At 37.8% G+C, this 72,089-nt stretch overlaps 3 protein-coding genes across 10 annotated transcripts in view; 1 reads left to right on the top strand and 2 right to left on the bottom strand.

Annotated features, from left to right (window-relative positions):
• Positions 1-19,593: 19,593 nt before the first annotated feature.
• On the bottom strand, positions 19,594-50,205 carry YIPF7 (Yip1 domain family member 7). Of its 5 annotated transcripts, XR_014796543.1 has the most exons (7): positions 44,086-44,255; positions 42,572-42,688; positions 35,469-35,627; positions 31,480-31,627; positions 25,140-25,321; positions 23,489-23,770; positions 19,594-20,007 (listed from the first exon to the last, which is right to left on the bottom strand). XR_014796543.1 is itself a non-coding variant. In XM_084901243.1 (6 exons), exons 2-6 carry the CDS (start codon positions 42,685-42,687, stop codon positions 19,845-19,847), a joined length of 768 nt encoding a protein of 255 aa, XP_084757369.1. In that variant the 5' UTR covers position 42,688; positions 50,150-50,205; the 3' UTR covers positions 19,594-19,844. The 5 variants fall into 5 exon arrangements, 4 of the variants coding, with proteins under 4 accessions (XP_084757369.1, XP_084757368.1, XP_084757367.1 ...); XM_084901243.1 differs by lacking the exons at positions 23,489-23,770; positions 44,086-44,255 and adding an exon at positions 50,150-50,205; XM_084901242.1 differs by lacking the exons at positions 23,489-23,770; positions 44,086-44,255 and adding an exon at positions 49,928-50,120.
• A 195-nt stretch (positions 50,206-50,400) lies between these two features.
• GUF1 (GTP binding elongation factor GUF1) lies at positions 50,401-70,410 on the top strand (the record flags this gene model as incomplete). Of its 3 annotated transcripts, XM_084900888.1 has the most annotated exons (17): positions 50,401-50,577; positions 52,075-52,186; positions 52,587-52,735; positions 53,016-53,096; positions 54,437-54,514; positions 54,735-54,818; positions 56,190-56,254; positions 56,784-56,987; positions 58,500-58,639; positions 59,729-59,852; positions 60,459-60,591; positions 61,354-61,497; positions 63,134-63,267; positions 64,784-64,885; positions 65,716-65,835; positions 69,401-69,437; positions 70,237-70,410. In XM_084900888.1, 17 exons carry the CDS (start codon positions 50,401-50,403, stop codon positions 70,372-70,374), a joined length of 2,022 nt encoding a protein of 673 aa, XP_084757014.1. In that variant the 3' UTR covers positions 70,375-70,410. The 3 variants fall into 3 exon arrangements, with proteins under 3 accessions (XP_084757014.1, XP_084757015.1, XP_084757016.1); XM_084900889.1 differs by lacking the exon at positions 56,784-56,987; XM_084900890.1 differs by lacking the exons at positions 50,401-50,577; positions 52,075-52,186; positions 52,587-52,735; ... (3 more) ...; positions 56,190-56,254; positions 56,784-56,987 and adding an exon at positions 57,207-57,482.
• Positions 70,411-72,002: 1,592 nt separating this feature from the next.
• Positions 72,003-72,089, bottom strand: part of GNPDA2 (glucosamine-6-phosphate deaminase 2) — a 24,254-nt gene continuing 24,167 nt past the window's right edge. For both annotated transcript variants that reach the window (XM_084901199.1, XM_084901198.1), the window contains exon 8: positions 72,003-72,089. This exon is cut by the window's right edge and continues 1,093 nt beyond it. The gene's annotated coding sequence lies outside the window, so the exon portion shown is untranslated.

Below are 72,089 nucleotides of genomic sequence, written 5' to 3'. Positions count from 1 at the left end.
AAAAAATATATTATAGATATTCACAAAGCAAATATTGGTCTCTAAGATCATATAGTCCCAATTCATAAGACATGATCACTGTAATAGAAAACATGTCCTGAAGAATTCAAAGCAAACTTAGTAATAGTAGTTTTTAACCCCCAAGAGGAATTGGAACATAACTTTTACATTTATTTTTATATAATTCTGTTTTGAAAGACTTTTTCAAACAATAATCTCCTCTTATAATTATTTAAAACTAATTTGAAGTCTTAATGAAGTACTAGAAAAATATACCAACTATTTCAAAATATAATATGCAAAAGGATTGACCCTTTATTTTGATTTAAAAAGTGCATATTATTTTGGTCTCACCTCGTAATCAAATATAATGAGTCTAGGGCAGGGCACCAGGATTCCACACTTTAAGTAAAAAAACCAAGGTGGTTCTGCTCAAGTGGTCCATAGACCATTATGTAAAAACACTAATTGAGAAATAATTACAAAATACTATAAAGGAGGAGCCCTTTCTGAGCCTATTAGCAAAAGCAAAATCTAGGGAGAAATGATGGAATGATTTGACAAATAAAATTTTAACAATGATTAAAATTAAAAAGCAAACAATAAATTGGGAAAGTTATTTTTAAATATGGAAGTTTTATACTGATATATTAAAATGTTTTAAAAATCAATGGAAGAAAAACAAGCATTTTATTTAAGAAAAACATGCAAATTGACCATACCTCTGCTACTCCCACAAGCCACGCCCACACCACACCCACAAGCCAATGAGGGACTAGTATGCAAATTAACCCAACTAAGATGTTGGTTAATTTGCATAACCGGGTGCAAAGCAAAGACTGAAGACAGTGTAAAAGGAAGGCAAGCTCCGCAGAAGGAAGCAAAGCTGTGGAGAAGCAAGCAAGCAATTCAGCTGAGAAGGGAGGGAAGCAGGGAGGGGAGAGGAGACTGCCACAGGAAGCCCTATTGCAGGAATCTTCCTGCACGGGGCCTTTAGTCCTAATATAAAAACCCTATAAGATTCTAGATCTCAAAAATGTTATCTCTTATATAGCAAGAAAAATTAAGCAATTAATCCTGTGAATTATAGTTGAGAAGAAGAGAGAAACCATGAGGATCAGATGGTACCAAGAAGTGTTTAGAGACAAAGTCATAAAGAGTCTTAGCAAGCTGAAGTTTTGAGACAGCAGAGTGAGAAGACAGGGTAGCAGAAATAATGCAAAAGTCAATGCAAAGAACATTAGCACTGCTGTCAAGCTCCTGAGAATCATGAACTTCTGCTGCAGAAAATATTAGCGCTGCCTTGGATTAAGCTCCATTTGTTGGATGATCAGTTGTACTATGGTTACCATTCGTGGAATCGTATTTTCTCTCTGTCTCTAATTGCCCTAAATGTTCCCTTACCATAAAATTTGAGTTTCTGTTTCCTTTAACTAAAAGATCCTAATGAGAACATCTGCAGAAGTCTACCTAATACATCAATCTTGGTGAGTAAATTAATATGTACTTGGCTTTAAAAGTAAAAAAAAAAGCTCTTTTCCTAAAAATAAACATGATTTTGTCAAGTTATACTCCTAATTCACACAAACACGTTCTTTTAACAAAGAGGACAAAATCATATTGAGAATAAAGCTAGATTGTAAAATAAGATTAAATTGAATATGGTCTCCCTTCTGGAATTTGAGCAGAATGTGTCTTTAAAATAATAGTTTTGGGGCATACTTGAGTTTAATATCAATTGACCTATTTCCTAAACATAGTATGCTAAGAGCCTCATAATCTCTCCTAAAACAGTCAGAATAAAAAGCACCAAACCAACCAGCCAAACAAACAAACAAAAGCATTTTAGTCTGTGTAGTTATAAGGTCTAATTAGGCCTCGCTACCACCTTCACTTCATCTAGAACTAACTCTTTGGTGAATATGCGAACTATTGAAAGTACAAATCTTATCAGCACTAACTGGTATCAATAGCCCGAAGAAGATATGAGCATTCTTTGGCAAAGGGGCACCATTGATACTAGCCCACATGGTGTGCAGGAGGTCATTCTAAATGGACACCACTCCGAGACGGAGGCGAAGCCTAGATTTATAATACAGCTTACAAATAAGCAAGCAACTTCTCATCTAAGTGCTGTTCATAATTCAAAGGCAGGGATACCTGCCAACAAGGTCATCAACGCACAGGAAATGCACCGCCTAAAAGACATGCTGGTTGAGGCAGACACTGCAGCTCTCATTTGAGCTTCAGAAGGTTCCATCAACGTTCATCTTGCAAACTCAGGGATATAGCTTGAGGTTATGCATGAAGGAAAAACACCTGAACAGTTTGTGTTGTTTTGAAGGCATCATGACAACCTAAAAAGTCAAAGAATAGGATTGTTCTATGAGCACACCGTCTTGCCCAACTAATTATTTTACACCCTCACTTTCAGACTGAGGTGAAGTTCAGGTCCCATGACCCTCCTGTTCTCTGCATCTCAGCTCTTATCGCTGAGTGAGCACCCAGTTATCACACACCCACAAAGATAAATGTCTCCATAAGAATATGAAAATATTTACCTTTTTTAATTAAGATTAATTTGTTTCAAAAGATTGTGTCAATGCCTTCAGATGTTGAGGGGCAGAAATGTTTGCTTTACTTTTTGCCAACTATCACTCAAAGTTTCCCAAATCTGTGGTCATATTTTAGCCAGGATATTTATACTAATAAAAGATAAAAATGCTAATTGACCATACCTTCTCTATGCTGACAGCAAATCAGAGCAAGTATGCAAATTAATCCAACAAAGACGGTGGTTAATTTGCATATGCTGAGGGAGGGAAGAGTGAAGACTGAAGACAGCATAGAAAGAAGAGGGGGGTAAGGTGGAAAGCAAGGTGGCTGCAGTAGGGAAAGCATGGGTGGGGTGGATGGCCGCAAAGTGTGGGGGTGAGGGAGTGGGAGAGGTGGCAGTGGTGGGAGGGAAGGCCACCAGAAGCCCTGTTCTTGCAGGAATCTTCCTGAAATGGGCTTCTAGTGCCATATATAAAAATTTAAATAAGACAGGGCATAACTAAAAAAAGATATGCAGAGGAAAGAGAAAACAAACAAACAAAAATTGAGACAAAAAGATCATAGTACAGGGCTATATGTGAGGATAGAAGAAACAAAAAACCCACTTAAATAACAAGTAAGGGGGTTTTATTAGTTCACAGTACAAGACTTGAGGAAGGGAAACTATGGGGTTATTAATTTAAGCATCTCAAAGTCATCAGTAGCAATCTAAGTTTTTGCTATCTTCCTTCTCTGCTACAATCAGCTGGTCAGCTTATCTCATTTTTGTAATATTTCTATGGCTCCTGGCATCAAATATTTTTATGCCAATTGAAGAGAGGTAAGGAAAGTGTATTGTATTTCAGAACTCAGAAACATTTCTCAGGTCTCAGGTACAACTCCATATCTTCCTGGCATTATTTGGGTAACATGCCCAAACTAAAATCCATCATTGTCCAAGTTTATGGGACCTGATCGTTGGTCTAGGACCATAAGGATTTACCAAAGCACCTGGGGAAGCTTGGACATACAGCCAGAACAAAATTTAGGCTCTTTGTGCAGGGAAAGGATTGGGAATAGCATTGCATGAATAAGTATCAGTTTCATCTACATCCTCTCTAAAATTTAGTGTTCCAGGTCCCATATGTTTCTTGCCAGTCCATTTCCCAATCCACCCTCCGAAGACATAGAAATTGAAGACAGAAATCAATATCGTTCCAACTTTGACTGTGAAGTAAAAAGAAACATATTTGGCTGTGAAGTTGAAGAGATGGAACATTAAAAAAGCAAAATCCTTGTAAATCATACACCTGGCAAGTTACACTCATTATACCCATTTCAAAGCCCAGTGGCAAAAAGGGAAACTACAGCCTTGGATTTCCATGTACAAACTCAGGAGTTACGCTCCCGTTATAAGTGGTGGAGGGAACTGGCTCGCCCAGGCTTGTGGGAACAATGGTCATGATGGAAGTGCCATACACTTGGTCCTTGAAAAAGCAGGGTGATGAGTAGTGCCAACTCCCACACAGTTGAAAATCCACCATCAGCCATGACTCTTGACTCTTTGGAAACAACTACAGTGGACCCTTCACTTTCGGGATTAAACCATCTACTGATCAAAAACAGTATTTTTCTTCATCTATACATTGAAATAATGTTTTACTACTCAGCCATGAAAAATAAAAGAAATATTGCGATTTGCCACAAATGGAAGAATATCATGTGAAGTGAAATAAACAGTTAAGTATCGTGTGATTTCACTCATATGGGGATATAAAATGAAAAGCAATATATGAAAAATAGTTTTTTATTTTTGTTTTTAAAGAAGCTTATAGACACAGACAATAGTATGTTGGTTACCAAAGAGAAGGAGGTAGAAGGGCAGTAAAAGATAAAGGGGGTCAAATACATAATGAAGAAAGATGATTTCACGTTGGGTGGTGGACACACAATGCAAAATACAGATCATGTGTCAAAGAAATATACACTTGAAGCCTTTATAATCTTACTAACTAACTAGAGGCCCTGTGCATGAAATTCATGAACGGGGATGGGAGGGGAACGTTCCTCAGCCTGGCCTGCACCCTCTCACAATCCTAACCACTCTGCCTGCTTGCCTCATCACCCCAACCCCTCTGCCTGCCTGATTGCCCCTAACCGCTCACCTGCCTGCCTGATCACACCAACCACTCTGTATGCTTACCTGGTTGCCCCTAACTGCTTGCCTGCCTGCCTGGTTGTCACTAACTACTCCTGCCTCAGCCCCCACTATGGTGGCTTCATCCAGAAGGATGTTAGGAATGACATTCAGCTGTCCAGTCTAATTAGCATATAACGTTTTTATTATTATAGATGTCACCACAATGCATTTAATTAAAAAAAAGAAAGAAATCGGTATTTTCTATGGGTAGTTGAGAATCCATGGCTGTGAAACTATGGTTAGGAATGAAAAAATACTTTTTTTTCCAACCATGATTGGTTGAAATCCATGGAAAGGTCAGCTGTATTTATTGAAAAAATCCAAGTATAAGAGGACCTGTAGAGGTCAAACCCAATGTTGTTCTTGGGTAATGGTTTGCTGCTGTGCAGCTATTACCAGGTCAGTGGCATCACATTTACAATTTGAAATAATTGCGAGTATATTAATGCGGTCAAAATCCTCAAATGCTGCAGACCCAGGCTTCCATGGTTGTTAAACATTCACAAGCAAATTACTTCATTTTCAGTTCCTTCATTTTCTTAGCTGGATAACCTTGAGCATCTTTTCCAGATAGTCCCTATTTTCTTCATCTGTTGGTACTAAAAATACCTACTGCATAAATTAAAGATGTTTTATAAAACATCTAGCTGCCTGTTAGACATATCATAAATACCCAGTAAATAGCATTGCTACTGTTATTACTACAATTATAAAAGGGAGATTTTTTTTATATTACAGTCCACTAAGCAACATCTGTAGACCCTGAACCTTTAAACAGTGCTTGGTCAATACTACTAAGTATAGAGAGGCAAGTACATTCAACAAGAGCATTAACAGTCAATGCTTTTATTAATCCTCACCCAGGATATTTTTTCCATTGATTTTTTTTAGAGAAAGTGGAAGGGAGGTAGGGAGGAATAGATGAATAGAGAGGGAGGAAAGAGAGAGAGAGAGAGAGAGAGAGAGAGAGAGAGAGAGAGAGAGAGAGAGAATATGAATAAGAACTCTGGTGTCTTCTCCTCTTCTTACAAGGACACCAGTCCCATGAGTTTATGGCCCTACCCTTATGTTCTATGATTACTTCTGAATTGTAATTATTTGCCTCTTTGTATTTCAGGGATAAGACAATGTACTCCTTCGGGGCATAGACCAAGTCTTCATCTTGTATTCTCCGGAATTAACACAGTGCCAGTGATAATAACACAGTACCAGATGTTTAATAAATGTGCCTAAATGCATGAGTGAATAAATGACTGAGGAAATGAATTAACCTTGAGCAGGAAGTGCAATATTTCTTCCTGGGAACTAAAAGAAAAAGAAGAAACATGGGGTACATGTATGAATCAGAAAGGGTTCTGTCAGAACAAAAGAACTCTAGATATTGGATGTGGGAAGGGGGATTTAACAGAGACAATTAGAACCCAGAGTGGGGATTAGGAATCAGAGGCAATCTGGTGAATCAGGGCAACAAGCCCAACAGAAAATAACAGTCAAGCCTTTATTGCTGCCTGTGACAGTGCAAGTAAGGGACAAAAGGAGACGTTGGCTTCCCAGTGTTCCAAGTTTTGCCCACAGAAGAGCACTGGGATGGGATCAGGTGGATGCTGTGCAGATGGCTGGGATCATATCACCACGAGAAGGTCATCTTTATGGATCCATGAGCCGATGAGGGGGACTTGTGCCTGAACTAGCAGTGGAAAGGTCAAAGTCAAAGTAGAGAAAGTTCCTTAGTCAAGGCCCCTAATAAGGTCTTAGATAAGGAAGTACCTGAAGTGTGGAAACTCCCAAGGCCCCTGAGTAGGTCACCTTAGATATGTGTATAAGCAGGGCTGGCCCCCAAAAACCTGCCTCCTTGACTTCATTTCCGAGAATATCAATGTTTGACTGAGGAACAAATCTGCTGTGAGGAGGGAGGGTAGCTTCTCCCAAGGAGGCCTACTTGGCAAAGCTTTTTGCTTGTCGTCCAACCTGAAAAATCTAGAAATTTGGGGGAAAGGGCCAATGATAATCTCAGCTGCTTGTAGCATCAAATTGAACGAGGGTAGGAGAATACTCACAAAGTATTTGCCTTCTCCCAAAACCCATGTTTGCCCGCTTCTGCTTAGGAGGAATAATGTTTTCTGCTGCTTTTTAGCCATCTGCATCTTGCATGAGAGACCTAATGGAATCTTACCAGGAATTTTGTGGGTGGAATTTTGGTAAATATACTAGTAATTCTTAGGTTTCTAGAATCTCATGTGATACAATGGGATACACAAAAGAAAAAACGATTCCAAAAGATAACTGATTTAGCATCATCAATAAATAAACCGGCACACTATATAAAACAGAATATGGAAATGGAGAAGAAAATATGCTTTTGCTAGCTAGACTCAATATAAACTAAAATATGGAAGCAAAACTAGAAAGGTGTAGAATTGGACTGGGTGACTACTGGAAAACAATGAAAATTAAGAGTGACTAAGAGGAATGGAAGGGTGAGATAGAAATAGTTCAAATTATTATATAGAAAATGTAAATGCATGATCTATTTATAATAATAAAACTGTGATATGCTAATTAGACTGGACATCCAAATGACCTTCTGGACATAATTCCAGATGTCCTTCCAGACAAAGCCACCATGGAAGGGCTGAGGCAGAGGTGGTTAGGGGTGATCAGGCAGGCAGGTGAGCAGTTAGGGACAATCAGGCAGGCAAGCATAGGTGGTTAGGGTGATCAGGCAGGCAGGGTGGTTAGGTTGCACTCAGACACAAGCAGGCAGGCAGGGAAGCAGAGTTAGGGGCATCGGGCATCAGGCAGGCAGGCAGGCAGGGAGTGGTTAGGGGTGATCTGGCAGGCAGATGAGTAGTTAGGAGTGATTAGGCAGGCAGGCAGAGGGGTTTGGGGTGATCAGTCAGGCAGGCAGGCGAGTGGTTAGGAGCCAGTGCTCCCAGATTGCGAGAGGGATGTCCAACTGATGGCTTAGGCCCAATCCTTGGGCAGTCGGACATCCCCTGAGGGGTCCTGGTGCAGGCCAGGCTGAGGTGACCTCCTTTCCCCCATGCATGAATTTCATGCACCGGGCCTCTAGTTTATTTATAAAACAATAGATACCACAAATTTATAAAGTCAAAAGTTTAGTCTTACTAGTAATCATAGCAAATACACACACAAAATGTTTCATCACTTATATTAACAAGGACCTTTAGATGCTACTTTCATATAAGCTACTCAGTGTGCCACATGCAGGACAAACAGTTGCTACTTCCACTATTATTAGAACCTACTGTTCTCAAAGTTCTCAAAGATGATTTGTCAAAGCATATCAAGGTGCTCAAAACTATTATTTATTTTTTTAATTTCCAGTTTCTATCTTTAGGTATTCATTTTAGAGAAAAAAGTTTGAGTTGCTGGTCAGTAACAACTTAAATATCACCAGTAAAGCAAAGTTAAAAATAAATTGTGGTATAGGTAAAAGAATAAAGAACTAAAGTTGCAAAGCAAAACAAAAGTTGATTCAGGGTCTTTAAGGATTTAGATCTGGCACCCTAGCCTGTTTTGCTCAGTGGATAGAACACCGGCTGGCGGACCAAAGGGTCCTGGGTTCGATTTCAGTCAAGGGCATGTACCTCAGTGGCAGACTCCTCCCCAGTCCAGGCCCTAGTCGGGGCTCTTGTAGGAGGCAACCAATCGATGTGTTTCTTTCAAATAGACATTTGTCTCTGTCTTTTCCTCTCTCTTTCACTCTCCCTAAAAATCAATGGAAAAATATCCTCCGGTGAGTGTATTAAAAAAAAAAAAGAAAGAAAGAGAAAGGATTTAGACCTGGTGTTACAGATTCAGAAGTGACCTGTAATGTGCTCCAGAGAAGACAAAGGAAGCTGGAGCATATAAAGACACAAGTCATGGGTTTATTGAAACTTCTCGGTCAGCTGTCTAACAGTATCTGAATAGTCTGAAGAGGGTTAATAAGGTCCAGGCAGGTGTTGGCATGAATACAGGGGAAATAAGATCTAGGTTGTGGTCTTGCAGGGAGAACAACAACAACAAAGTCCAAAATCTCAGGTTTTCCCTGGGTGTGGGCCTGAGGAAGGCGGACTCCCCAGTGGCCTCCCAGCTCCGGGGGAGGTGGGGCTCTTGGGCATCAGTGACTCCCTTTTTGATGTTCACACATGTCTTCAAGGGGGAATGTTGTGAAGCCATTGAAAATGGGACATTGGGAATAAATTCCATGACGTGAACTAAGTGCAATTTATAATATTAAGGCCGTTTTGTAAAATGATAGGCACATTTTGTCTGTTACTTATACAGAAATGAAATTGAAAGGAGAAGCACCGAAATCTTAAAAGAAGTGTTTCTATGTAATGATCTAATAGAAAGAACAATTTGTTATTTGTCATTTGTCTTTATGATTTCCTTTCTAAACATGTTTCCCTTTTTTGAAAAGTGAGTTGCTATGAGAATCCATTTGATCTCACAGTTTATTAACTTGAAATCAAACTAATCAAAATAGTTGTATGGTTCTCCAGTTTTCCAGCAGCTCCCATAGGAACAAGTAGGAAATTCGGAAACCAGGAGTTCGTATTGATCTACTGTTGTAGGCAGCTAAGCAAGGCAAGTTAGCAGAAGCGGAAAGGGCTTAGGGAGCTGAGGATGTGAGACACTATGATATCTAGCCTGGATAGAAACAAAAGTGAAGTGTCTTAGGATGGAAAAATAACACTGAAAGGAAAGGAAAGAACTGAGGAACTGAGGATGCTAATGAACTTTTTTCTTTTGAGATGGAACAGCAAGGCCCAGAGTGTTGTGGTGGTAGGATGCTGGATGAGGAGAAATAAAGGCTGCTGCAGACATCCAAGCTCCCAAAGGATGTTGTGCCAGCCACACTACCCACACGGACATGCAGACCCTTTGAGAAAAGAGCAAGACAGCCCAGGCTGGGCAGTTCAGTTGATCAGAGTATCGTTCCCCATATGCCAAGGTTGTGGGTTCCATCCCATGGTCAGGACATATATAAGGATAAATCAATAAGCGCATGAATAGATGGAGCAGCAAAATGATGTTTCTCTTTCTTTCTCTCTCTCAAATCAATAAGTAAATATAAAAATAGGGCAGGACAAAATAAGAGTTCTAAGTTCTCAGTGAATGCAATGGGTTCCCTGGAGAAGGGGGAGTGGCAAGAGAGAGAGTATAAGTGTGGCCTGGGCACCATCTAGGAAGTGATGGTGGGAGAAAGATGAAAATGGGAGTACTGCCTCCAAGTTTTTAACTAAAAAAAAAACCATCTATGATTTTTAACATTTTTAATTATCATCACGCCTTACAAAAATTGGTTCAGATGTAACCAATTTTCCTGTGGTAGCTTTATGATTACTTAGCTTCTGAAGGGTAAGAGGTTACAGAACTTGTTAATTTACTTCCCTGCTATCATTACAGTGATTAATGCTTGGCTGTATGGAGAGGTGAGCTTTCAAATTTTTTTTTCTCATTAAAACTGTGCAAGGAATGTTGACAGTGCCAATTGTACCTTAATAGGCGTTTCAGGTTCAAGAATATTTGAGAAACCACTTGGTGAATGGTTGATTCAGTGAATAGATTTAAAATTATATGGGATCGGTTTTACATTAAAAGTGCAAGAGTTCATCCTACAAAATGCATTAATTTTATTACATTGTTTAGAGGCTTTAGTTCCCTTTGGACAGAGTCAGCTGACCTCTTGGGTAAGGACAGAGGACAAGACTGCACTCACACTGCCTACTCGATGTACAGGCTAATATAAAGGAATTCTCCAAGATAATGGTAACCTATCCATTATTCCAGATGGCACAATGGGGGTAGGGGCTTCAGTGAACTGGAATAAGCACAGAGGTTGTTGTGATTCAAAGGATGATGTCCAGGAAAATACAATACTTCTAGTTAGAGTTTGCATCAACGTATGCTCAAGGAAAAGCTATCTGCCCCAGGTATTTTCCTCACTAACATTTCTAGCACTTCAATGCTCCGTCCTCTGGGGTCTTATTCCACAGAGGAACTTGAACTCCCCCCACAGTGGCTCAAGGCTTCAAGAGCCGGGCAGTGGAAGTGGCCATTCCTCTTAAAGGCTGGGCTCAGAACTGGCAGAGTGCCATTTCCGCTGTATTACATTGGTCAAACCAGTCACAAGAGGCCCAGATTCAAGAAAGGGGATAGCACTCATATACAGACAGGGAAAGAGTTGGCAGCAGCCATATTTTCTGATAGGTCCCACACAAGGGGGCAGCAAGCAGTTGGAGAGTGTCTTAAGGAGATGGGAATAATAGTCATTCTTAGAAGATTGAGTTAGAGGTTAGAAAATTATTTGGATAAGCAGTGGCATGATAGAAACAAGCACTAACTTTGTGGTAACATAAAAAGTGATTACATATTGAAGTCCTAAACCCCAGTACTTCAGAATATGACTGTATTTGGAGAGAAGACCTTTAAAGAGGTATTTGAGGCAAGATGAGGTCATATGGGAGGGCATTCATCCAATATGACTGGCTTTCTTTTTTTTAAATATATTTTATTAATTTTTTACAGAGAGAAAGGCAGAGAGATAGAGAGTTAGAAGCATCAATGAGAGAGAAACATCGATCAGCTGCCTCCTACACACTCCCCACTGGGGATGTACAATACATGCCCTTGACTGGGATCAAACCTGGGACCCTTCAGCCCACAGGCCGATACTTTATCCACTGAGCCAAACAGGTCAGGGCATGACTGGTGTTCATATAAGAAGAGAAAATTGCGAAATAAAGAACCCAGACCAGGGAGAACCAAGATGGAGGCACAGGCAAAAGCCTGTATTCACTGCCTCCCACAACCACATAAAAATTACAACTAAAATACAGAACAACCGTCATCCAGTACTGCCAGGAAGCTGGCTAAATGGAAGTCCTACAACTATTGTAGAGAAGTAAAGAAGAAAGCACACTGAGACTGGCAGGAGGTGTGGAGACATGGAAAAGGCCGGTCCAGCACCCAGGTGTGCTGCTTTTTTAATTGGGAGGGAGATAACCTCAGTGGAGGCTGCCTGGAGGAGCAAAGGATCCCAGCCCCACACCAGACCCTTAGCCCAGGGTCCCAGAGCTGGGAAAAGAAGTCCCTATGGGCAGTCAGAACTATGGGCTGTAAAAACCAGTGCCTATTGGGGCTCAGTGACACAGAGGTGGCTGGAGACCCAGCTGTTGTTTTAAAAGGCCAACACCATGAACTGAACTTACAAGCTCCCACTTCTGCTGAGCTTCAGTGCTGGGTGAGGCTCAGGGGGACTCAGACACGAGGGAAATAGGACTGTCTGTCATCGGGGCAGGAACTCAGGAGCAGCTTTCTTCCTGAAGGAGGTGCTTGCAGCAGTCATTGTTCCCATGCTGGGACCTCCCTGGTTGCAGGGCTGACTGGCAGCCATGTCAGTTTGCTCCACCCTGGTGATTCCCTGAGACCCAGCCTCATCCAATTTACAACCCCACCCAAGCTGTGGGCAACAGCTTTTGCATATGAACGGCCTGTTCTTTCTTAGGCTAAAACCTGTCAAAAAAGCTGCAGCTGGGTCTGGGAGTCCCAAACCTATCAATATAAGGCCCAAGACCCAGCACCAGCACCTGCCTGCCTTAATTCACAGTTGGGCCTTATCTGGCTGGCCAACCACCTCTGGCCCTTCCCTTGACCAGTCTGGCCCAATGGCCCCCATCAGGGCGGGCCAGCCAGACCCCACCCATGCATGAATTTGTGCATCAGGCCTCTAGTTCTTAAATCATAATCTATAAAAATATAATGTTAAGTAAATACTAATCACTATTAAAGGATTTTTATATATAATCAGCATTTCTACATGATGAAAGTTTATTGAAAAGAGTTTGTGCTGAGGGAATTTAACTTGCAACACTTTTCTGGAAATAGTATTTCCAAGAGCAACAAGTAAACTTGAGTTCATAACATTCATCAAAGAGTGGTTTCTGTTTCTAACTTATTGCTTTAATTAAGCCTTGTTTCTTAATGTCACTTAAGACTCAGGACAGATAAACAGGGTTTAGGTTTTAGCAAGCAAAATATTACACCAGGTTCTGATTCCTTGCAGAAAGGCAAGCCCAGGGTCATACCCCAATATTTATAAAACAAATGCTATTTTAGTCAGTGTTCACAAAGATAATGCTAGGAAAAAAATATCTTTGTATATTCTACATACTTTTGGACTTACTGCACTAATCTCTGTGTGCAAATAAAGAATAGCAAACATAGAAACACTAAACAGCATTGTGGGGTCTCTAAAAACAGTCTCGGAAGAATCCATAAAAGTTCCTCCATTATGCTTGGCCCCAGCACAACCTTGCTGTACCTGTACTGGCTTCTCTCACCCTTTCGTTCCATCAGCAACCCCTCTGATGGTTCAGAATGGTAATTTACCTACAAGGCCAGCACTTTCTATTAAATAAGGCTGAATTCCCTAGTTTCCACATTTCAAGAGGCAATGCCTCGTTAGTGGTGATCTCACCTCAGTGCTTTCAGGCAGTGACTGAGGTCCTGGGGACTTTTCACTCTGAGTGCTCGTCCTCTGGCTGAAGTTCATCATTCCTGCCCCAGCCCTGGATTCCATCTCTAGGAAATGTTTCATTTGCCCCCCGCCCCCCACCACCACCCCCCCCACACACACACACACATGCTGCTTTGATCCTTGCATTGATCTTCGTACAATATACAGCATCTCAGGTTTGCTGTTGGGACAGATAAAGCCCATGTTCTTAACTCATCCCCAGAGTCTGGGAATTATACTTTCATTATCAAATCCTCTCCCCCAACAGTTTTAAATGTGTGTGTGTGTGTGTGTGTGTGTGTGTGTGTGTGTGTGTGTGTGTGATAGTACATCTACACCCAGAGCTTAGGTGCTTGTTTTCTGCATGTGAGAGCTACACACCGTACAATGGTTATGGCTTACCTAATAATCTAAAGAATATACACTTATTTAAAACTTCTATATTATGAAACCTAATCAGCACTCCCAAGGTTTGGTGATAACAAATTAAGGAAATAGTCATTGGTTTACTAATACCTTGGGAATTCTTGATTGAAACAAATAAACAAACAAACAAACAAACAAAAACATAGAATTTTCAGAATTTGACTTCAGTTACTATTATAAGAAAATGGTATGTATAAAAAAGATATAGGATAGATTAAAGAATCAACCTTAAGGTAAAAAGACCAAGCTTGGGTAAAAGTTATGATGCAAGAGACCAGACAACATAGGTCTTGTGAGAGAAAAAGTCTAGGTAACAGGTGTAACCTCAGCTACATATGCATAGCCACTCCCATTGCTTGAATTTCCTCTTATTTCCATGAGTATTTCCCAATGCCCTTTTGTGTTATCATTTTCCCTGGATTCCAAATACTAAACAAGAGGTTCTAATTGGCTGATCCTAGTTCACCTGCCATAGCTGCCAGGGATCAGAGAGAGAGGGTTTAACTGCCTGCTTTGGTTTTTTTGGGGGGGAGATAGAGAATACTTTCCATATAAGAAAGTTCAGATGCTTGCTAGCCAAACAATAAAACTTCAACAAAGACCCTTCTTTACAATTCATAAAGTTGTGCTAATTTTAGTATTATTTAAAGAAAACGTTAGCTGGCTTGACATGATCCCATTCACAACTTGCATCACTATGCCAAAACAATTGTTTTTCACTATGTATATCAAAGTCATCTTCCTTTACCCATCATTGTATTCATGATGTAATGGAAAAGCAAATATTATTTCTTATAATATCATTCCAGGAGACATATTATAGCTGTGGGTAATTTTCCATTTATTTAGTAATCATTACATTCCAGACACTGGGGTAGGTTATTTATAGTCACCATCTTATTTAGTCCTCATAAGGACCTTGCAAACTCTGTATCATTCACTTCATTTTCTTTATTTTATTTTATTTTATTTTTTTATATATATATTTTATTGATTTCGTACAGAAAGGAAGGGAGAGAGATAGAGAGTTAGAAACATCGATGAGAGAAAGTCATCGATCAGCTGCCTCTTGCACACCCCCTACTGGGAATATGCCCACAACCAAGGTACATGCCCTTGACCGGAATCGAACCCGGGACCCTTCAGTCCCCAAGCCAACGCTCTATCCATTGAGCCAAACCGGTCTCGGCTCATTCACTTCATTTTCTAGGTAAAGAAAATGAGACTTAGAAAGGAACAAATTGGTCTCAAGGTCATGAAGCTGTTTACCTGCAGTGCCAGGACTAGAACCTAGAATTTCCCTTCTCTTTTTCTTCCTTTCTTTCTTCCATATCTAAGTCCTTGTACACATTTTTACCACTTGTGTGGCTAATCAGCAGTGTAAAAGCTTATAAATATTACCTTCATTAAAAAAGTTAGGTATTTTCCCCTCAAAATATGTATTTTGTCACCAGCATCATGGATTCTCTGTGACATAGACTGGTTGGCTTTTTACAATAATAATTTTAAAGAACCTATGATTTTATGATTTACTCAGATCATGATACATATATATTTGGTTTTTGTTCCCATTTCTGTCACAGCTCTCCTAAGACCCTTGATATTTCCTAAGTGTTGGGAGCAATAAAGATGCCTTTTGGTATGTTAATGAGGTGACCTTTGGAACACACTAAGGAAGGCAGCTGGTTGTCTGGAAAACCAACCATGTGATTAGGACTGAAGGCTGGAACTTTCAGTCCTACTTCTCCCCACCACCTCCAGGGGGAAGAGGGGCTGGAGACTGAGCCAGTTTCCAAATGCCCAGTGATTTAACCAATCATGCCTGTGTGATAAAGCTTCCATACAGAGCCAAAGGAGGCGGTTCAGAGGGCTTCCAGGTTGAACACCTGGGGAGAGCATGCAAGTGCTGAGCCCTTTCCCCATGCGTTGCCTTACACAACGCTTTCATCTGAATATTTATCTGTATTTTTTTATTTTTATTATGCTTTTAAAAAATGAACTGGTTAATCCAGTAAGTAAAATGTTTCTCGGAGTTCTGTGAGCTACTCTAGCAAATGAAGCAAACTCAGAAAGGGATTGTGGGAACCTCCACTTAGAGCCAGTCTGCCAAGTTCAGAAATGCAGGCAATAGCCTGGGTTGGGAGTGGGTGAACAGTGATGTAGGACTGTTAACCTGTGGGATCTGGTGCTATTGCTGGGTAGGTTGTGTCTGAAATGCGTTAATCCTTCCACACCCTGCTGCTGTCTATGAATTGCTTGTTGGTGGTGTGGGATACCTTCCCTCCATCCACAATGGAAATTAACTCTCAGAACACCCATTTAAAACCATTTTAGACTTCTACATAAAAATGAAAACTGATTTCCAAAGCTATAAATCTTTGACTGCATCACTAAAAAAAAAGAAAAGAACCAAAAGTGCTCTAAAAAATAGAGAGAGAGAGGAACAGGAGATTGTCAGTGTGATTTTACAGTTGGTATTCTTCGCAGGGAGCCAGAGCAGAGTAGAAAAGCATCTGTCATAAAATGTTGCAAAGGCCACTGCCCTACTTAAACTGTTGTGAACTGGGGCACTTGAGTCTGAGTAATTCAGGACTTTTATTTTCAGCACATGTCCCCAATCATTCCTGTAGAAATGAAGGCCACCTCTTGACTCCAAATATGCCATTTACCCTTAGCTCACAATCTGTAACTTTCATCCAACCGGTAAAGACAGAAAACTAGAAAAATGTTACATTCTCAGATAATAGAAGTAGAAAGCATTTGAGCAAAAAGGAAAGTGAAAAAGTTTTCTAGGGTCTACAAAACCAAAAAGATATACTTCTAGTTGTATGGTCTAAATGTGCTTCCTTTCACTTTATCATTTGCTCTGTAACATACCCTCCTGACAATAAATAAACGTTATCATTTATTCAAAAAGAAAAATACCTCTATTCCGTACAAACCCAAATAATGCATACACACTGGCAATGGGGGAATTTGGCATGTATCTGGGGAGATTTTTCTATCCAAATTCTTACTAGATCTGAATATGCATAGCTTATTTCAACAAGAGTTCAGAAAAATTATCAGGAGTGATACAAGTATCATTTTAGGCCCCTCAGTAATTCTAGATTTTTCTATGGTTTTCTTATTGTATTATTTTTCCCTGACAGATAACACTCTTTGGCTTTGTCTAGTATTGGCCAAGGTCAAGGGGAAAGGATAAATCAGAGTAGAATAAATAGTAGACATATTGACAGCCTTGAAGATGTAATGGGATTTTTTTGTTCAGTAACAGTCAGTGTTACGCTGTGGTTATGGATGCAGAAATCAAGCTTCTTGGATTCAAATCCTGGTTATTGGCTGAATAATGCTGGTTCTCATCTACAAAACGAAGGTGCAGATAAGAGCACTTCAAAGAGTTCTTGTGAGGTTTAAGTGAGTTGATACTATAAAGTACCTGGAACAATACATAGTGAGTCCTCAGTAAATATTGTCTTATTTTTTTTCCTTCAGAATAACCTTAAAATTACTTTTCCAGCGTCTGAGAGAAATACTCCTAGATTTTTAATTGGAATGATATTAAACCTATACATTTATTTAGAGGGATATTCTTTTACAAAGTCTATTTTTACCATCCTGGCATATAATGTAGCTATCTACATATTGTAGTATTAAAAAGTGACCTAATATTTTATATTTCTTATCATAGAGATCATTTATATTTATTTTTATATTAATTCTTAGATAATTCATAATTCTGCCATTAGTAGCTTTTAAATAAAATTTATTCTTATTACTCTTAGGAAATATTTGGTATTTTGTTTCATGGGTTTTTATACAGATACTATAATTTTTAAAGTAAAAAACATCAAACCTTTTTTGCATAGGACATCTCAATTTATTGTACATCCTGAATTTAGAGCAAATTTTACCTATAACTTTTTTTTAATAAAACCACTTTCTAAAAGGTAAGTTTTAAATTCATAATATAAATATATCTCTAAGAAATATGGTGATATTATAGAGAATCACTACAATAAACAAAATTCTTGCTTCATCTTCCTTAAACAATGAGTCAGTAAGACCATCTCAGTCAATTAGAAAGCAAGAACTTAAAACAAACCTCATTATTTCATTAACAGACCCATTAATGGATTATAAACTATTAAGTCTAACATTTACTACAGTTTTGCCTTCTTTTCTACTCATTCTTATCTTAAGATTCTTCTCATAGTTCTGTAATTGCCTTAATTATTATTTTGTTTACTATCTATTTCCCCACCACCACCAATTTACTATCTACCCCCCTTATTGGTTTCAGATATGCTATGTGTGAGAATATTATATATATATGTTAAGTGCTTGGGAGAGAGTGTTAGATGGGAGATGGGAATTTGGGAGCCATAGATTTTAAAGCTGAGCAATGAAATGAGTCTATCTGGCAAGTGACTATTGATCAAGAAGAGATTTGATGTTGAGAAGAAGAAAGGCCAGCTAAAGAGACTGAGAAGCTACCAGTGAGGCAGGAAAAAAACAAAAAATAAAACAAGAATGTGTGATGCTCCAGAAGTCTATGGAAAAGTACAGCACAGGGCTGAAGGAAATTAGTAGTAATCATTTTATTTGACAGTTCAAATAAAATGACTAAGAATTGACCATTGGGTTTAGACCATTGTGGAGATTGTTGCTGGTTTGATAAAGGTGGTCTTCGTGAATAGTGATGAAATCTAGACTGGAATGGAAGAAAATGAATGGATAGTAATAAAGTGAAGGTCGAGATAATAGACAACTCTTTCAATAATTTCTGCAACAGAGAAGTGCGCTCTAAAAGGAGAATGATGTTGAGTCAAAGGATTTTTTTTTTTAAGATAGGAGATATTGAAACATGTCCATATGCTGATATGAGTTTTGATAGGTCAAAAGGAAAGTGAAGGCTATGCAAGTGGAAGGGCTAGCTATGGAGAGAAGAGATGGACAAGAAGGAATGCAAAGTGTGTGTGTGTGTGTGTGTGTGTGTGTGTGTGTGTGTGTGTGTGTATGTGTGAGAGATAAAGATGTATGCAGATTGGTAGATCTGGTGATGGGACTATTAAGTTTTGCTTTTTTTTCCCTGGATGTTTCCAGGTTTCAATGAAATAAAAAGAAGTTCCATAAACTAACAGTGAGAAATGAGAAACATTAGAGATTCGAGGAGTAAAGAAATTGTGTAACAATAATCTCAAGAAGTGTTAAAGCAAATTTAGTAGGGTAATGCAGTATGAGTCAAAAGGTAGCACCAAAGCCCTGGTTGGGTAGCTCAGTTGGTTAGAGTATCATCCCAATATGCCGAGGTTGTGGGTTCAATCCCCAGTCAGGATATATACAAGCAGCAACCAATAAATACATAAATAAGTGGAACAAATAGATCTTTCTCTCTCTCTTTGTTCCTTGTCCCCTCCCTCTCTAAAATCAGTTAATAAAAAAAATTTAAAAGTAACAAAAGAACATATTTGAGATACAGTGATATAATTAAAATGAAACAAGTGGGATTTCCTCTAGGGAGCAAATGGCAAGGTTACTGAGGATATATGCAGCAAGGAAATGATATAATGAGCCATAGCATCTAAACCATGGCTAAGTAAGAAGGAAGTGAGGATTTGAAAATATGGTGAGTTAATGCATTGTCCAGATGAGACCAAAGGAAAGTTACTGAAGTAACTGAATTGAATGACAGGAGTTATTTGAATCTCAGGTAAATGAAACCCTACATAACCTACCCTTACAATTCTCCAAAGGGGTGGACAATATTACCTACTCTAACCATATGCACACAACTTGAGCCCTGATGAAGTAATCTCAGAAGGCTAACTATCCACTCAGCATGTGATTTTATTTACTTACAGTTTCTCAGAAATGCATTCATCGAGAAAAACAAGATCCATCAGTAAAACAATTTTATCCCCTTTATTTTATTTTAAAGCATGTTTAAATGTTTTAATGCATCAAACTGAGACGCAGAACATCATTCAAACCAAACATGCTATTAGAGCATCATCTGTAAATGACTTGTTTTTCTGCTTATTAATCTCTTAATGGCAATAAAGCATATTACTAAATTTGAAAGCTAATACATTTCCAGAATAATCTGAACAGCAAATAAACAGAATACTGTAATGCCACCTCAAATAATCTTCAGAAAACTGTTAAAAGGGCAAAAAGTCCATAAAGTAAGGCACACGGGTAGGCAACGAGAAGCTGCTGTCCTTCCATGTCCAAGGCGGAAATGAAGATTTTGGAAGCTGAGAGACTACACCAGAGAATGATGACCAGTGCCAGCACAGTTCCGATGGTGCCCCTGCAGCAAAGACAAAAGGGATGGTTGCCTTACGTCAGGAGAAAGCGGTTACTGAATCAGAGCTGCCTCTGAAATGTCTCTCATACAATACTTATAACTACTTTCTCATTTGTAAAAATGGGGGTGAGGAACCATATGAACTTAAAAGGCTTGGCCAGTTAGAAAATATTTGAGTCAATTCACCATCAGAAGCTAAATATTTCATACTTTAGTAAAACTGGAATTAATAGCAACAGAAGAATTCCCTTGTAATTACTCCCATATGTCAACATTCATATTACAACTCCTGACATTCTTTTATGTAAACTATGTTTAGAAACTACTTTTACAGCTGCAGAGTTCCTTCCCTGACACTTTCTTCCTAAATGTACCTACAGTATGAGCAGAAGATTACTGGACTGCATTCCAGTAGGGTGCCCAGCACCCACTGCTCCCAAGTCCACTTTCCAGGACTTTGAGTAGCAAAGCCTGACACAACTCAAGTAGGAACACGTGGAACAGGAAGGCACATTAAGCATTGCTTCCCGCTTCATCGCTAAGGATCGCTTTGGATGTGCATGTGTGGACTTTTTAGAATGCTAAAATATATTTGTTTAAATTGGTATCTTCAAGCCTTAGCTGGTTTGGTTAAGTGGATGGAGTGCTGGCCTGCAGACTGAAGGGTCCCAGGTTTGATTCCAGTCAAGGGCCCATGCCTGAGTTGCGAGCTCAGTCCCTAGCAGGAGCAGCCAATCTATGATTCTCTCTCATCATTGATGTTTCTATATCTCTCTCTTCTTCTCCTGCCTCTCTGAAATTAATAAAAAATATAGTTATGTGTAAATAAGTAAGTAAGTAAGTAAATAAATAAATAAATAAATATCTTTAAGAAGTAACTGCGGAGGCAACTGGTTCTTTAAGAGGAAATGGACAAGTAAGGTAATTAAGTCTAACCATTTTAGGAATAAAATCAAAAAGTGTAGGTGGTAAAGAGTGAATTTCTTTTCTTCTGTGCAAAACAGAATGTATTATTTAGAAAAACAAGACATAAGACCTAGGAGAGATATCAGATCTATCTAATTTCCAGCTTTAAAACAATGAAGTGACTTATAAAAATTGCACAGTAAAATGGGCATTAGGTCAAAATCTCCTAACTAGCCTGGCACACTGTTCTTTTCACCATCAAACTACACTTCCTCAGTTAATCCTGGATGAATCTGAAGCTGGTAACGATGTTTGTTATTTGTGACAATGACAGGAAAACCTAATTTAATAATTGAATCAAAGCAAAACAAGTGGAAAATTATACAATATAACATAAATAAAAAATATTTAAAAAGCATTCTAATAAGTTTATATTCATTGGTTTAATTAGGAATAATTTCTAGAGTGATTTAATTTACCGTTTTTTTATGAACAAGAATGTAAAATTATACATGATTAATTTAAATGATATAGTAATAAGCCTGAAAGGGCAATTTTTAATATAGTGGTCTTAGGAGCCAAATATAGCTTAAAGGATTTCTAAATCATTTGTCATAATTTCAGAATGAAAATCTAATTAATGAGAAGAGGTCCATACTTGTGATGATTCCAAAAATCTAAGAGTTTTAGTTTCTATTTTCTTCCCCTAATAATCTGGAGTCATTTACAACGCCCTAAAATCTCAACTTTTCAGGAAATAATGTTTAAAAATTAGAATTTTTAAATGATAAATCATTATAGTATTCCTTGACAAAAGCATTTGATAAAAAATAGAAACTGAAGAATTGCGCTGTGTATTAACTTGTCAGATGTTTGTACTAAACAACATAGTAAGTGGAACAGCTTGTTTGCTAAAGAACTTGACAATCAAAAACTGAAATTTTTCCATGGATAAGACTCAATAAATATACCTACAACTCACATTGTATTTATACATTGAAAGTATCCATTCTCTGTTGTATTCCTTTTTTTATTTAATGTTGAGGAGTACTTACTGATTCTCTCTCATCATTGATGTTTCTATCTCTCCCTCTCCCTTCCTCTCTGAAATCAATAAAAATAAAAAATTAAAAAACATCTAGCATTTAATAAAAAATAAAAAAGAATCTCTATATATAAAAGCCTACGTGACCAAATGATCAAATGATCAGTCAACTGGTAGCTATGACACGCATTGACCACCAGGGGGGCAGACATTCAATGCAAGATCTGTCCCCTGGTGGTCAGTAGACTCCCATAGCAGGAGTTCAGCTGACTGATGGGTGCAAGACTCCAGAGTCATGGCTGGCAGTGCAGCTGTGGTGGCATAAGCCTCTCCTGCCTCTGCAGTAGCCCTACCGAGTGGGAGCAGCCTGGCACCCTGCCCTAGCTTGGGCTCCTCCCCAGCCATCTGTTGCTTCACACACTACTACATCCCTTGGGGGATGTCAGACTGCCAGTTCGGCCTCATTGAATTGTGAGAGGGTGCAGGCCAATTGAGGGACCCCACTGGTGCATGTGCATGAATCCGTGCATTGGGCCTCTAGTGTTACTATAATATTACTAAAATGAGACCATCTTTTTTTTTTTTTTTTAATATATTTTATTGGTTTTCCACGGAGAGGAAGAGAGAGGGATAGAGTTAGAAACATCGATGAGAGAGAATCATCGATCAGTTGCCTCCTGCACACCCCCTACTGGGGATGTGCCCACAACCAAGGCACATGCCCTTGACCGGAACCAAAGCTGGGACCTTTCACTCCGCAAGCCGATGCTCTATCCACTGAGCCAAACCCGTTTCGGCGAGACCATCTTTTTTTTTAATCCTCACTTGAGGATATTTTTTTCTGTTGCTTTTCAGAGAGTAGAAGAGAGGGAAGCAAGGGAAGAGAGAATCATCAATGGGCCCTGACCCAGGGTATGGAGCAAACCTGCAACTGAACAAAGTACTTGCCCTTGACCAGAATTGAACCGTCAACCCTTTGGTGCACAGGCAGATGCTCTAACCACTTAACCACCAGCCAGGGCAAGAGACTATATTTTAAAATCATTTCCAACTAATTCATTTTCAATAATGCTATAAAAATATTATATGAACCCTAGCCGGTTTGGCTCAGAGGATAGGGCGTCAGCCTGTCTGTGTTTGGTTCCAGTCAGGGCATGTACCTTGGTTGCAGGCTCCTCCCTGGCCTGGGCCCTGGTCAGGGCTCATGCAGGAGGCAACCAGTAGATGTGTTTCTCTCTGTCTTTCCCTTTCTCTTCCATTCTCCCTGAAAAAAATAAAATAAATAAAAATTAAAAAAAAATCAATGGAAAATATTTGAGTAAAGATTAACACACATACACACACACACACAAATTACATGAGACTGGTGGCCCAGTGCATGGATTCATGCACATTGAAAGGAAATTAATTAGAATTCCTAGGGCAGCTGCACAGCTCAAAGGGCATCTGTGAAAGGAGGGGGGGAGGGGGGCAAAGGGGAAGAGTAAGAGGGGAAGTGGGAGGGGAAGCTCACACGGGGGCATTTCTGCTCACCGTGCTGGCTCCAGTGCAGGTGGTCCCAGGTGATGGCCAGCAGGGCAGGCCAGGGTGAGACAGTGCAGGTGGTCCCGGGTGATGGCCAGCAGGGCAGGACTGGGCGAGACAGGCTGGGCATGCCCTGAAGCCAACCTCCCAGACCGCACCAGGGGCAGCACCGTGGCTTGAAAAGTGTCTGCAGAATGAGCAGTGGGGTCCCTCTGGCAGGTGGAGTCACTCGGCCTGGCCTGTGGGGATTGGGCTGAAAACAACTGACTCTCCAACATCTCTCAAAGGGTCCTGGAGGGTGAGAGGGCACTCTGCAATGTTGCTGTAATACAGGGTGTGGAATGTAAACGCAAGTGTGTAGTAAACCAGATTCGGGACCGACAGTGCCCCAGGAAACCATAGCCCACAGCCAAAGGTGGAATCACACAGCCCCGCAAGGAATTGAGCTCCCTGCTCTCTGGTTTCAGGGTGCTTCCCCAGAGAACTGCCATTGCCAAGTCACGGTAGCTTGGCAGCTCTTTCGTTGAGCATCTGCCCCCTGATGGTCAGTGCACAGTATAGGTACCAGCTGGTTAGCCTTTTATATATATCTAGATTATATCTAAATAAAAATATTACATTCTTTTCTAAAATGTCTACCTTTGGTATTGTTAAGTTCTTTATATAATATCCTATCCAATGTAGGGTTAATAATTTAAAATGTGGATCCTCCAAATACAAATTGTGTCTCATTATAATGTGGAATCATAAGCACTGATGGAAATGTTTATTTCTACTTGGGTGTAGAGCATAACAAGTGACAAAGGACGATGTAATTACTTGTTCTCCCCAGTCAAAGTGGTTGTGACATGCAGCTGTCCCGGGAGAGTGCCTGACTGAAACTTAGCTACTGCATCCTTACTAATGGTTTTGAATTGCAAATACTAACTGCTCATAAAGTAATAAAGAAGAAAAAAAATTCTTGACTGAGCACATATGCCGTAAAACTCTCTAGCATTAATATCCTCACCAGGGTTCCTGGTTGTTCTGCACCGCACGGAGCCCAGCTGAGAGAGAACAGTTGCTTCCCACCTAGAAGACAGAGTGCCTGGGAGCTGAGGCAATTTGTCAGCAGTTCACCAGTCACTTACTCTCCCACAATCAAACAAGTGAATTTTTGAAAGATCTTCCATTACCCATGACAATAGCTCATATTGAAGAATGTGACAACTCACAAAGTACCAGTTTTAAAGGTTACTTGGTGTTATCTATTTTTTAAATCACTGATATAGAAATAGCACCTTAGCCAAAACTGACATACTTCCCTGAATATGCTTGTAGCTTTTTTTTAAATATAAATTTTTATTGATTTCAGAAAAAAAAAGGAGAGGGAGAGATAGGAACATCAATGATGAGAGAGAGCTGCCTCCTGCATTCCCCCCATTGGGATCAAGCCTGCAACTGGAGCAATTGCCGACTGGGAATGGAACCATGACCTCCTGGTTCATGGGTCAACACTCAATATCTGAGCCACCATGACTGGCCTGCCTGTAGCTTTTAATAGTCATCAAGTCCCCAACTCCACCACCAAAATGATTGGGAAGAGGTCGGTGTTGCTCTGGTGTGGCACGCCTTAGCAGTGATTGTGTATGTGGGGCTATGAGTGAACCCGGACACTTACTGCAGTGAAAACAAGATGGCGCTGCCAGACAGGATGACCATGGGGAGCAGGCAGTAACCCAGCACGCTCGCCACACAGCCATAGGACACTCCGGAAGAGCTCATCAAGTTCAGTAAGGCATAAATCCCGAGGCAGCCGATGGCACTCATGCCATATATGTAACCAAACTGAACTTTCCCCGCCTGAAACAAGGAGAAGAAAACCATTTGAATACACAGAAAGCTTCAAGAGAAAATCAGGGAGTCAATAAATCAGAGAGCATTTTAGAATCAATCAGCTCAGCGCTGTTCCATATCTTTGTAGTGCTTACAATTATCAGGAGACTAGGAGCTCTGGGAAATACACTGACTATGTTATGAATTCAGGTCCTGAAAACACACAACCCTGACTAGACTTGGGATGGCACAAGTATGCTAGAGAAGATGAAATGTTTTTAGGTTTATTTATTTATTTATTTTATCACAGATTGCCTATTAGAGCATAAGAATATATTTTCTCCCCATATTTGTTAAATAATAAATGAATTAATAAAAAAAATTCCAATTTAGACTTAGTTATTTACAAGGCATATTAGTAATACTAGTGACCTGGTGCACATTAAAGGGGACTTAATTAGAGGAAATATTTTAATATTGCTATTTGCCCTTTCTCTATAACAGAAGTGTCAGAGATGAAAGAAAATTAGTAAAATGTATATGAAAATCTTCCTCCTGTCAGAGTCTGGTGTACACCATGGGACCAAAGTCAAGTCCCTGCCCACCCACATGCACATGCACCTCGAAATCAAGCAAGATCCAGACTTGACTGACCCCACTCCCATCAAACCCTATGGGAGGGGGAAGGGAGGGTCTGAGGTCCCCTGTCAAGTCCTAACAAGTGGGGAGGTACACTCTGAGGTCCCCCATCAAGTCCCGGGTGGGGGTCACAGCCTCAGGTCCCCCAGCCTGGCACCAGGATGGAGGGCACGGCCTGAAGTCCACCATCAAGCCCCACCAAGCAGGGGGAGGAGGGTGGCATGAATCCCCAGGTCCCCCACCCCGGCCCAGCACCACACAGTCTCAGGTCACTGCTGATTGCTAGTTAAAGCTTGTTATGGGAACTTGGCCTCTGCTGTGGGCACAGCCATCTTGTTATGGTGTGATAATCAATTTGCATATCCCCTCTTTATTATGTAAGATAAGCAAAGATCTATAGGATTTGCTATGTTAAGGTCTATTCTAAGCATTTCTATAACTTATTTAATCTACACAACCATCCTATGAGATAGGTAGCATTATTTTATCAATTTTACACAGAAGGAAATTGAGGGGCAGTAACTCCTCAAAATAAAATAATGCTAATCGGTTGAAGTTGGTAGTCTGACTCTAAAATGTAGGTCCTTAACTACAGGAGCTTTAATAATTGAACTTACTTGACCTTTTATTACCCAGTATATCCCAAACTTACCACAGAAAGTTTTGTTTTCATAATGCCAGTTTAACTGAACATACCTTATGAAAAGTTGATTTATATAAACTACCTGGTAATGAATCATAAAAGAGGTACTGTTAATGGAATTCATTGGTGTTCAGGATATACCACTGAGCTTCTGAAGATTTATAAAAATAGCCACCACTCACAAAGCACTAGGATCTAGGAGCTGCAGTATCTCCATTAAATTCATCTGGGGAAAGTGCAATCTATCATTAATTGAACAGAGGGTATTTTAATGTTGGCTACCTGAGGATGCCAATGCTCCAGTCAAGATAGAATTTAGTTTTTACATTTAAATTAAACTGACTAGAAATTCTACATAAAGGTTGGATAAATTGGCTTTGATTCTCACGGGAATTATTAAAAAAACAGCAAAGGATCTGGTAAGTTGATTCAGAGAGTTTTTCAGCTGTCTTTTCTTGTTTTTTTTTTTTCTTTTTCTTTTCCATAGCTGTTATTTGTGAAGTCCTTATGTCTTAGAGAACAAAGAAATATTTATTAATGAAGGGTATTGGAGAATGTTATGACCATTTTAATGATCTAAACTTTCCAGCAACTCTTCTTCTTCTGTAGTTATGGACACTGGTCACTACTAAGTTCCTTCACAAAAATGTCCCTGGAGTACATTGGCAAAATGCTCTCTTGCATTAGCCAAAGTAAGTTCTCACTGAATATCTTTTATATTCTTTTGGAATTCTTTTGTATTATTTTGTGAAATAACATTATGGATGCTAATGGACATGCTAAAAAACACATCAGTTATGCATTGCATCATTGGGTGGGTTTACTCAACTTGGAAAATAGTGACACTTTCTAGTCACTTTTAAGTAGTAAACATTTTATTTAATATTTTAACTGAATGTGATAATTCTAAGGTAATGATAGTTTGTAATGGTGAAAAGCAACTTCTCTATATCCAAAGGACACACAGTCTGAATTTCCTAGCTCCAACAAGTTTTGTGAATAGGGTGGGGAAAATAAATGATGAATGAGACTAATTTGGTAGCAAAATTGTCCCGTTCCATATCAGTTATTGACATTTCTCTTCATATTCTCTCTTGTTATTTTATTCAATTTAAAGTACAATTCCACTTGGCAGGGGCCAGTGCCATTTTTTAATTTGTTTTAAACTGTAACAAGGGCTTTTAGTTGAAAAGGAAAATAAATGTTCCTTTTTTTTCTTTTTCTTTCTTTCGATTTTTTAAATTACCTACAGAGAACAGATCCCAGGTCCTTTGTTACCAGAGCAGGGAAGAAGGCGGTGAGGAGTGGACTAAAGGGGTAAAATGTGTTAATTGTATGCCGATCGATAGTAACCAACCTTTATGGAGAGATCACTTTGTAGTGTATACAGATGCCAAATTATAATGTTATACTCATGAAGTATTTATAACTTAAAAAAAGAAATAAAAGAAAAAGAGTTTCATTTTTTTTTAAACCCAAATTTTTCAGGATCCTTCCTGCACTTCCATCTTCATACTAAATCTGTATTTGAAATACTTATTCATGTGATTATCCTATATAATAAAAAGGGTAATATGCAAATCAACTGAATGGTGGAACAACCGGTCGCTATGACATGCAATGAGCAGACAGGCAGGTGAGCGGTTAGGGACAATCAGGCAGGCAGGCAGGCAGAGCAGTGAGGGGTGACCAGGCAGGCAGACAGAGTGGTTAGGGGTGACCAGGCAGGCAGGCAGGCAAGCAGTTAGGAGCAATCAGGCAGGCAGGCAGAGTGATTAGGGGCTAATCGGTTGGGAGCAAGCAGGCAGGCAGGCAAGCAATTAGGAGCCAGTGGTCCTGGATTGCGAGAGAGATGTCCCAACTGCCAACTGGACCGGGCCTAACCCGGCAGTCAGACATCCCCTGAGTAGTCCTGGATTGCAAGAATGCACAGGCCAAGCTGAGGGACTCCCTCCCCTGCCCCCATGCATGAATTTTGTGCCTCTAGTACTGTTACATTGACCATGCATATTCTTTTTTCAGTTCACACTACTATTGTAGATCTATCTAAATAAATAAAATAAAATAAAATAAAATAAAATAAAATAAAAAAGGACCCATAGCTTTAAATCACTCATCTTCATTGTATTGGGGTGAAAAGAATTTTGAGAGAAATAACAATTAAAACTAAATTTGTGTTGTGTTTGAAGCTGTTCTTTTTAGTTTGCCTCCTTCAGTATAAAGAAAGTACACTAAAAGGTATTGTGCCTTTATGTCAGCATAAATGAGAAAAATGATGAGTATGTGATCAAGAATCTTACACCTCGAGGGACAATGAATAGATTCCAATATTGGTTTTGGAATATATATATATATATATATATATATATATATATATCAGCCCATAAAATCATCTTTTACAACTTTATTGATTTTTTTTAAGAGAGAGAGAGAAATACCATTTGCTGTTCTGCTTATTTATGCATTCATTGGTTTCTTGTATGTGCCCTGACCAGGAATAAAACCCACAACCTTGGCCTATCAGGACAATGCCATTCTAACCAACTAAACTACCAGGAAAAGGCTCATCCTTCACATTTTAACTGGATATATCCAGAGTCAGGTTAACTTAGCTTCAAATGAATTCTGAGTTAAATCTGACTTCATTAATATCTACTTTATTTGTTTGTCTTGTCCTTGTTGCTCTACATGTGTCAGAATCAGTTCCTAAGTAACCACATTCTAATGTTAAAATTGAAGTGATAAAGTTTCCTTAAAAAGTTTCAGAAAATACCCATTTTCAAATATTCCCAAAATTTCAGAACTGAAAAGAATCTTAAGTCACTTTTAATAAATCTTGTTTTGTCTTCAAAATGAAGAAATAAAGTTCAATAAACAGGAAACAAAAGATTCAAGATCACACCTAGAGGAAAAGTTAGGGGTAGATTCAATTTTCTTATTTCCAATTGATTTCTTTGCCTATACGGCTTTTTACTACTTATGACAAAAGAGAGGATACTTAAATAACTCCAAATAACATTGCACACCCTAAAATGATCTTAATGGAATTAATAATTTACTTTAAAGGATGGTGCTGGTCGCATTTCTACAGAAAAAAAAACAAACAGCTGTTATATTACTTGAAAAAGAAAGATGAGTTAATATATTAAATTGATTGTTTCTGACTACTTGATTAATTGACACAGTCTTACTTAGCAGCATTTAATCTAAGATTATCAAATTACTGTGACAGAGACAGAAGGGAGGTTAGAGACTAAATTAAAACTCCAGTTAATATAGTATTTGATTTATAGAATATTTGTATTTCCAAAAGACTGTGTGTCCTTTGGATTTATAGAATATTTGTAGTTCAAAGGAAGAAATAGATGCTATCACTAAATACTATTGTACTAGATAAATATGTTGTGATTATAGACCACATTATCATGCAGAAACTAGACTTCTATTGGTGTTTTGATGCTAGTATGAAGTAGTTAATAAATAAAAAGTGAAAATGTATATAATTGCAAACAACACTTTACAGCTACTTTTAAAAAAATTATAACTACATTGGAGAAAAACAATTATGAGTAGTTGTAAGAAAAGAAAGTGAACAAGGCCTAAATTTTTTTTAATTTCCTGCATTATTTCTCCTGCAAAGTTTATCACTTTATGCTTTAATACAGCCATATTTTTTTTCAGGTTAACTTGACCATATTTTTCATCCTGTGTTGTGTTTTTAATTAATACCCACTTGAGCATATGATTATTGATTTGAGAGAAAGAGAGAAAGGTAAACACTGATGTGAGAGAAACATCGGTCGGTTATTTCCTGCACATGCCCTGACCCTGAGGACTCTCCAACCAACTGAGCCACCCACCTGGGGCCATCCTGTGTTTTTAATGTATTATCATTCTCTTTTTGGTATAAAATCATAAACCATTTCTAATTTTTATCTTTCTTTTAAAAAATGAAACATTTTTCAAAATGATAAGCTAGAATGCTATCTAAACTTAGGTGGAAATAGGTGACTTAAAAATCTTTTTGGCATATTTTGATATTATTATTCCCAGATATAAAGAATGTAAGAGGCACATACACAAGGGAAATGGTGAAAGTTAGCAGAGGGGGGGGGTATATCATCATAAAAAGAATAAAACTGCCCTAGCCAGTTTGGCTCAGTGGATTGAGCATCAGCCTGTAGACTAAAGGGTCCTGGGTATGATTCCAGTCAAGGGCACATGCCTGAGTTGCAGGCTCGATCCCTAGTAGGGGGCATGCAGGAGGCAGCCAATCAATGATTCTCCCTCATCAATGATGCCTCTCTCTCTCTCTCTCTCTCTCTCTCTCTCTCTCTCTCTCTCTCTCTCTCTCCCTTTCTCTCTGAAATCAATAAAAAAAATATTTTTAAAAAAGAAACACTTCATAGGATACTAGAAATACTCTAGAGATACATCCCAACATCAAGAAAATGATGAACAAAGAGAAAGAATTTGTCCTGTGTCACAATACAAATTTCACAAAAAGCAAGAAATGAAATTTAAGCCTTAAATTGGCCAAGTTCATGTGCTCCTTCAACTATTCCAGATTGACACTTTTTTTCTTAATAACAAGAAGGACCTAAATGATTACCTGCTTTGTTAAAAAAAAAAAAATTTGATTTGGTGATTTTATCCTTAAAGTTTTATTTAAATTTCTATTTTTTTTTTTTTTATCAGTTGTAATGCATGATGGCAGTTTCTATTTTGTCACTATAGTTGTATGAAGCATGTCTCTATCTCATCCCCCCAAAAATGTAGCCACAAATTAAACAGACAATTTTCACTGTATAAAGTGACATACTGCCTTCTGGGTTTCCAAAGCACTCTGCGAAAATCACATTGGGAAGGACACACATTTCAATCTGATGCTGCTGTCCTTTACCAGAAGCAGCATGGCTCCCAGCGCCACACAGAACAGGATGGGCCCAGCCAGGTCGGTTTCATTCATAATGCTGCCATCTGCTGGCTTCAATGGGTTTAACACTGTCAAGGTTTTTTGCCATATGTGATCAAAATTAATTCCAAGTTCTGCAAAAGAAAAAAAAAAGGGAGGGGGGGGAGAGAAGGTAATATAAATATAGAAAAATATTTATATTAAAAATATAAACCTCAGAATAGAGTACATCAAATATAAACATCAAATATTAGAAAAATAAACATCAGTAATATTCTTTCATTAAAGTTAATATATTCGATTTACTTGCTTAGAAGTTTAATCTGATCGTTAGAACTTTGTAATCTAAAACTCCAAGTAAAAATCTAAACCATAAATAAGATTTTTATTTGCAAACAATGAGCTAAGAGAAATATTTTAGACAAATACTTCCATAAGGAAAAGTATCCCTGACTTATGTAGCTAATACAAGCTTAAAATCTAGCTGAAAATTTGGCAATGAACATTCTACAGTAAAAACTAAAATGTAAAAGTAGGCCCCAAGTCCCATCCTATTATCCATTTATACATTTCCTTTCCCTGCAATTCCCATTGCTAACACTTTGGAAATATTGTTATATCAAACATAGTATAATTTTTCTCTAGGAGAACTATAAACTAGAGATATTTGTCCCAGGTCTGGGGTTTCCTTTGACCTGGCCTAGGAGAGGAGAATGCTGTCTGCTTTGAATGCCACAGAGAAGAAAGAGAATGGCCTTTTCAGCAAGTAAACGGAATCATGATGTGCACATATATTTTAACAAGCTAAATGCTCTGCGTGGTTGAGTTTGTGTATTTAGAGATTACATTCTTTTTTTAAAAAAAAGAATATGTTTTTATTTATTTCAGAGAGGAAGGGAGAAGGAGAGAGAGATAGAAACATCAATGAGAGAGGGTCATTGATAGGCTACCTCCTGCATGCCCCCTACTACAGATGGAGCCTGCAACCTGGGAATGTGCCCTTGACAGGAATCAAACCTGGGACTCTTCAGTCTAAAGACCCATGTTCTATCCACTGAGCCAAACCAGCTAGAGTAAGATTAAATTCTTGAGAAAAGTTAACTGTTCCCTTTTATGAGTGGTCGTGGTGGATAAAATATCCTGCCATTTGTGATAACATGGATAGAACTTGAGGGCATTATGTGAGGTGAAACAAATCAAGAACGACAAATATTGCATGATATCAACTATATGTTGAATCTAAAATTTATTTTAAAAAATAGTCAAACTTATAGAAACAGAGTAGAAAAGTGGTTGCCGGAGGCTGTGGAACAGGTAGGAAGTGGTTGGTATAATGGTACAACCCATCCCACAAAAACACACAAACAACAACAATAGAATCCATGCTTTTTATCAAGTCAACGGGAAGTCAATATAATGGTTGTATTTTTTTTTTTTAATTGAGCCCAATTCTCCCATGTGAAGGATTGTCTCCCTAAATCATTTGTATGTGGCATTCAACTTCCCTTTCTAGAATTTAGTAACTCTCTTTGGTCAGATACAGAGTACACATAGTTCAACTTTTGCACCTGAACACCTTGCAAAGCTGACTTTTCTGCCAAAACTGGCTTGGCTCAGTGGATAGAGTGTTGGCCTGTGGACTGAAAGGTCCCAGGTTCGATTCTGGTCAAGAGCATGCACCTGGATTGCAGGCACATCCTCAGTAGGGATCATGTCTAGAGGCAGCTGATCGATGTTTCTCTTTCATCGATGTTTCTAACTCTCTATCCCTCTCTCTTCCTCTCTGTAAAAAATCAATAAAATATATATATTTTTTAAAAGATGACTTTTCTATACAGAGAAGGCCAGGTGGACCTTTAATAATGACCATGACCCAAAGAGGCCTTGCTTTAACAGGGACCTTGACATTTTTCAGTCTGTCAGGCAGAAGTTGGTCTGAACTAGGATGGAAAGCATATCTCTCACTCATTTCACATTCAGATTGATGACTACTGTCCCAAGCTTGAAAAGAAAAAAAATCTGGTTGGTTAAATTAATTGTGGGCAAATAATCTATATTATAACATTCATGCCACATTCTTTTTATTTTCACAGAATATTTATTATTTCTTAATGAACACACACTTTGGAGAATATAAGCAATTGGCCAAGCTTAAAATGAGGTTAGAATAGTGATTTTCAACCATTGTGCTGAAAGAATTTTCAAAACATGCAATACCTGATTATTTTGTCAGAGCACTGACCTCTTTTCCCTTAAATTGTCAAATAAAAAATTTCAGAAGCCAACACAACAGCTATCTTGTGTGAATGAATTAAAATCATGCCTATTTTTGTCAGATCTGCAGAAATATTATATTATATTATATTATATTATATTATATTATATTATAATTTTTGATGTGCTGCAGAATTTTACTAATTAGTTTATGTGTGCCAAGAGTTAAAAAAGGTTGAAAATTACTGGGTCAGAATGTCTAATGTAATTTTTAAAAGAGCAGACTTAAAAAAATTAATATAGTAGGTGAATTAATTTCACCTGAAATTTATGTTACTTTCAAACTTCATTTTGAATTTAGACATTTATGCTAATAATGTTTTGAGTATTTGTCACAATAATTAGGCCTTTAATTCAAAATATATTTTTTCCAAAAATGCATAATTATTCCCCCCCAAAATAAAATGCTTTATGAGACATTATTACTGATTTCAATCATGTATTTAATGGAATAAATAACTTCTATATATGTTCCAACATTGAGTCAAAAAACAGTAAATGAACCTAAGACATACTAAATGTTTTCATAAGGAAAAAGATTTTATGTATTTACCAAAATACATTGCCATAATACAGGGTAGGACAAAAGTAGATTTACAGTTGTGAGTACATGAAACACAGAGTTTATTCTTATTTATGAATTACTGTATTATTTTCCATATAAACAACTGTAAATCTACTTTTGCCCCACCCTATATTTTGTTTTCAAATGTATTTTAAGGTATGCAAATGAAGATTATAAGTATTTTAATTGTAGATACTCTAATATTACACCTTATTATATAAAATAAAAGTTGCTATGAAATTTGAATGCAAAATTATTGTTCTACTGTCATCTAGTGGTAGTGAAGTGTAAGATATGTAGGTGCTATAAAAACAAATTAACATATTTATTTTTATGCAAATTGTGTCATTGGCCTTTGAAACACAAACATCAGGCTATGCAATAAATACCAAATATCACAGTAATTTTTCTGGTCTGATAGACTTCATTGACTATTAGCCTTCAAGGTGTATTTTTTTTTAACATATTGATTGAATATTACTGAATAGCAAAAGTTATCATTCTTACACAAAACTAAACAAGCCTTTTAGACAACAAAGCATTTAAGGCATAAACAAGCACAGTTTCAAATGACATGTTTTTGTGCAGGGGATGTTTTATTATAGATTCATAATTTTATAGATTGTCTTAATGCGCACTCTAAAAAAAAGCTGGCAAAAGTCATTCATCACCTTATCGCAGAAATTCTGCCTAAGGCCTTTTACTATCTTTTATAGATGAAGCTTGAGACTTTCACAAAGTCACTCAACCTGAAGAAGGTTATTAGAACAGAGCTTAGAAATTCCATAGATTCAAAATGCAAAATTATAGTAAGTGCTCTGTCTTCTAACATATCTAACACAGGGATAATCACAAAGGGAAAAAATAATCAATACATTTTCGCCAATATGCGTAAAGTGGGAAGGGAAGCAAGTTTGTTAACTGTAGCAATAGCACATACCTCCTTCTGATTCCCCACACACACACATGCGGCAGACTTCCCCTGGTTTAAGTGTCTTGAAGAGGCAGATTTGTTTACACGTGGAACAGTCACACACAAAACACTGTATGCATCATGCTGACAAGCACACGTTGCGTGCTCATTATTGCTATTATTCTCGAGCTGTACACATATTAACAGCACTTCCTTAACTTATCTTCTAGCAAAGGAGGCTCTTCATCAAAACTGTCAACGTAGGGAGATTGTGAATAATAATCCGGGTTGGAGGCTGGCTGAAAATACTGTCCGGTGTAGCCTGATGACATGAGCATCTCCGGGGGAACAAAGGCACGCTGAGGCTGCTCCGTGGCCTGCTGTCTAGAGGAAGGAAAACACTGGTATCTATGCATCTAAGAAAGGGATATCATGACACGTCAAGGAAATGAAGGAAACAACAATTTCTCTTTCACGAATTATTCTAGGTTTTATGAATATGTAAGCATGAAAGAAAGAACTTGCTTAGAGTTGAACTTTCATCAAAAAAAAGTGAAGTCATGCTGAAGCCCGTTTGGCTCAGTGGTAGAGCGTCGGTCTGCAGACTGAAGGGTCCCGGGTTCGATTCCGGTCAAGGGCATGTACATTGGTTACAGGCACATCCCCGGTGGGGAGGTGTGCAGGACGCAGCTGGTCAATGTTTCTCTCTCATCAACGTTTCTAGCTCTCTCCCTTCCTCTCTGTAAAAAATCAATAAAATATATTAATTTAAAAAAAAGTGAAGTCACCGGTCATGAAAAGACTTCTCGAAGACTGATCCATACCAACTATAATAATATGTATTGATTATGTACAACATGCTGTCACTTTTTCTTACATTTCCCCATGTAATTAGACTTAGTAAGGTAAAATCTGTCATTTTAGCTCCATTTTACAGAAAGAGAAATAGAGGATCCTGGAGACTGAATGACTTGCCTAGAATCATAGAACGCAGCAGGTGTCCATCTCTGAACTAAAGCTGGCTGAGCACTCTGCCTCATACACACACTGATACTCATGGCAATCACCAAACATGGACGTCCTTTATAAATGTAGGGAAGCAGCAAGTGTAAATCACAATTTTAATAGTATAGCCAATGCATAAGAAAAAATAAATGTGTAAACTGACTGCTGTCCATAAAGAAATAGACTTTCTAGCTCTGGCCATTCCCAGACAATTATTGCCACTCAAATCATCTGTGAGCACCTAACTAAAAGCATTCAGTAGCATCCCTCTTTTGAAGTAGGCAATTTAGTTTGTCCAAGGAAGTTTCTTGTCAAACATGACACTTTCTTGACCATGTTTTATTTTATTTTATTTTATTTTATTTTATTTTATTTTATTTTATTTTATTTTATTTTATTTATTTTATTATTTTATTTTTTCATTTGTGTCAGGAAGCTGGAAAACAACCATCTTAGTAAATAATTTCTTGTGAAAGCTAGAAAAAGGAAGACAGAGTGTGTGACATTATTTGGTCATTTTTAATTGTGTTTTTCCTGAAGGAAGGGGAAGAAATATAAATTGTCCTTATTAACATGTGTTAAATTTATCTGATCAAAATATCTTAGGCTAAACTAAGCTAAAAATACAGCCCAGGATTCTAAACTTTGTAGCTTTCTGGGATCTCTTTATGTTAAAATACTTACAAAATGGCTCTTTATACTTTCCTTCCAACATTCATCTTAATATGAAGTCTAAGAATAACATATTCACCTCCCTTATATGAATAAGCATGAAAGAGAAGATATCCTCTTTTGAAAAATAAAGCTATAAAGTAGAAAAATATATACATTTAATCATTCACTAACTCACCATAAGCTCATTAAGGGCAGAGACCTCGTATAATACTTCTTGAATCACCCACAGCAGCAAATTTCAACTGGTTGCTGTGCTGCAAGAATTTTTCAAAAATGCAAAACCTGTCTAGTTAGTCAGGGGCACTAACCTTTTTCCCCTTTATATTGTCAAATTTAAAAAATGACAACAACCAACACAATAGCCATCTGGTGTGAATGTGTCAAAATTATACTTTTTTCCCCTCAGATTGGCAAAAAATATATGTTTGTGTGCTGCAAAATTTTAGCGTTTATGTGTGACAGAGATAAAAAAAAAAAAAGTTTGAAAATTGCTGTTCCAAACCATATGTTGATTACTGTTATTGTTCGTGAAATAATGTGGCATATTTCTAATCTTTCTTTAAAAGAAAAAAAAGAAAATATTTTTATTGATTTCAGAGAGGAAGGAAGAGAGAGAGAGAAAGAGAGAGAGAGAGAGAGAGAGATCAATGATGAGAATCATTGATTGAATCATTGATTGGCTGCCCCCTGCATGCCTCCTCCATGTGCCCTGACTGGGAATCAAATCATGACCTCCTGATTCAGAGATCAATGCTCAATCACCGAGCCTCGCCAAATAGGCTCTAACCTTTCTTTTTTAAAAAGTAGGCCAACTATCAAAAGTACTGGTAGAAACTGAATGGCTTTTGGTTGATAAAGCATTCCCTAGATATGTATTTTTTTTAAAATGTAACTAGTTCTAGAAGAATGAAAGGGACAAATAGAGATGATTAAATGAACTAGTGTCTAAAGACTATTTTATTGACATACTAGAGACCCAGTGCATGAAATTCATACACGGGGTGGGTGTGTCTGTTAGCCCAGCCTGCACCTTTTCCAATCTGGGACACCTCGAGGGATGTCCAACTGCCAGTTTAATGGAAATCCCTCTTACAGTCCAGGACTGCTGGCTCCCAACTTCTTGCCTGCCTGCCTTCCTGATTGCCCCTAACTGCTTCTGCCTGCCAGCCTGATAACTCCATAACCACTCCCCTGCCAACCTGATTGATGCCTAACTGCTCCCCTGCCAGACTGTTTGCCCCTGTGAAATAATGTGGCATATTTCTCCCCTGCAGGCCTAGTTCCCCCCAACTGCCCTCACCTACAGGCCTAGTCCCCTGCAACTGCTCTTCCCTGGAGGCCTCGTCGCCCTCAACTTTCCTCCTCTGCCAGCCTGGTCCCCCTAACTGCCCACCCTTACAGGCTTGATCACCTCCAACTGCCCTTCTTTGCAGACCTGGTCCCTCCCAACTGCCCTCTCCTGCTGGCCTGATTTCCCACAACTGCTCTTCCTTACAGGCCTGGTCCCTCCCAACTGCCCTCCCCTCCTGGCCATCTTATAGTGGCCATCTTGTGTCCACATGGGGGCAGCCAGTTTTGACCACATGGAGGCAGCCATCTTGTGTTGGAATGATGGTCAATTTGTATATTGCTCTTTTATTTTTATAGGATAGAGGCCTGGTGCATGGGTGGGTGCCAGCTGGTTTGCCCTGAAGGTGTCCTGGATCAGGGTGGGGGTTCCTTTGGGGCATGGGGTGGCCTGGGCGAGGGGCCTGTGGTGGTTTTCAGGCTGGCCATGCCCCCCGGTGGTCCAAGTGGAGGCCCTAGTATCTGGGATTTATTTATCTTCTATAATTGAAACTTTGTAGCCTTGAATGAAGGCCTGGGCCAGCCAGGGTGTGCAAAAGCTTGGCTTCCTCCACTGCTGGGGAAATCCAAGCCTCCTGGCTGCTCCATGGCTTCAGCCATCTTGGTTAATTTACAAAGTATTTGTCTGCTCTTTTGTTCCTGATACTTACACTAAAGAATTCTAAACATCTTTCACATACCCTGGCAGAGCATCTGTATCTGTAATAGTTGCCTTTCCAATTAGTCACTTTCTCAAAGAAAACAATGCAATTAGGAGGCTAAGAGTTTGAATCTCTTCTGTGATGATCACCTTTAGCTTTTTCCCATGTTGGTTTCCATGGAATATCTAAAGTGACTTTGACAACATCCCAGCCATTCCGTGCTTTCCTTCCAGAAGAACCTCCACTCTACTCATGCCAGGATTTCTGTGTCTGAGCCATAAAGCAATGACTGCACACCTGATCTACATAAAAATCCTTAGTATGCTCACCAATTCGTCAATATTCCCTTTCACTGCCCAAACCATAATGTTCCAAGGAATCTCCAGAGGCTTGTCTTCACTTACATAATACTGTGTTAAGATAAGGCATAGTCTCTTGCTGGGGCAAGTTTTTGAGCTCTTTCTGAATTAACAAGACTTAACATTTCTCTTCAAATGCAAATATAGAAGGTCATTGTTAGAAGACTCAGTTATGATTTCTGTGATTGCAGACTTGTTTATTGCACACACTTCCCTGCACCCCATCACGAAATCACTAACTAGATATTTTATGGGAGGCCTTGTTTTCTAAAACTATAGATTTGGACTTCCATCCTGAAACTTTTAATTGAGCTGCTTTCCTTTGTCAGTCAGTCCCTCGGGGAATACAGGAGGGGCGCTCACTCTGTGTCATGTGGAGAGCCGGAGTGTAAATCAGAAGGTAAAAAATTTACCATCAAATAAGTCCCATTCATTGTAATTCTATCTCCACACTTATAGTCACATTCAAGTGCATGTGTATTCCACCTGAGGCGACAAAGTTTTCAGAATTTGCAATACTATCAACAGCGTAAGACAATATGACATATCTACACTGTTGACTAAAAGAATTTAGTCAGAACCTCCAGAAACATTTTATCTACGTAAGTCTCCCATCGAGCCAGTCAAATCAGGCATTCTACGTGAACTTGGTTAAGAACACATAATATAGGATTAGTTCAATGGTAGAGTGGTTTAAGAAAGAGTAGCTAGGGTAGTTAGCCTAAGTAACATTCCAAAATCCTGGCTAGTCCAGCAAGTGCACAGTAACCATGTGCCACTGACATGCCATCAGCTAGCAGTGATTGGAAATGATGCCTACCCAAAGGAATGGATAGAAATTTTAAAATGAGAACGCTCCTTGTTCATTCTAAAATAAGAGAACTTGTTTTGAAATATAAATATCTTCATTGTTTCAGTTAAGTACAGTCAACCAGCTTTCATGTAATTGAGCTGAAATTAACATGCCATTGAGCTGAACAAGCCTTTTAAAGAAAGCTCCCATTTATTGGGGAGGAGGGGTATGGGGGAAGACAGAGACAGAGTGATAGATTAATTGATTATAACACTATTACTACCCTCTGGATTCCTATATCTTTTGGCAGGATGATCAACATATTATTTTGACTTGGGTAGTATTTTAATTGAACTACTCACTGAATGAATAAAAGGTCAAATCTCTGGAGTTTGTTTGATGTACACTAGTAATTCACTGGCCCGAGTCCATGTTTTATGTACTCATAAAACTACCACAGCTAGCATGGCCTTTTCTAATTCCTGAGACATGCAGTGTGGGTTAGAATTTAAATGTTACCACCTCCAAATAAGGACTTGAATTTAAATTCGAATAAGCAGGCAAGGCCATCAACCTGATACAATATAATCAAAAGTTTTCCTCATTTGGTTATATCAACTTCCATCTTATGGTCATCTTGATTTCTGGGCAACATTGATATGTAAAATCAAATGGAGAAAGAAATTGGGCTGGGTGGGATATGAGAGAAAGCTGTGATCATAAGTCCCTGCTTAAAGGGGAAAGCTTTATTGCCTTCTTATTATACATTTCAGGATAGTATAATCTGAAAATATAGACTGCAGGTGCTGCCCAGGCGTTTAGCTCAAATGGAGCAGGGAAGGGAGAAAAGAAATAGAAATTCAAGGTGACTGGTTCTTTTCAATAAAACAAGAGGACGGAGCTGAAAATTTTTAGATAGTTCTCAGTATGGATTATGTATTTTGAGATACTATCCTGTAGTACCTCAATATTCAAACTGCTTTGCCTGAAACACCTTTTTATTTTTATTTTTCTTGACCTTCCAAGGTATAAATCCAAGGAATAATATGAAGTTATTTTTCTGTTGTTGAATTCTTCAGTGATTGAGCCAATCCTACAGGACCTTGTCCTTTTCAACAAATTTTTTTTAACCCTCACCTGAGGATATGTTTTCATTGATTTTCAGAGAGAGGAAGGGAGGGAGGGAGAGAAAGAGCTAGAGAAAGTGATAAAGAGAGGGAGAGAGAGAGAGAAACATTGATGTGAGAGAGAAACATTGATCAGTTGCTTCTGATGCACACCCCGACTAGTAACAGAACCTGCAACCTTTTAGTGTATAGGAGATGTCCAACCAACTAAGCCACCTGACTAGTGCTTCGCCCATTTATATATATAAATGCCTAAGTAACTGAACGACTGGTAGACCGGTCACTATGACATGCACTGACCTCCAGGGGGCAGACACTTAATGCAGGAGCTGATGCCTGGTGGTCAGTGCACTCTCACAGCAGGAGTGCTGCTCAGCTGACAGATGGGCACCAGATGCAAGCCTCTCCCGATCAGGACTGACTGGGCAGGAGCCTGTGGCAGGCACAGCGGGGCTGGACTAGGATGAGCAGAAGAGGCAGGCAGGAATGGCAGGCGGCGTTGGAATGCCAGTTTTGCCCTGATTCCCACAGGGCAAAGGACCTCACTGGTGCATGAATCCGCACACTGGGCCTCTAGTAATTACATAGGTAAATAACATTGATGTAGTGGTTTTACTTAAGTGTCTAATTTCCTGCACATTAGCACAAATGTTCTTCATGATAATTTCATAAAGTGGGTATTATTAATGCCCTCATTTCTCAGTTAAGACACCAGTCAGGGAAGCCAAGTCTTTCTCAAGGTCACAAAGAACAAATGCAAGAGTCATAACTTGAACCAAATTCTTCTCACTCTAAACCCTCATTTGGGCACTGGTAAAAGATAAATACTAAATTTTTAATCATTTTTATTTATTTCAACTCAAATTGAACTGTCAACTCAAATTACTAACACATTCTGAAATACGCTTATCTTGGTTCCATTTAGGAATTTTCACACTGTATTATAACAGCATATTATAACAGCACCTCTAAAACTTCAAATCTTCAATGTTGTGAGGTAAGAAATTATGAATTTCTCCTTTATCTTTGGGTTTATAGTGCCCTTTTTTTATTCCTGACACACAGCAGGCACTCAATAAATATTAATTAAATTGAATAAAATGTTTTCCAAGCAGTGTCACAGAAAATACAGTCCCTATATTCAGGCTCCCTATTAAGTTGTATTTTGAAAAGAGAGTCAAGCCATTCAGCTATATATAGGTCTGAGGTGATCAAAGGGATTCTTGGAGAACTGAATTCATTTCTCTGCCCTTTCCTCACATTTCTTCTTGGGCATTTTACAAAGACGTACTTTTGCTTCCTCCAAGGAAACCTCCCTACATGTCATAATATTATTACTTCTAAAAACAAGAACATATTTTTTTCAAAATAAGGTACTTACTCTCTGGATCCATAAAGATTTCCATAGGCATTGGAGTCATTACAACTCTGCTCCTGATTCTCAATGGTATAATTAGATTGGTAAAAATCAGAGTCAAATTGTCCCAAGTTTGACATCCTGAAAAGTAAGTATATTTTTTACTGCGAAGTTTAGGAGTCAGTAAAGCATCTTTGGAATATTACCAAGACTAACATGTGATGATAAGTAGGTTCTTACCAGAGAACACTATATTCTTTGCATGGGGTAGGTTTGAGTATCGGGGAAAGGATATGAAAATGTTCTAAAATGTCATTTACATAACATGTATCTTCAATGAACTTTTCTGAAGTTTTTATTCACCAGGACTATGACTTTGCCTAGATTGATATTAGTTGATCTGAAGAAGCTAACATTTCCCCCAAATGCCTTAGTCTCAGCAGTTTAAGATAAAAAGCCTAAGACTTGGTACACATCTAGAAAGTTTTCTTTTAAACAATGTCAGTTCCTTATTTCAATTATTATTTATGAGTAATAATTTACATTTAAAAGTTTTACATTTATATATATATATATTCTTGTTGCAAAGTCAAAAAGCAAGTGGCTGATAATAATGATATTATTTCATATTTATTTTTTTTTCTGCACTAACAGCCTCTCTGCTCCCTGCAGGCTGAGCCAGAGGGGAAAGGCTCCGTTCTGCTAAGGAAACAGTCTGTCTTCCTATAAACTCTCCACACAGTTTCTAGTCACTTTGGAGAGGGAAGGGAGTACATGATATTGATTTAGACCTAACAAACAGGCATATCAGAGGGAAGAAGAAAGATTTGAGAGGAGGAAAAGGTAGGGGGAGAAAGGAAGAGCAAAGTAATGGTGGCTCTTTGGATGAAAATTTGAGAATGGAGTAGAGAATATTTTCAATTGGACAGATATGGTTAGTCAATCCAACATTTTAATCTTTGCTTTTCTTTGAAAAAAACTTTTCATTTCAAAATAGTACATTTTAAAATCACTAGGAGTAACCTAATATATAGTTATAGTAATTTGTGGAGTAATACTTATAATACATTTCAAATGCATCTCATAAACAGCCTTAGCTCTAGGAGCCTCATTAATCAGAAATACTCAAGTACAACTGTCAAATATATCAAATTTTCTCACTTTAGTACAAGTACAGAAAGCTTCTGTAAAATTAAGTGCAGTGTTTCATATACCTGATTTAATAAATCAAGATTTTTTTTCATTAATATTATGCATAAAAGTAGCTATAAATTATGTAAGCTAAAATCAGGACTCAGAGGATGTTAAATATTTTAACAACTTATAATTTAAAGAATTTAAAATTTAATAGCATAACTTTCTCTGTCCATTAAAATGCTATTATAAAGCATAGAGAGTAATTTCACTGGAGAATACACATACGTTTTCATAACATGCAAAGCTTTATGTAATATGACTATTGGCAATAAAGTCCTTATATAATCCAGCTTTATATTTTGTTTAAATGCCAAGGTTTTTTAGAAGGATCAGACACATACCTTTATATTATTTTATGTTGAAAAATCCTCCAACAAATGTTGTTCTGCTAGATAAATTTATAACAAACCAGTTTGTGAAAAGATGACCTGCTGGCTAACTATGCGTTTCTAAATTTGACTCTGACACTGAACAGATGCTTGTCAAAGGCCAAACACAGTATCTTATTACACTTGTTAAAGTTTACAAACACAGTGAAAGGCGAAGAAACATAATTTGATTAAGTGAAATGGTAGATTCCGTTTCCTTGTGGGCAAATCCCATTAAACTCTGACTTAGGATCATTTATTTGAGGCAAACAATGGAAGGTAAGAGGAAAACTCTTGAGCTTTATCGCCTATAAGAATAAACCTAGACAAGATTTTCTAATAATATGCAGTACAAATCCATATATGTGTGAAAAAAGTAAAGGGATTGAAAAGTACAAATTGGCTGTTACAGAATAGCCATTGGGATATAGAGTACAGCATAAGGAATGTAATCAATGATATTCTAATAACTAAGTAAGATGTCTGATGGGTGTGAGGTTTATCAAGATGATCACTTAGTAAGTTATGCAATATCCAGTCACTGGGGTGTACATCTGAAACTAATAGATCAACTATAATTGAAAATAAAAAATAATAAAATATATATACACTAGAGGCCTGGTGCATGAAAATTCATGCACTGGGGGGTTGGGCCCAAGCTGGCAATCAGGCATCCCTCTGGCAGCCCAGGAGTCCTCAGGGGGTGTTTGACTGAGAGCTTAGGGGAGTGAGCCTAAGCCACAGTCCTGCAGTCTTAGCACTGCCATGGAGGCAGGAGAGGCTGCCATCACCGCTGAGCTCATAGCTGTCAGCCTGGCTTCCGGCTGAGCAGTGCTCCCCCTGTGGGAGCGGACTGACCACCAGGGGGCAGCTCCTGCACTGAGTGTCTGCCCCCTGGTAGTCAGTGCCTGTTATAGAGACCAGCTGTTCTGCCTTTAGGGTCAATTTGCATATTATCCTTTTATTTTATAGGATTATTATATAGGATGATCTTAACATGATGAACTTAGCAAGTATCTAAAAATGTATGTTGTCAATTTTATCCAAATATGAACTATTCAATTTACTATATAAACAACATTTAAGAAAGCTAAATGCAGTGGGGATAAGGGAAATAATCTCCATTTGAAATTTCTTAGATACCTTTGGTGACCTGTAAAGTATTGCAGAGATTGTGAGCTGAAATAGCTACATCTGAAACAATCTGCCCTTAGTCTGACAACAACATATACATATATGTATTAAAGGATGAATGGTTAGATGGATGAATGGACACTATTTTTAACTGTGCATACTCAGGACCCCATATTTATATTAGCATCTATCAATCTAAGAATCATATAAGATTATTACTTTCATTACTACAATCTTTTGATAGGTAACTAGAAGCTCAGAGTGGCTAAGTGACTTGTGTAAAGTCACACACCTAGTATGTGACAGAACCCAGTTTGGAATAATAATTCTTTCATTCAGCTCAGTTTCCTTTCATTATGCAAACTGTTTCTTCCAAAAGACTACCTATGGCTGTCCAAAACACTGGTGCTAAGAATGTACCTGTGTGGCCCTAACTGGTTTTGCTCAGTGGATAGAATATTGGTCTGCAGACTGAAAGGTCCCGGGATCAATTCTTGGCAAGGGCACATGCTTGGGTTGTGGGTCGGCTGCCTCCTGCACATGCCCGATCCCCAGTGTGGGGCGTGCAGGAGGCAGCCGATCAAAAATTCTCTCTCATCACTGATGTTTCTATCTCTCTCTTCCTCTCCCTTTCTCTTTGAAATCAATAAAAAAATATATACTTTTAAAAGAAAGAATATATCTGTTTGGAAACACAAATAATATTTACTCACAAACTCCAATACATATTTTCAGCTGAACAAAGCTGCCAATGAACCAAGAGAAAAAATGTCATCCTTTTCTATCTCTGCCAACAGAGAAATGGCTTTTTACCAGTGTTTAGATAGTAATTCTTTATTTTGCAATCTGTATTGTAATTTAATGTACATTGATTCTTAAATTTCTACTTATATTAAGACAGAAAAAAAATGCAATACATTCTGTGTTCCATTAATTTAAAAAAAATGCATTTCTGCCTGTATTCTCTACATAATCCTTTGTTAATACTATATAAGATTTGTTCCCGATCATCAGACCTTTAAAGACTACGCTTCTTCTATTTCACGAACCTGAAACGGCAGCCCTGAATGTTACACACTCACGTGAAAAATGGACATAAAATTCTGGTTTAAGGCATGAATTTTAAAGAGCTTACTGTGTCTTATGGCAAGAATAAAATTAAATTACAGGGTTTCCATCATTAATGCTATCATAATTACCTTGACTTTTAATTTGCTAGTGTCCATTTTTGTCTTAGAAAAAATTGGAATATAACAAATTATGATTTCAAGTTTTTAGCTTGGTCATTACTGAATGTTAGTAAAAACACAATTTACCTTAAAGTTATGAAAGTTGATATGAGCAGTAGTTGAGTTGTACATTGTTAGTAACCATATTATTATAATAATCATTTTTAAATGTAAGAAATTCAATTTATATACATTTAGCAGACTCATATAACAGGTTTTTATAGTAAATCTTTCCAAGAAGTTATATCTTGTGCCTGTGTATATATGTGTATAATTAAATGTGTATAAAATATGAGAATTGGACAGAATTTTGCAACAGGAGCAATTAACATAGTGGGGACAAGTAGTAAATGCTCAAAATAGTGTTAGCTATTTTGACTATGCTTCTAGGTGAAAACAAAGTTGTATTAATAACAAGTGTGAGTCATTATCACCCAATACTTATACAGAAATATTTTTTCGTGAACTCTACTTTGATCTATTTAAATCTATATGAAACATCATCTTACGAAAAGATGGGGGGAGGACTATTTGCAAATGTTGTGTCCTGCAAACAGATTGTGATGAGACATAAAATACTTCTTCAGCATTCATCTCTTACATTTTAATAACAAAACAAAAATATAATAGAAAGGCTAAGAATGGACTTTATTGCCAAGATACTACTTACTATTTTGACCAAACTCCCATAGATACCAGTTAGTATAGGTGAAATTATATATTGGCTATATTACTTTTAGCAGTGAAAGGTGAAATCCTTCCCAATGCTCTGCCATAATTATACCTGTGCAATTATGCCATTATTAAGTTTTTTTCCAAGGCATGCCAAGTTTAACTTCAATATTTTATTATATTCAGCATGAAAGTAGTTACAGCAGTTTGGAAAACAATGGCCAGTTGTCAATATAGAAATTCTGTTTAAAAAGACAGCATTCCCATCTTCTTTTGGCACCAGAATATCACTAACTACTTAAAGCTTTGGCACTAGAATCTCACTAACTACTTAAAGCTTTGGTTTTAACTTAATGGGACATTTACTCAAACATTGCCTTGATATAGAGGAGCCCTTTTAAGGTTAACTCTCTACTCTGTAGTATTTACAAACATGAGCTAGGGAAAGTAGTGGACCGAGTAACAAACTAATTTTTAAAAATATATTTTTATTAATCTTAAGAGATAGAGAGACATCAATGATGAGAGAAAATCATTGTTCAGCTGCCTCCTGAACAACCCCTTCTGTGGATCAATCCGCCATCCAGGCTTGTGGCCTGACCAGGAAATGAACCTTGTACTTCATAGGTCGACACATTCCAGCTGAGCAATTTCATTTTCTTTTTAAAACAAATTATTGAGTATCTAGTTTAAAATGACACTAGGCTAGACACTTGCCTAACAATGACTAGAAACATACTTATGGGGGTTTATAAAAAGATAAATCAATCCACAATCTGAAAAAAACTAATCCTTGGAATTAACCTACTGCCAGAACCTGGGAAAATTTCTATGATAAAACTAATGAGTCTATAGTGAGAAAATGACTTTTGACCTTCATATTCTTTCCTTTATGCAAAATAGCTTGCTTATATGAAAAAAAAGTAGGGAGATTCAAGACCTCTGGAGAGTTAAGTTTTACACTAAATAGAAGAGAGAACAGCTGCCCCTCTTAGTGTAAGGATCCTGCTTTTATAAGTGTCAGTGGGATAAACCTGCCACCTGCTCCCGTGTTCTGACACATATTTCTAGAAAGTCAATCCTAACGGAAAGGAGGACTGGTGAAAGAAAATATGGTAAAGGGGGCTAGCTGAAGGTTCTTGCTAATGGTGGTTCTGTGCATCCTAAAAACTGTCGCCCCACCCCCACCCCCACCCGGACCTCCATGCTGCCCTTTGAGGAGTCAGAGACAAGAGGCACCCAGTGACAATGTCTATTGAGGAAATAGAGCTTCGCATGCACCACACTACTTCACTCACTGACCTGATGGGAAAGATGTGCAGCATGATACAGCGGAGCATAGAAACTAATAGAAGAGCTGCCATTAGCACTTATTCTTATGTAAAAAGAACAAAAACATTAAGCCTTACTCATGGGGTTTACGCATTTATACTGTACTCCCTGTCTGTCAGGCTTTATCTGCAGTGAGTGCGGTCCTCCAGGCAGAGTGGGAGCCCACAAATTGGAGGGGTTGACAGTGGTGCCCATTTTCATCCCTTCCCTTTTGTGCGTGTCTTTTTTAAAATATATTTTTATTGATTTTAGAGAGGGAGGAGAGAGAAACATCAACGATGACAGAGAATCACTGATCAGCTGCTTCCTGCACGCCCCCTACTGGAGGCCAAGCCCACAACCTGGGCATGTGCCCTTCCACCAGAATCCAACCTGCTATCCACCAAGCCAAACCAGCTAGGGCATCCCTTCCCTTTGTAGGGCCACAAGGCATGGTTGTTTATGAGTGCCCTTTGAATGGAGTGATGGATTGGATTCCCTTAACTTAAAATTCCACTATGCACATACCTTCAAAGTCAAATTCAGAGTCAGAAAACAGATGAAATGAGAAGACAATGGATTAGGAAAACACACACACACACACACACACACACACACACACACACACGCGAGCAGGAAGTCGACATTAAAAGAGGGTAGAGTTTGCCCTGGCTGGTGTGGCTCATGATTGAGCGTGGACCCATGAACCAGGAGGTCACTGGTGTGATTCGGGGTGAAAGCACATGCTTGGGTTGTGGGCTCGATCCCCAGTGGGGGCCATGCAGGAACCAACCTGTTGATGTTTCTCTCTCATCAGTGTTTCTATCTATCCCTCCCCCTTCCTCTCTCTCTCTAAAAAAAAAAAATCAATAATAATTAAAAAGTATTTTTACAAGTTAGCTTTTCGAAGCTCATCTAGCAAAGGTGCCAGTAGCAATTGCTAGTGGATCAAGTACTGTACAGTCACGATTTATAGAAGTTCCAAGAACCAACGAGAAACAATACAATGGTCCATGGGGCGTCCCACAGCTTTTCTCCGTCCTCTGTACCAAACCCCAAGGGCTCTGGAGGGAGACAGACACTGGACCTCATCCTCTCTCTCTCTCTCTTTTTTAAAAAATATATTTTATTGATTTTTTAGAGATGAAGACAGCGGGATAGAGAGTTAGAAACATAGATGAGAGAGAAACATCGATCAGCTGCCTTCTGTACACTCGCTGCACACCCCCTACCGGAGATGTGCCCGCAACCAAGGTACATGCCCCTGACCGGAATGGAACCTGGGACCCTTCAGTCCGCAGGCCGACGCTCTATCCACTGAGCCAAACCGGTTTCCGCCTCACCCTCTCTTATCACTCCCCTCCGCCTCACGCAGCCCAGCTCGGCCTTCTGCAATTTACACTTGTGTCTGAGTGCAAACTGAAAGGCGATGGCGGCATAAGAGCATCCAGAGGGTAACTTTCCCCCACCTTCACTTCCGGCCAAAACTTTCCTGGGATACAGCCGCTCTCCTTTTTTACCGCCGGTTTCCTTGCGGAAGCGCCAAGATATTAGCGGTATCGCTGACAACGTATCCAGACTCCCGTGCTTTCAAACCATGACAACGTTAATTTTGCTCCCGGGGTAGAAAGCTAGAGCCAATCGCTACGCTAAGAACCTAAGGAGAACGGACCCTGAGACCTTCTCCACACCTGACGTCCTGGCGCCCCGGCGTCAGAGGCACGCTAGCGTACTGACGTCATTCGACGCGCTGACGTCACCGCGCGGCGCTCCGTCTACGGACTTCCGGCGGATCCCCCGGTGGGGCGGAGCCGTTGGAGCTCCTGGTCCCGTTGGTTTCTGGAAGTCTGGTTGGGTTTTGGAGAACCCCGAGCCCCTGGCCATGTTCCCATCGCGCCCCAAAGCCTCCTCCTGACGCCGCCGCCGCCGCCGGGGGAAGGGGATGCGGCTGCCGGCGGGTCGGGGCTGGTGGCGCGGACGCGCGCTCGCCGCGTGGGTCCCCGGGGCTGCGGGCCGGGCGCCGCCGCCGCTGCTGCCCGGGCCTCCGGGGGCGCGGGCCCGCGGGGCTGCTGCCGCCCGCCGGGCTCTGGACCGGCTCTACAGCTCCGCGGCGCGCCAGGTGACCGCCGGCTTCTTTCTATCCAGCGAGCGCGTTAAAAACCGGGAGGGAGCCCTGGAGAGGCTGGAGGTGGGAAGGGCTTCCTGGGGGATGACCTGGCCCCGCGGGTGGAGATTGGGCAGCGGAGGCGGGGCTGACAGTTCTCCGTTCCCCGCTTTCCCCCAGTGACCTTGGACCAGTGGCTTCTCCTGTGGCCTCCTTCGTGATGTCAGTAACTAACTCATGGTTTACGGGAGGCAGCGAGCTTAACGCTTTGCATCTGTTACCTGACGACTCCTAAAATCCTACCGAGGAAGCTGCTAGAATAATCTCAGTTATTTTCTTGAAATGTATATCAGCCCCGTGACCTGGGCCAGCCACTTGACCGTTTTCTGTGGATATTTCTTCATTGATTAGATGAGGCACTAATAACACATTGGATGCCCATTTGTGAGAGTCCCATACTTAAACTGTAGGAAGTACTAGGCACGCCTTAGCTCCTGTCGCATCGTGGTGTTTCACTTCAGCCAAAGCAAACTTGTGTCATTCTGACTCTGTTCTGGCGGTGGGAGAAGGCAGGAGGGGGTTTAGCGAGTCTGAAAAACTACACTATCTGATAACTATGAAGGGATATAGTGTAGACAGAAAAGTGATGTGGCTGATTGCAAGTTATGAGTAACTGGGCGGGGGGGGGGGGGGGGGGAGGGGTGGGGAATGAGTCTTAAAATGAACCAGTTTTTCCCATTTCTAAAACGACTGGAATTTAAAGTGAATTTGTACTGCAATTAAAGTTCTTAAATATGGTTAGGGAGGGGCATGATGGTAAATCTAAACAGTCAAAAGGTGTTCACTGTTCAGTTTAAAAGGATTTGTTTGCATTATCAATACAAGACTCACCAACCATGGAGACAAAATTAGTATTAAACTTACCAGCATGTCTCTTGAATGGTGGAGAAGGGATCATACAGGGCAGCCAGATCAGGTTTAGTTTTTTTGCAGAATTTCTTTCAGACATCGTTACACCGTTATTCTCTTTCTTGGAGCTTTCATAACAAGGAAACTTACAGCTCATAAGAATGTTGTATTTCATGGCCCTTTTGGGGGAGTTGATTAGAAAATATAGATTTTATTGGAAAAATATATATATTATTTTGCCTCACGAAGTTTTGTTAAACTCTGTGTTTTCTATGGCAGTTCATAAGTTCTGGATATCTTGGTGTTCTCCATCTATGAAAATAAATTCAGTTTCTCATTGACCCTCTATGGTAGAAATACTATTAAGAACTTTTATTTAGTTACGGAGTCACCTTTGACAGCGAATGAATCATTATAATATTCATTGATTACAATATGAGTTTAACCATATGTGAATTTGTTAGAGGAATAAAAATAGAAACAATATAGATGCAATAAATGAAAATTTTCAAAGACTAAAAGAATATTCTTTGAATCAGTATTCTTGTTTCATATTGTATGAAATTTATACTCATAAATCTAATATTTCTCCCTCCTTTCCAGGAAAAAGTTGACATGTCTAGATTCCCTGCTGAAAATATTAGAAATTTCAGTATCATTGCACATGTGGATCATGGCAAAAGTACTTTAGCTGACAGGCTCCTGGAATTAACAGGTATTTTCATTTCATATTAGATACTTAATTGATGGCAATTGAATAATTGATCATTGCTTTTACCATGCTTTTAAAATTTTGTTTTAATTTTATATACTGTGTTGTTTCTTTTTATTTTTAAAAAAATAAATTTTATTGATTTTGTACAGAGAGGAAGGGAGAGAGATAGTTTAGAAACATCGATGAGAGAGAGTCATCGATCAGCTGCCTCTTGCACACCCCCTACTGAGGATGTGCCCGCAACCAAAGTACATGCCCTTGACCAGAATCGAACCTGGGACCTTTCAGTCCGCAGACCGACGCTCTAAGTCCGCAGACCGACGCTCTATCCATTGAGCCAAACTGGTTTCAGCTATTTCTTTTTAAAAGTCCATATAAAATTGTGAATTTCTATTCATAGGGACAATTGATAAAACAAAGAATAACAAGCAAGTTCTTGATAAATTGCAAGTGGAACGAGAAAGAGGAATCACTGTTAAAGCACAGACAGCATCTCTCTTCTATAATCATGAAGGAAAAGAGTATCTTTTAAATCTCATCGATACGCCGGTAAGTTTAATATTAGTTTTGTCTCCATTGTTGGTGAGTGTTGTATTGATAATGCAAACAAATCCTTGTTTAGTTTTTAAATTGAACATTACACAACTTTGTTTTTTGTCTTCCCATTGTCCTTAGGTTAGGGTAAATTGTTTCAAAGTGTGGGCTAAACAAAACCTTCTGTTTACTGTGGAGCCATTAGATTTATCAATACATTTGCCATACTGGCCCCCCCCCCCAAAAAAAAAAAATTGTAGCTAACATTTAGAGCTGTCAATCTCTTGTTTCCCAGGGCCATGTTGACTTTAGTTATGAAGTATCCAGGTCACTGTCTGCCTGCCAGGGTGTTTTACTTGTGGTGGACGCAAATGAGGTAGGTACCTTTTATTTTATGTCATGTGACATACTATTTGGTTGTTTCAAGATGTTTTCCTTAAAATGCGTTTTGGAAATACAATTTTTGTGTTTGAAAAAAATAAGATTTATTGTCTTACATAACCAAAATCATATGCTTTGGTCCTGTTAATTTGAAGTTTATTATGTTAAAGTATTTTTTTTAAATTGATTGGATCACCTTTGAAATTTTTTAAACTGATCAGAGAAATTGTTAATTGTAGTTTTTGTTGAAATAAGTCATAGTTATATCCTACCAAATTTTTTAAAAAAAACTCTATTTTTAACAGCTCTTAATCTGAGTTTTTTATATCAACTTTTAGCAGACGTTGAAAATAAATCTTTTATTTTTGAGGTCATTTTGGGTGATTTTAAGGTAATAATATGAGAAGTGTTAAGTTTAAAGAAACATACTAAAAACATTACCAACTTCTTTTGTGTTATAAACATACCATATGAACATAGTAGCTAAATGACCATAAAAGAACTATGATAGATATGCTATGTAAATAAGCTTTTGCTACACTCACTTTCTCACAAACACTTCATTCAGAATCCAGAGGAAAGTCAATACAATTTTTGTATTTGAAAAACATAAGATTTATTTTTTATAGATTTTATAGACTGCGTCATGCTCCTGTCCTATATAATAAAAGCCTAATATGCTAAGTGTCTGGCCATTTGGTCTCCCATTCAAAGTGTAATATGCTAATGATATGCTGAGGCTGCTCTACCACTCGCTATGAGGTACACTGACCACCACAGGGCAGTCAACCAGTTGACCAATCACTATGATGTGCACTGGCCACCAGGGGGCAGATGCTCTGACCGATAGGTTAGCTTGCTGCTGGGGTCTGGCTGATCACTGATCAAGATGAGCCGGACATGCCCTGGAGCCTTCCTGCAGTCACTACCCAGCTGGCCAACCTCCTGCATCCCTCCTCTGCTCTGATTGGGCACCAGTGGGGACCCTCGGCGTGGCTTGCACCCTCTCACTATCCAGGACTCCCAGGGAATGTCGGAGAGCGGGTTTCGGCCCCAGGCCAAGGGACCTTACTGGTGCCTGAGGCACCTAGTATCCTGTAGTAGGTTTTGATGACCTTGGAGGTCTGTGTTTCACCTTTGTGACTCTAAGCCTAACATAGTCCCCTTTAACAAATGCTTCCTGAAGTGAAAGGAATTTCACATAGAATATCTAGGTGCATGGAAGTATAGGTACCATATTTTGTCTTATACATCTGCTTTTGGTGAAGATGTGGAATGGTCTTGAATTATAAGTTTGTGATAGATGGTAGAAATCTTGTGTCTTGATTTTTCCAGGGTATTCAAGCCCAAACTGTAGCAAACTTCTTTCTTGCCTTTGAAGCACAGCTATCGGTAATTCCAGTTATAAACAAGGTAATTACAATGACATAAAAATGCTGTTTATTTCTTTACTTTGTAAACGTGGCCATGCTTATTAAATTGTATTGCTTGTGCCTTAATTATTTTAATACTTTTGAAAGAAAAATCATAGTGGGGTCAGTAATGCTTTTAACTATTGTAAAATACTATTTAGTATGAAATACACTTTATTTTTATTAAATTAAGACATAAGGAATTTTTTTTTTTTTTTAAGATAGATTTGAAGAATGCTGATCCTGAAAGAGTTGTGAAACAAATTGAAAAGGTGTTTGATATTCCAAGTGATGAATGTATTAAGGTAAAAATACCTTTATTTTAAGACCTGGTTATAATTTTGAAAATCTCAGTTAATTGGTGTAAATGAAATTTTAGAGTTTTTGATAGCCTATCATTATATCATGTTTTTATAGTTTTACTGAGTTCTTTTTATTAATATTTCATTTGATCTTTACCAGAAATTCTTATTACGTGGTTAGCACAGATGGGAATTATTCTTGAGGTACAGTTTACCTAATATATGCCCATTTGCCTCTATGGAAATATTTTCTTTGAAGAGCACATTCAAACTAATTTTAAGGCATTTGTACGTTTTCTTGAAATTGAGAGATAGCTTCTTTCTCTATATAAAAGAGCTAAGCTACGGTAATAATTGTAGGTTACAAAGATATTATTTATGTCAAAATTAATTCTATATTTTAAATTAGAATTTTTATTTTTTTAAACATATTTTTATTGATTTCAGAGAGGAAGGGAGAGGGAGAGAGACAGAAACATAGATGATGAAGGAGATCATTGATCGGCTGCTTCTTGCACGCCCCCTACTGGGGATTGAGCCCCTGACTGGAATCGAATTCGGGACCCTTCAGTCTGCAGGCTGACACACTGTCCGCTGAGCCAAACTGGCTAGGACTAAATTTGAATTTTTAAATGTACCTTTCTAATGCTGTTTTGGGTGTTAAATAACCACAGCCAAACTGCAGTGTTACATGCTTTTGTAATAAGTATGTCAGTGCAACACTATAACTTTTAGCTTCTACTTTTACTGAGTGGTAATGTGAATTTACCAGGGTATGCATCCTGGGACTGCCAGGAAGTGTTAACCACATGGTGAGATCTGTGGTCATGAATTCACAAGGAACTAGCTAGACCAGTTAACTTTATTTTTCTCCAGTTAGCAAGATTTCAGAGAAAGTCCAATTGCTGATATAGGTAAAGGTCAGTCATGTACATGTGTTTTGAGTCTTTTGCTTTTTCAGTGTGAGAACAATAGTAATTATATGCCTTATAAATTACCTGCATGCCATCCACATATAGTGTTTATTCTATCCACACAATAACCTTGAAACTTAGGCAAAATATGAATGATTATTTATCAGATGAAGAACTTGAAGCTCAAAGAAGTATGTATGGGTCAAAGTCCACTGCTCTTTCAACATCATAATCAGAATACTCTTGTAATTTAATCCCAAGAGTCATGGAAACACCTAACTGTACTGGAAGGACATTTGTCAGTGTACTATTTACTTTGTGCTTCCTTTTATAATGATCTTAAACAAATTGTTAATTGTTAGAATTCTTTTTTTTACTGTGATTATAAAATTCTGTCACCAGGATAGAAAAAAGGTAGAGTTTTAATTTTAAATGTTTGTGTTTTTACATATATTTTTAGATTTCTGCTAAACTTGGAACAAATGTTGAAAGTGTTCTTCAGGCAGTCATCGAAAGAATACCCCCGTGAGTCTTCTGCTATTTCTGATCTGTTTATCTCTAATAGCACAAAAAATATCTATGTGATCTGTTATTTGAGCTTAGTAGATGTGGTAAATATACTCCTGTGGTCAAAGAAAGTAAATACTTAAATTTACTTTTAGTAACAAATAGAAGGCAAATATAATACAGAAAAAAGAGAGAAAAGAAAAAAAAGGAGGATAGGGATCTGTTCTTAACAATCGCTATAAGAAGGAAACTTGAATATATTAACAATTATTGTTCTTTGCTTTAATACTGAACAAATATATGTTATCAGTTTTATAAGTAATTCAAAACAGTCATTTATATAAAACTTGAGGTTAAGTTAAAACTAATATAAAAATAGACATTACACCTTATTTTATAGAAAGATCTTTTTATATTGGCTGTCAGTCATCAACATTTCTTCAGTACTAGAATAAAGTAATCGTAGTATTTGAGTTAGGAATAGGCATTTTATTACTGAGATTTTAATTTACTATGTCTGTATTTACTTTTTACTTATTTTTAATAGTCCTAAAGTACATCGCAACAGTCCCCTGAGAGCTTTGGTATTTGACTCCACCTTTGACCAGTATAGGGGTGTGATAGCCAATGTAGCATTATTTGATGGAGTGGTTGCAAAAGGAGATAAAATTGTATCTGCACATACTCAAAAGACATATGAAGTTAATGAAGTAGGAGTTCTGAATCCTAATGAGCAGCCAACTCATAAACTGTAAGTAATACACATTAGTAAATAAGTACACTACACTTGTATGTTTTTCTCATTCTCTCTCAACTTGGTATACTTAGAATAATCCCAATTTGAAGACTCAAAAAAACCAAAACCTGGTTATATATTATCCTTCACACATGAGGTTCTTTTCAAAAGATCATTCACTAGATATGATCTTTTGAAAAGAACCTCATGTGTGAAGGATAATAATTTGATATGTTTTTATTCCTTTTGTCTAGTCATAACTACTTTTGTGATTCAGTGCAGATAAGGATTCTATATTGATGCATTTGATGAGACAGTGAAAGAGATAGTTCCTTCACCCATATTTATATTCATATCAGGCATCTTTTTTTGTTTTAGCTGAGGATATTGAGAGAGAGAGAGAGAGAGAGAGAGAGAGAGAGAGAGAGAAACAGAGAGAAACAGAGAAACATTGTTGATTGCCTCCTGCATACACCATGACCAGGGGCTGGGAGCAAACCTCAAACCCAGGTATGTACCCTTGACTGGGAATCGAAACTGAGACCCTGCAGTGTGCTTGCTGATGCCCTAATCACTGAACCACACTAGCCAGGGCTTTTGACATTTTTCATAATTAAATTCTTAAACATAAAAATAATGAAGAAAATGTCACAATTCTTTTCCTTGTTGTGTAATTCATGATAGAACTTTGATTAACTAGAACTCCTGCATGTTGTGTTAGCAAGGTAGTGTGCACTGGAAAAACTGAGTTCTGAGTTCACTTTTAAATATTTAATTCTATCCGTATTCTAGGGCACCTAGTTGGAGCTTTCTATGGTCTTTATTTCCTTATCTGTATAAAAATTAAGATACTGAACCAGGTGACTATGTGGGTCTCACTTGACAGTTTAATGTTGTATGTCTAAAACTGGCACATTCATTACATTTTTATTTTAGAGTCATAGTTTCTTAATTTTATTCAAGTATTTCTAAGGTCTCTATAATCTATCATATGTATCAGATACTGATCATTAATGCAGTGTGTTATCACATAGATTTGCTTTAAAACAAAAAACAAAAACTTAAAACTCTGAATTCTTTGGATTTGCTCTTTTACTACAAGAGGAATATCAAATAGATGTCAGATTTGTTGCAAGTTCATTTATTTCTGTTTGTTTTTTTCTTTTTCTTCTTTAAAGGACATTTGTAAAACAATACACTAATAGTATTTTAATACTACAAGAAGTTTTTTATGTTTCTGCAACTATCGGTTTCACAGTATTTACATTATATTCACCTAGCGTTTAATGTGCAAGCAGAGGTAGGCAGAGTCATGAAAAGGCCCCGGGCTTATTGTTGGTAATGGGGTTTAAGGCATGGAGTGTTCTTTGCTGATCCATAGAGTTGAGGATTGATTTGTAGCACTTAGTTTCCATTTCATGAGGCTTTGTTTGGAAAGTGATCATTTCCTGGGAAGGTAGAGTTTATTGTGAGTATGTACTTGAAACATTAAAGGAGTAAATATTTCCATATAATAATTTTATTTAGATATGCAGGACAGGTGGGCTATCTGATTGCTGGGATGAAAGATGTCACTGAAGCACAAATAGGAGATACATTGTATTTACATAAACAACCAGTGGAGCCCTTGCCTGGGTTTAAATCAGCGAAACCAATGGTATTTGCAGGTGAGGAGCTCACAAAGACAAAGGATGAGGGTCAGCTTATTCTGTCAATTGAATTAAAATTTACTAGAAATGCTCATTTTAAATAACAGCTAATTCTAGGAAATTCTTTTTGGTTTGTGTGTGTGCTATTTACATTATTAGCTAATTTTATATGTATAGTAGAACTTTATGTAGGAGATAATTTCCTAATTTTTTTTAGGACTTCTTAAGAAATAAGCTCTCTGATATATAAAAGAGCATAGTATCAGGTCATTATATTTGAAATCTTTTTCAAATTGGTTTATAACTGAGTACCTTTCCTTTAGCTGGCCTTTCTTTTAATATTGTACTAGTGTAGATATGGCAGAGAATAGTGTCACCTCACATATATATAACTTCGCCACCTTCTACAACTGTGTGGAATTCCAATATTTGAAAAGGAAGATGTGATTGAAGGTTATCAAGTTGCATCCAGCCCTTGTTTTTCTCCCTTAAGTATCTCTCTTTGCGAATGATGAAAGGTTTTGATCCCCAGGGTCAGGCAAAATCAGTCATTTGGCTTTTGGAGGACTTGAGAGGTGAGGACTTGAGTTGTCAGATGAAAGAGAATCTGATGAATCAGTAAATTTGTAGTTTTTGTTAGTGAACTGAAAAAAGCAAAATTTATCTTTTATTTTAATGGATAATCTGCCATACAGAATTCAGAATTCAGTGTAGTTTACATTTCTACTCTTGTTTTTATATCCGTTAATGGAGTCTCATTTGTGGTTGTGGAATGACTTCCACTTTTGCTTCTTGAAATGAGCACAATGTATTTTCCTATGTCTAATTCTCATGGTTCTTTCTTGATTTCCTGACATTTTTGCAAAATCATAAAAACATGACTTTAAATATGAATCCAGTTATAAACTCATTAAGGCTATGAAACTTGCAAGATACTTTAAAGTCAGTGTAATTTAATGTTTATAGGTTTGTTTGTTTGCAAACAAATTTTGATGAGTGAAATATAAGAAAGTTATTTAAAAGCTAAGTGACTAATTGTGATCTTGGAAGCATTGCATGTTTTGTTCCTTTGGCAGCTGTGATAATTAGAAATTCTTATGTCCTCAGGAATGTACCCTGTGGATCAGTCTGAATATAATAACCTGAAGAGTGCTATAGAAAAACTGACCTTAAATGATTCCAGTGTGACAGTTCATCGGGACAGTAGCCTTGCCCTAGGTGCTGGCTGGAGGTAAGATTCAGCTACATTGTACCGTTCCATGTTTATTGAAAAGTAAAGTTTAGCCAAAACTGGTTTGGCTCAGCGGATAGAGCGTCAGTCTGCGGACTGAAAGGTCCCAGGTTCGATTCCAGTCAAGGGCATGTACCTTGGTTGTGGACACGTCTCCAGTAGGGGGTGTGCAAGAGGCAGCTGATCGATGACTCTCTCTCATCGATGTTCTAACTTTCTACCCTCTCCCTTCCTCTCTGTAAAAAAATCAATAAAATATATATTAAAAAAAAGAAAAAGAAAAAAGAAAAGTAAAGTTTAAATGGTTTCTTGCTTTGGATCATTTTTGAAAATAAATTCATATTAGTGTAAAGTGAAATGAAATAATATCTGCCTATTTTACACTGTGGATTCATCTATAGGTAAGTTTTATAGCAATTTTAAATAGAATCCCAATGGAACACTGGAATCTTATTTAATGAAATTACATTAACATTTCATTATGATATGAATCGCTTGAATGCCTCTCATGTTACTACCCCTTCCCCACAAAGTAACAATATATTCATCAAAGAAAATAGAGCCTATGGGACATAACATTTTGGGGTTTGATTTTTTTCCCACCAGATTAGGGTTTCTTGGACTTTTGCATATGGAAGTTTTCAACCAGCGACTAGAGCAAGAATATAATGCTTCTGTTATTTTGACAACTCCTACTGTTCCATATAAAGCTGTTCTTTCATCAGCAAAATTGATAAAGGTACTATTGTGAACCCGATAAAAGGGAAAACTAAATGCGTGTATATGCATGTGGGTGCGTGCAGAATGCAAGAGACACTTTGTGCACCATTCGCTGACTCGCTATTAAAACTAAACATTTCTTGATTAATAGCAATAAAAATTGAATTATCTTATGATTACGTGAGAAATAATTTATGCAACATTTTAGTTGGCAAAATAACCACATTATCAAATACTAATCTGTTACTGAGTTAGGAATGGAAATATTGTTCTAAATCCAGTACAAGATGATGAATATATTTTTGGTCATAAGTAATTTATCTTATTACAAATGAAGCATTCATTCTTACCTGGTGTAGGATATTTTAGATTTTTAGTTAATGATAGGGATAATACTGTATTCTAAGTGGCAGTCTGTTTGTTTTAAAGAAATATTAACTTTGGCAACTTTAAGTATTTTCCAACAAAATTAGGAAACATTATAATGCCTTATAAGGGGTAGAACAAAATGTATTTTTACATCATACTTTTTAAAATTGCACATAAAATATGTTTAGTAAATGTGAATCATCAGAATATATTGCTTAATATTAAATGATTACAATTGGTGGTCTTTTAAATCTAAAACACATTAAGATAATATTCTACTCTTTAATGATTCCATTGTTTTTATTTCAACAAATTCAGTAGCAAAATAAATTCTAACATACTTTAAATTAAAACATGGTTATTGTTTATTCAGATTTTGTTTTAACTATTGGTGATATTTCTTTATTTTTAGGAATACAGAGAAAAGGAAATTACAATAATCAATCCTGCACAGTTCCCTGAGAAATCAAAAGTATCAGAATATTTGGAACCAGTTGTTTTGGGCACTATTATAACACCAGATGAATATACTGGAAAAATAATGATGCTTTGTCAGGTATCAATGTAATAAATTTTGATATAAAAGTAAATTTTGTCCTTTAGCAGTTTTGAAAGATTTCTCTCTGTGGAGCACATTGAATTTTATAACAAATTTCAAACATATATAGAGATATCAATATTTATCTAGATACATGTGGATATAGGTATATATGTACTTTAAAAATAATTTTGAGCCCTGGTTCAATAGCTCAGTTGGTTGAAGCACCATCCCATACACCAAAAGATTTTGGGTTTGATTCTCGATCAGAGCACATACTAGGTTGCTAATTTGATCCCTGGTTGGGGTATCTACGGGAGGCAACTGATTGATGTTTTCCTTTCTCTCTCTGTCTCTCTCTCTCTCGTTCTTCTCTCTAAAAATCAGTAAAAAAAAAAAAAAAAAAAAAACTTATCCTCAGGTGAGAATTTAAAAACATTTTATTTTTATTTTAAATGATCCCAAAGAAAATAAATTTGATGCTTATTTGTCCTAAGTAGATAAAAGTATAATTTCTTTTAGACTTTTTGAATATTTGATATTGAATATAGTTTGAAATGTAATAGTAATACTTGACAGATCTTTAATTGGAAGGTGTTTTCCATTTTACTTTAGTCCTCGCCACATGTAATAAATGATTTATACCAAAAATTGGATATAATCATGGTCCTCAAAAAATACCCATTTGAAATACTCTGAAATGTATTAGAAAAAACTCTAAAATGATACTAGTGGACTGAAATTTTAATTGTTATCACAAACTATATTATAACTTTGGTCAATCACTTAATTTCCCTTGTTTTAGATTTCTTTATTTATGAAATAAGCAATTAGAAGTTCATTTGTAGTTACATTTGACTTTTTGTTAAATTACTGTGATTAAAAAATATAAAATTGTAGCCGAGACAGGTTTGGCTCAATGGATAGAGCGTCGGCTTGGGGACTGGAGGGTCCTGGGTTCGATTCCGGTCAGGGGCATGTACCTTGGTTGCGGGCATATCCCCAGTAGGGGGTGTGCAAGAGGCAGCTGATCGATGACTCTCTCTCATCGATGTTTCTAACTCTCTATTTCTCTCCCTTCCTCTCTGTACAAAATCAATAAAATATATTTTATATATATATATATATATATATATATATATATATATATATATATATATATAATTGTTAAATACAAAGTACTAAAAGTTTTGGTGTGTACTATAATTGAAATACAAAATGATTCTCTGTTATAAATATTGCTTGCAAGTTTGTTTGTTTTTGTTTTGTTTTTTTTAAATATATTTTTATTGATTTTTTACAGAGAGAAAGGGAGAAAGATAGAGAGCTAGAAACGTCGATGAGAGAGAAACATCAACCAGCTGCCTCCTGCACACCCCCCACAGGGGATGTGCTCGCAACCAATGTACATGCCCCTGACCGGAATCGAACCTGGGACCTTTCAGTCCACAGACTGACGCTCTACCATTGAGCCAAACCGGTTTCGGCTGCTTGCAAGTTTTGACTAGGCATTAAAGAAATATTCTTTCATTTTGTCCACTCATCAGCATTTGTAAGGAAATATTTACACTGGTAATTGGCATCTGTCTATATTTATTTCAAATCATCATTCAAATAGGCAATCATTAAACACATTTTTTTTCTGCCTTTTTAGGCTCGAAGAGCAGTTCAGAAGAATATGGTGTTTATTGATCAAAACAGAGTTATGCTTAAATATCTCCTACCTTTGAATGAAATTGTGGTGGATTTTTATGATTCTTTGAAATCCTTGTCTTCTGGATATGCTAGGTAATGGGCAATTCAGATACTTAAACAGTTAAGTTGTGTTTTAAATATTGACCAGCAAGAGTATCTTACACTTTTCCTATTTTGCCCAGCACTTAATTTAACATGGTATCTTTCATACAGTAAATGCTTAATGATGTTTGTTGAAGAAAGAAAGGATTGTAGCAACACTCTATGCAATAATCTGGTTTTAGAGAGTATTAATATCAATACCTGCAACCGTCATGGTTAAGAAACCAAACATTTGCAGGTGTGTAGGTACCAGCTTATTTTAAAATTATGACAATAGGAATATATTTGTTCTTGTCCATAATTGGAAAGACATGCAGGCATAATTGAGATTTTCTTTCATTGGACTGCTATTTTGTAAGTTAAACCTGTGTTTTGATTAGCATGTAAGCTTTGACCATATTATTAATATTAATATTTGACACTAAGTGCTTATATGTGCTAGGCTCTATTCTAAACACTTTTTAGGTTCAGGTCAAGCTCTTTACATGTATTAACTCATTTCATCCTCAAAAAAGCCCTGTGAAGATTCAAACTGAAGTACCAAATCTGAAATCCATAAATCTCATTTATTAAGGGCTCTTTCTCAATGCCATAGCATTTATTTAAGGGGAAATAGAAAACTACACAGAAAACCTTATGAATCTGAGGAGAATCCATTAGTATATACTGTTGTTTACAGCCAGCCAGTTGCTGGGAGGGAACACTGTAAAGAAGGTGACCTTTGCCTTCAGTGATCCATTTTCCTAGGCTGGCTTTTCAGTTTATTTCCCTTCTCCCTTTAGAGCACATGTGTCAAACACAAGGCCCGCGGGCCAAATCCAGCCCGCCAGGCCTTGCAATGTGGCCCGCACCGCACTGTCATCACTGCACTCCGCTGTCAGTTTATGACATTGTCAGTTTATGACTGTTCAGTAAACCATTCGGCCCGCGATTTAGGCTGGATTTTAGATTTTGGCCCCTTCTCTGATTGAGTTCGACACCCCTACTTTTAGAGCATGCCTTTGACCCTCCTCTCACAAAGTAAAAAGATGGTGAAGTTTGGTCCTGACTGGGTAACTCAGTTGTTTAGAGCAGGGGTATTCTAACTTCGGCCCACGGGCCACATGCGTCCCGCAGAGGAATCTGATCCGGCCCGCCAGGTTTTTTGGGCAGTGAGCGCAGCCGAGGTGTTACAGTAGGAATTAGTAGTTCATATAGTCCGGCCCTCCAGCTCTCTGAGGGACCGTGATCTGGCCCCCACTTTAAAAAGTTTGAGGACCCCTGGTTTAGAGTATCATCTGGATACTCCAAGGTTGTGGGTTCCATCCCTGGTCAGGGTACCGTAAAAAAAAAAAAAAAAAGATGAGATTTGTTCCTTACTGTGGTCAGTTAGATTCCTTCATCTGGAATGTATAGGTAATATTTTGATGGAAAGTTAAATCTTTGGGGGGAGATATGGTGGTGTAGAAAAAAAGATGTTTGAAAAGAAAAAAAATTAATCTATTACTTTAACATTTTTCCTTGTTAGTTTTGATTACGAAGATGCAGGCTACCAGACTGCAGAACTTGTAAAAATGGATATTCTACTGAATGGAAATTTTGTAGAGGAGCTGGTCACTATTGTACACAAGTAAGTAGAATAGAAACTGGTCATGAAATGTGAAAGTAACCACTGTTGACATATTTTTATTTAGTTATTGGTTGCTCTATTTGACAGCTACATTTTGAAAATTTAAAAGTAATTAAATTTCCCTATACTAGTTTTTGCTTCCATTCTTTTTCCATGCTTCTCTTTTCAAATTGTTAAAATGTAAAAAGAGAATAGAGTTATGATAATCAAAAGAATAGTGTCCTGGGAAGAATTGTTTTGATTACTCTGTAAGATGAAGTAAAATAATTCTTTTTTTAATTTTGTAATAGGTGTAGAATTGAGCATAAAAAGTTTTTCTCTTCATAAGGAATTTATAATAATGAAAATTGAAATAACCTAGATGTTTGATCAAACCTAGCAGATTGATTAAAATAAATTATGGAGCAGTCATATATTCTGTTTTAAGTCATTAAGACTAAACTGTAAATTATTATTTAGTGACATGAAAATGCTCATTAAGTAAAATGGTAGAATAAATTATAATCCGAACTATAAAAATCAAGTCTGTAGAAAATTTAGAAGGGCATATGTTTAGCATAAACATTCTAATATGTTTAACAGTGGTTTTGTAAGGGTGAAGGTAAGAGCATTAAGAATGGTTTTTATTCCCTTGTTACGGTTTTTTATATTTCTGTAATAGATCATGTTATTTTTGCAATAATCAGAGATTGATAATATCTGTTTATGATAAACGAGTTCCATTTGAACCTCTTTAAGAGATCACCTTTACATTGATTGATTATGCATATGAACTAGAACATTACTTAAACATTCTTACTTAGTATAAGTAAATAATTTTCTCTCTTCAGAGACAAAGCACATACTGTTGGCAAAGCCATATGTGAACGTCTGAAGGATTCTCTTCCTAGGCAGCTGTTTGAAATAGCAATCCAAGCTGCTATTGGAAGTAGAATCATTGCAAGGGAAACGTGAGTTGAATTCATTTTTGTTACTGGTGGTTTTAGAAATGATATACCCAGGAAATGAAATGTTGAAAATGTAACTTAACTTTGGCCTAAGCCAGTGATTTTCAGTGGGTGTGCTGCAAGACTTTAAAACATGCAAGCCTGTCTGGCGTGGCTCAGTTGAGTGTCGCCCTATGAATCAGGAGGTCACGGTTTGTTTCCCTGTCAGGGCACATGCCTGGATTACCGGCTCCATCCCCAATGTGGGACATGTAGAAGGCAGCCAATCAATGATTATCATCATTAATATTTCTATCTCTCCCTCTTCCTTCCTCTATGAAATCAATAAAAACACATATGAAGCAAAACAAAACATGCAATACTACATAACTATTTAGTCAGGAGCACTGGTCTCTTTTCCCTTAGGATTGTCAAATAAAAAATGGATAATGGCCATCTGGTGTAAGTGAATCAAAAGTATACTCGTGTGTGTGTGTGTGTGTGTGTGTGTGTGTGTGTGTGAGAGTGAGATCGGCCAAAAATACATTTTTTGGTGTGCTGCAGAATTTTAGTAGTTAGTTTATGTGTGTCATGAGATGAAAAAGGTTGAAAATCACTGGTTTACTGGTAAGCTTTATTACTACTTGTAGAAACATTAATCTCTTAATTCCACTAATTTAAATGATGATTGTTACTTTTATTTATTTTTTTTATTTTTATTTTTTATATATTTTATTGATTTTTTTACAGAGAGGAAGAGAGAGGGATAGAGAGTTAGAAACATCAATGAGAGAGAATCATTGATCAGCTGCCTCTTGCACACCTCCTACTGGGGATGTGCCCGCAGCCAAGGTACATGCCCTTGACCGGAATTGAACCCGGGACCTTTCAGTCCGCAGGCTGACGCTCTATCCACTGAGCCAAACCGGTTCCGGCTGATTGTTACTTTTAATTATATAACACTTAGGGGTGATATTATTCATATGTATTAGTAGGATATATAAAGAGTTGGAGGAATTGCTTAATTTTCACTTATTTTACAGAATGATTATTGAGTTTCCTGGGTAAAGTTTTTATGGTTTTAGCCTTTTAAGTAGATTATCAACTAACCAGAGGCGTGGTACATGAAAATTCATGGACTGGAGTGGGGGGTCCCTCAGTCTGCCCTGCCCCCTCACAGTCTGGGAGCCCTCAAGGGTGGGAGACGACCCGGTGATCAGAGGAAGGTGACGCCGCCCCCATCACACCTCAAGCCTCAGCCGGCCCCGATTACCTGAGCCTCAGGCATCCCTGGGCACTGGGGAGCCGCCATTCAAGGCTTGCCTGCACCCCAGCCGGCTCTGGGCTGAGGGACTGAGGGACTCCGGAGGCAGACACACGGAGCAGCTGGACCTGCCTGGGAGCGGGCCCAGCCATGCTACGCACCTGCTGTCCTGGCAGGGCTGAGGGGACTGGGTGCCGCCATCTTTGAGGGCATGGCAGTCAATTAGCATATTCTCCTTATTGGTTGTGGGCATCACCATCTATGTGAGAGCACGATGATCAATTAGAATATTCCTGTTTTATTAGATAAGATAGGAACTGAAACTAAAAAGGTTTTGGAGATCCTCTTCCAAAAGACAAAACTAAGTTACAATTTTTATTAAAAGCATTCCTCCAAGTTAGTCAGATTGTGAATCAGAGAGGTGAAAGAAGAATGCTAATCTCATGTTAAGCTTTTGCTTTCTATAATACAGACTTCACATGTGATACCGGAGACATGGAAGATAGGCTAATTTTTATAGGAAATTGGTCTTTCATTGTACATGATGTATAAATTAGAGCATTGAAGAAGCTGCTCTGCTAGTAACAGAAAGTACAGAAAATATCTTGCAGTGATTCCCTATTTTCCCTCCTTGATTGAATAATTCTGGGAAATCAGAATTATCTCCTCACATGGAAATCACTATTTTATTCTTGTTTAATACAAATCTAATGTATTAATGGTGGTAAAATACAACCATGATTTTTATATAGTCTTGGAAACAAATTTTATGCCAGTATTTGCAAGGAGTTTAATTTTCTAACACCATTTTGCTTTAGAGTTGGTTATTTTGTGTTGCATGAATACCTACAGGTTAGAAAGGAGTTGATAACCTGGGAACATCCTGAAAAGTGCAATTTAAATAGTTAGCAAGCATAAGGATGATGAGGTAGACAATAAAGAAAATATAGATTTTTTATATTTTATGGAATACATAAAAATGGAGCTGTTATCCAATTTCTTACTTTCCAAAATTCTCAGCAACATTACAGAAGTAGGTTAGTTTATAACTGCTTGAATGGATATGTTAAAATTTAGTTTACCCTAAGTGGGTTCTATAAAACTAATATATTGTTCTTTATATTCCTAGTCACTGTTGACCCATATTAGGTGAAATTGGTAATGAAATAATAACCATTTGTAATTAATTTTTTTGAAAGTAGAAGTGGTAGTGTTTTTAGGTTGAGCCAGAAATTATCTTATATCTATATTAATAAAAGGGTAATATGCTAATTAGACCTTGTGGACATCCTTCCAGACATCTTCCATGGGGGTCGGGACAAGGCAGAGATAGTTAGGGGCAATCAGGCCAGGAGGGGAGGGCAGTTGAGGGTGATCAGGCTAGTGGGGGGGAGCAGTTGGGGGCTAGCAGGCCAGCACGGAGGGCCAGTTAGAGGGCAAGCAGGCTGGTGGGCAGTTGGGAGTTAGTAGTCTGGCGGGGGGGGAGATGGGGGGGAAGGCAGTTGGGTGCAACTGGACCGGCAGGGGAGGGCAAGTGGGGGCGATCGGGCCAGCAGGGGAGCAGTTAGGCTTCAATCAGGCTAGCAGGACAGTGGTTAGGGGATGATCAGGCTGGCAGGCAGAAGCAGTTAGGGGCAATCAGGCAGGAAGGCAGGCGAATGGTTGGGAGCCAGCAGTCCTGGATTTTGAGAGGGATATCTGACTACCAGTTTAGGCCTGATCCTCAAGGGGTTCCAGATTAGAGAGGGTACAGGCTGGCTGAGAGACAACCACCTTGCCCCATGCACGAATTTGTGCACCAGGCCACTAGTAATTCTTATAATCAAGGTCATACCATGCTTGAATTTGGCTTCATCAATGCTATTCAGAGTCTTGACCCTATGATCTCTGAATGCATAATAATCTGGCCACTGTGTGTGTGTGTGTGTGTGTGTGTGTGTGTGTGTGTGTGGTGTGTGTGTTTGTGTGTGTATTTTAAAGGCCCAATGCATGAATTCATACAGGGAGAGGGGTCATGGGTGGTTGGCCTGCCTGCCTGCTGATCGAGGGGACAATTTGCATGTTAGCCTTTTATTATATAGGCTATACACTGAGTGGCCAGATTATTATGTGTTGGTATTTATGTTGAATTCATTTTCTATTTTATCTTAAATATATTAAACTAAAATAAGAGAATTTGAGCTATCTAATTATTTACTTATGGCAGTTTTACATAGGTCTGACCTGATCATTTAAATCTTTAATAAAGAGGAGACTTTGAAAATAAAATACTTTTAAAATAGTATAGTGACGTTATGTACTTATACAACATTTTCTCTTTTACAGCGTGAAAGCCTATAGGAAAAACGTTTTGGCAAAATGTGTACGTACCTACCTATATTCTGCTTTGTAATAATAGTTCTGCTTTATGAGTTTAAAATTAAGGGGGTATACATATATTGGTTTCCATTGTTGGTTTTTATAATACCCTTTTATTTCATCTCCAAGTTTTCTTTTTAAATTGGTAAATTTCACCTTTACTATGATTGTATATTCATTTTGTATTCTTATTTTTCATCTTATTTATAAAAATTTCCTTATGTAGAACACTATCTAAGAAAGTATTTTATAACACGTTTGTTGATCTAATTTTATAAGGAAAGATTTTGAAGATAATGTCTAAATAGTGGGAAGAGTATGGAATTGAAATCCACCTCTCCATTATTTTGCCAAGTTTGCTGGCTCTCTATTTAAAAAGACTATTCTTAGCTCAGTTATGAGCATCAAATGATAAATACTATTTCTAAACTCTGCACAGGGACTGGTACATTTATGTCTATGTAAGTTTCTATATTAGGCTACAGCTATATGTAATAATCCAAAATGTCAGGCCTTGAATCAGTAAGGAGATTCATAGTTCTTCCTTGTCATGGATAATGTAGTGCTGGGTTTCCTTGGGGATTTTCATTTCCATCCAAAAATAAATAAAGCCTTAATCATTCTTAAAGGCAATAAAATTGGGGTCCGCTAGGAAGAGGACTAGAGAGGTATCTTTGCAGATATCTTCCTCATGGACTCATGGATAATAATTGTAAGGTTGTTGTATTGATGTCACTATTTAATTGAATGTAATATTTTTCTATGGAGTGATCTGGACTTCCAATTTTTAAAATATTTTTCAGTATGGTGGTGATATTACCCGGAAAATGAAGCTTTTAAAGAGACAAGCAGAAGGAAAGAAAAAACTGAGGAAGATTGGCAACATAGAAGTTCCTAAAGATGCTTTTATAAAAGTTCTGAAGACACAAACTGATAAATAATTGGTGTGAAAATATAAGGAATTTTATTAATTAAAAGTTGTGTGTCCTCTTCCTTGACTGAATTGGATGAGATAAATATCTTTGAGGGATAAGACTATCAGTGAATTTTATATCATGGTTATTACATGATAATTTTAAGGTAGTGGGGATTTACTTAAAATTGTATTTAAGGGGTAAAATAACTTGTGATTTAGTCCTAGTTAAATTAGCTCAGATATCTCCCCTCTCCTTTCTATCTCTAGTAAAATAGGTGAAATATGAGATACTGGCACTATATTTGAAACTAGAAAAGCATTTAAATACAGTTTAAACAAAGTGTTCAGTTATTAGGAAAAAGTTACACATTACTGGGCAGGTATGCACCATGTGTTGACTATTTGGTATTTGTACTTTATTAGAATGTCTTCAATTTGGATACATTCTCTTCCTTTAACCTCTGCCTCTTCAAGAAATAGTTTTAGCAATAAAGGTACAAAAAAGTACTTTTCAAAAATTTTAGCATAAGTTTAAGTTCTCTCCTTTAGCCATGCTCTCAAATAGATGGTTTTCATGATTTAAAGTTGTATACCTTCTATACCCCAGAAGACCTTATATTTTTAAGTAATTTGAAAACATTGTAATATAACTATAAACTATGAGTATTGGAATGCCCATCATTTATTGAGTTAAAATGTGATAGCTACTGTGTTGAGCTCTGTAAGCATTCGCTCATTCAATCTACACAACAATTAAGGTACAGAGATTATTACCATCCCATTTTTTAGGGGAAGAAATTCAGACTTTGTATTGTCTGACATCAGTCATTGACAGAGCTGGAGTTCAAATAGTTGTCTCTTTCTCTAATCTACAATTCTTAGCTACTGTGCTTTTTTACCTCTATGGAAATATCTTCAATAAGTTTCTTAGTTATTTCCTGAACAGCAGCTGAGCCCTGAGTTAAGGAGCTAGAGTGGCCGGAAAGCAGTTTGCTGAGGAGCTTGAGGGCATGGCTAACCTAGCCGCCTAACATCAGAGGCAGGGATGGAAAGATCCAGACTGTGTTTTTGCTAACACCCGTAAAACACAGTAATAACTGGTGAGCCATGCACCAAAGCAGGTTGCTTTTTTACTAAGATACTACATGACCTTCTAAGGTAGTTAGGGTAGTTTGCAGTAACCATACTTAACAAGTGTGACTGGAATATAATACGATTGAGTAGTCATTTACTAACCATTTGTAACACTTAAGCCTATATTACAGCTTCATCATTTAAATCCATTATGGAATTAAAGCAGTATATTTTATCCTAATAGTTTTATTTATTTTTATTTAACTTCTAATTTATTTGCTATTTAAGTTTTTTAGGAACTTCACTATAAACATATGTCAATCACAAAGGTGATTAAGCGGTTACATAAATAATGCTGCTTTTACTGGATGGGCTTATAACGTGCAAACTATTCAGAGGAAAAGGAGCAAGATTAAGAAATAATGGGCAGACTTATTGTCTTTTAACTTAAATCTCCTAATTGCATGATGGTAACAAAAAGTTAAATGCAGGCTCAATAGCCACTATTAATTGTTGGAATCTCTCAGATGCGTGTGTTTAATTTCACTTCTGGAAATAAAATATAGATACTAGTAACTTAAATTTGTTTATTATAAGCTTTATTAGAATTAAAGATAGAAAATAATTTTCTTTTATTTGCAGTTTAATGATGTAAGTTTTTATGGC

The sequence above is a fragment of the Pipistrellus hanaki genome (genome assembly GCF_964339955.1).
Source record: "Pipistrellus hanaki genome assembly, chromosome: 1".
Lineage (NCBI taxonomy): Eukaryota > Metazoa > Chordata > Mammalia > Chiroptera > Vespertilionidae > Pipistrellus > Pipistrellus hanaki.
The sequence above is the reverse complement of the archived record's forward strand: the minus strand, read 5'-3'. Positions and strand labels throughout refer to the sequence as shown.

Coding starts and splice junctions, on each gene's coding strand:
- YIPF7 (XM_084901243.1), bottom strand. CDS start 42,687: ATGTCAAACTTGGGACAATTTGACTCTGATTTTTACCAATCTAATTAT. Junction 35,628..42,571: donor AATCTTTATGGATCCAGAGA/GTAAGTACCTTA, acceptor TCCTTCCTCTAG/ACAGCAGGCCACGGAGCAGC. Junction 20,008..25,139: donor GCCATCTTGTTTTCACTGCA/GTAAGTGTCCGG, acceptor TCTTTGCTGCAG/GGGCACCATCGGAACTGTGC.